Source organism: Gobius niger, assembly GCF_951799975.1.
Source record: "Gobius niger genome assembly, chromosome: 23".
NCBI classification, from domain to species: domain Eukaryota; kingdom Metazoa; phylum Chordata; class Actinopteri; order Gobiiformes; family Gobiidae; genus Gobius; species Gobius niger.
In genome coordinates this window covers 425,993-496,012 of record NC_136874.1, presented here as the reverse complement: position 1 = coordinate 496,012, position 70,020 = coordinate 425,993, and the positions used below count along the sequence as shown (strand labels likewise).

General features: G+C 47.9%; 3 protein-coding genes across 3 annotated transcripts; all 3 read left to right on the top strand.

Moving 5' to 3' along the window:
• The first annotated feature begins 5,340 nt into the window (after positions 1–5,340).
• rcbtb1 (regulator of chromosome condensation (RCC1) and BTB (POZ) domain containing protein 1) lies at positions 5,341–17,723 on the top strand. The gene is made up of 12 exons (XM_079581420.1): positions 5,341–5,394; positions 5,946–6,106; positions 6,199–6,349; positions 8,268–8,434; positions 8,506–8,664; positions 8,739–8,846; positions 10,543–10,685; positions 11,627–11,690; positions 15,017–15,270; positions 16,476–16,627; positions 16,719–16,849; positions 17,578–17,723. Exons 2-12 carry the CDS (start codon positions 5,981–5,983, stop codon positions 17,716–17,718), a joined length of 1,596 nt encoding a protein of 531 aa, XP_079437546.1. The 5' UTR covers positions 5,341–5,394; positions 5,946–5,980; the 3' UTR covers positions 17,719–17,723.
• Positions 17,724–24,649: 6,926 nt separating this feature from the next.
• cdadc1 (cytidine and dCMP deaminase domain containing 1) lies at positions 24,650–35,679 on the top strand (the record flags this gene model as incomplete). The annotated part of the gene is made up of 15 exons (XM_079581675.1): positions 24,650–24,771; positions 26,933–27,036; positions 28,200–28,377; positions 28,442–28,727; positions 29,431–29,640; positions 30,897–30,994; positions 31,062–31,111; positions 31,169–31,323; positions 31,411–31,600; positions 32,771–32,813; positions 32,897–33,010; positions 35,025–35,137; positions 35,234–35,295; positions 35,365–35,436; positions 35,502–35,679. Exons 1-15 carry the CDS (start codon positions 24,675–24,677, stop codon positions 35,677–35,679), a joined length of 1,950 nt encoding a protein of 649 aa, XP_079437801.1. The 5' UTR covers positions 24,650–24,674.
• Positions 35,680–36,215: 536 nt separating this feature from the next.
• On the top strand, positions 36,216–52,424 carry LOC306981935 (sentrin-specific protease 7-like). Its single transcript, XM_079581674.1, has 16 exons — positions 36,216–36,272; positions 37,240–37,408; positions 37,477–37,556; positions 37,851–37,979; positions 40,738–40,771; positions 40,836–41,036; positions 43,023–43,290; positions 43,353–43,469; positions 43,532–43,648; positions 44,755–44,847; positions 44,951–45,027; positions 45,125–45,168; positions 45,268–45,311; positions 47,508–47,576; positions 47,916–48,066; positions 52,244–52,424. Exons 7-16 carry the CDS (start codon positions 43,154–43,156, stop codon positions 52,367–52,369), a joined length of 975 nt encoding a protein of 324 aa, XP_079437800.1. The 5' UTR covers positions 36,216–36,272; positions 37,240–37,408; positions 37,477–37,556; positions 37,851–37,979; positions 40,738–40,771; positions 40,836–41,036; positions 43,023–43,153; the 3' UTR covers positions 52,370–52,424.
• The last annotated feature ends 17,596 nt before the right edge of the window (positions 52,425–70,020 follow it).

The following is a 70,020-nucleotide window of genomic DNA, read 5'->3' as shown; positions in this document are numbered from 1 at the left end:
CAGCTGTTCTGACCCCGAGGCCACACCTCCTCCAGCTGCTCTGACCCGAGGCCACACCTCCTCCAGCTGCTCTGACCCGAGGCCACACCTCCTCCAGCTGTTCTGACCCCGAGGCCACACCTCCTCCAGCTGCTCTGACCCGAGGCCACACCTCCTCCAGCTGCTCTGACCCGAGGCCACACCTCCTCCAGCTGCTCTGACCCGAGGCCACACCTCCTCCAGCTGCTCTGACCCGAGGCCACACCTCCTCCTGCTGCTCTGACCCCGAGGCCACACCTCCTCCAGCTGTTCTGACCCCGAGGCCACACCTCCTCCAGCTGTTCTGACCCCGAGGCCACACCTCCTCCAGCTGTTCTGACCCCGAGGCCACACCTCCTCCAGCTGTTCTGACCCCGAGGCCACACCTCCTCCAGCTGTTCTGACCCCGAGGCCACACCTCCTCCAGCTGTTCTGACCCCGAGGCCACACCTCCCCCAGCTGCTCTGACCCGAGGCCACACCTCCTCCAGCTGTTCTGACCCCGAGGCCACACCTCCTCCAGCTGTTCTGACCCCGAGGCCACACCTCCTCCAGCTGTTCTGACCCCGAGGCCACACCTCCCCCAGCTGCTCTGACCCGAGGCCACACCTCCTCCAGCTGTTCTGACCCCGAGGCCACACCTCCTCCAGCTGTTCTGACCCCGAGGCCACACCTCCCCCAGCTGCTCTGACCCGAGGCCACACCTCCTCCAGCTGCTCTGACCCGAGGCCACACCTCCTCCAGCTGTTCTGACCTCCCGCGGGAGGCGACCAGGAGGTATCCGGAACAGACGCCCGAGCCACCTCAGCTGCTCCTTTGGACGTGAAGGAGCAGCGACTCTACTCCGAGCTCCTCCCGGGTCACTGAGCTCCTCCAGACACCCTGTGAAGGAAACTCCCTGCGGCCGCCTGTATCCGTGATCTCGTCCTCTCGGTCATTAAAGGACAAGTGCACATTTTATTTGTCTTGCACTTAACACGTGAAAAACACATCTCAAAGTGCTACAATTTCCACAAAAAAGAACAGAACATATTAGCCGTGAAAACACAAATTAAACACACAAAAGAAGTGGGTCTTCAGCTGACTTTTAAAAACCTGGACTGCGGCGCCCTCAGATGGTTGGGGAGGGCGTTCCACAGCCCTGTCTCCCACAGTGCGGAGCTTTGTCTTGGGGACCAGGAGGTGGCGCTGTCAGAGGAGCGGTCGGGTTGGTGTGTGGAGGTTGAGGAGTTCTTTAAGGTTCACCGGTGCCAAGAAGAGCCTAAAACTCCCCTGTGTGTTTGTTAAAATAACATCAACCCCACAGTGTCCCGCCCACAGGCCTGCAGAGGAGCCGTCCTTCACCTGCTGCTCTGAGGGACCTCTGAACATCTGGAATGACCTTAACCCACTGGGAGTGTGGGATGTGCCGGGGAAGGCTTTGCACAGTGGTCACGCTCTCCCATCATCAATGCAAGATCTTTTATTTGTTGTCCCGGCCGTGAGTTTTAGGTAAAAACATTAATTGTTTCATGAGTTTTGTTTCATATTTGGAGAAACAGAAAATCTCAGGAGGTAAATCTCTAATGAGTGAGAAAAGCCTCTGGTTGACATAAAGTAACTGCATAAAAATACACAAAAGGTGCTTTATTAAGATTATTATCACTATATTCACTCAGTATTGTTTCCTTTTACCTGAATGATCATTTAACCCCTTACACCCGCCTTAACCAAGTGCCTTCAAACCTGTCCAGCCTTACCCAAATCTAAAGGCTTCTCGACTGACAGTGAAAGGCCTCATTTGAAAGCTAAGACCTACAGAACTCATCTAAACTGATGTTTTTCCACATGGTGTTTGTTGCTGTGTCTTTTTTTCACATTCTTTTTCATCTCATTATTCGCCACTTTTTTGGCTGCACTTTCATCGTTTTTTGGTCACATTTTTGTTTCTTTTTGGGGAGTTTTTTAATTGCGTTTTCGTAACTGTTTTTGCTTCTTTTTGCTGTTCTTTTGTCACTTTTTAAAGCTTTTTTTGTTGCTCTTTGTTGTCTTTTTGTGGCTTTGTTGTTGCATTTTCATCATACACTTAAGCCACGTTTTTGCTGCACTTTCAGAACTTTTATATTCCATTTTTTGTGGCTTTTTATTGTTTTCTTTTCGTTTTTGTTGCTATTTTTGGACAGTTTGTTTAAGAAGCTTTTACATTTGGGTAAAGCCAAAATGTAAAAAATGTGCTCAGTTCAGGTGGGGGTTAAGAGGTTAAGCCATAGTTTGTTTTTTTCCACTTTAACTTGAGTAAAACGGTCCACAGTTTCCTGAAGCCCCTCCTGCAGTGCGCCTCCTCGCCAGCAGGGGTCTCGCGCCTCCTCGCCAGCAGCGGTCTCGCGCCTGCGCAGTTCGCGGCGGAAGCGGATCTGCGGCTTGTTTACATCAGCTCGGAGACGCTTCACACGGTAACTTTTCACTCCTCGCGCTCCTTTTCTCCCGTAAACCCGTGACCCCCCCCCCGTAAACACTGTCTTGTCCCCCCCCCGCGCCCACAGCCCGGGTTGTCGCGGGGATGGAGCGCTTTTGTAGGTAAATAACGCGGATAAAGCGGTGAAGCTGAGCTCGAGCGGCCGTTTGCAGCTTCGCCCCAAACGGCTTCATTTGGCTTTAAACTTTACTTTAGTTTCCTCTTTCCACCTGACAGCAGTGTGTGTGTGTGTGTGTGTGTGTGTGTGTGAGCACGTTCCCCTGTTTTATTATTTATTCAGAGTTAGCTAGCTCCTTTGCTTTGCTTTTATTCTGAAACGTTGAGACTTTTTGGGGAAGTCAGGTGAACAACAGCGAGTCCGGTTTAAAGTCATTCCAAGTCCTTAAAGAGCTGCAGTCTGGGAACGGATCAAACAGTGAACGTTTGTTACAAGCAGCAGCTTTAGTGGGAGAAATGTGATTCAGACTCAAAGTTCTCCCTCCAGAGTAAAAGCTCAAAGATCAACAACAGTAACTGAAGGTCTTTGAGCCACAGATCCACAGTTTAGCTTTGACCCGATACTTGGGCCGAGACGTCACGTATGAGTCTGGTTTGGGTCTGGTTTGGGTCTGGTTTGGGTCGGGTTTGGGTCTGGTTTGGGTCGGGTTTGGGTCGGGTTTGGGTCGGGTTTGGGTCGGGTTTGGGTCGGGCTTAGGGCGATATGACCTAAAGCCTAAAACCTCTGGCCCTCAAGATGATTTTGAGAAACTTTATCACACAAATCAGAGAGAACTTTTAACACTATTAGAGTTAAATGGGAGAAAAAAAGGTAGAAAAACTGTCAATGCACCTGATGAGCTCATATTTATGTACAGGGAGGAAGTGCACTGGAAAAAGAATCATTGGAAGAAATGACATAAATCTACTTGAATAAGAGATTGAATCTAAGGTTTGAGTAGATTTGTTCTGGTTTTAGACGAGATAAAACCTCTGGTCGTCGTTATGTGAAGTAACGCCGACTATAACAAGTGAATTTCTCCTTTGTGAGATCAATAAAGGTTTATCTTATTCTCTTAATTCAGATCATTTTGTCATTTCAAGTGAAAAACAATGATTTGTCTGATTCCAAGTGGGTTTTGTTCTTGTTCCGTCGGCGCTGTAACATTTGTATCTTGGATCAGTTCAAACCGACTCAAACTCAACATAGAAGAACTTTCATTCAAGCCATTTTAAGTCATTTCTCTCCTTTAAGACGGTCATGTTTCCAGTGTTGTGCTTTGCTTTGGGCGAATAATCAGCGACTTCAGCCCTCGGTCTATTCGGCCCTCCACCAAGAACACCTGCCCACCCCTGGCCTACAGTCTCTATCACGATATAACAAAGAAATACCACAAGAACAATATATGTGACGATATAATTGACAAAATACTCCCAAATTCCAGCCTTCCACCTGTGAGGACGATTAATGCAAAGATATTTCCTCAAATATGATCTAAGTTTTCATCCTTCATTTCATTAGACTTTATCAGCTCCGGCCCCCGTGTCCCACAGTCAGTGTTTATGCTGCTCTGATGTATAAATATATATAAATGATAACGATATGGCCCAGCCTTAGTCAGGCTTAAGAGTTTTTAAAGATCTGATATAATTATTCATGTCATTATTATCTGTACTTAATGATCTATGCGCTTTAGGCTTAGTCTTTTGGAAATGTGACCATACGAGACGGCAAAGGGGAGACGAGTTCTGCCACCATTTTGTCACCGAACTCATTTGAAGTTCGATATATCGAGGCAGGAAAGTATCGCGATAAACGATATTATTGACTCGACTCTCAGGCATAAACATGACAGTCAACCTTTGTTCTAAAAGTGCATCATCGTGTCCTTAACCCCTTAACTCCCACCTGAACGGATCCCATTTTCTCCAGTTTGGCTTTATCTCAGTCCAAAAGCTTCTGGAAAAAAGCTGTGAAAATAGCAACAAAACTGAGACGAAAACAATGATGGAAATGTGACAAAAAAGTGACGGAAAATTGATGAAAAAGTGGCAAAAATGTGACAAAATGTGATAAAAAAAATGACAAAAGGACAAAAAGTTTGATTTAAAAAATGATTAAAAAATGATTAAAAAATGATTAAAAAATGACAAATTTGACAAATAATGACAAAAAAGGGAAAAAAAATGACAAAAAATGATTTTAAAAAAATGACAAAAATGTGACAAAAAAGTGACAAAAACTTGACGAAAAAATTACAAAAATTTGATAAAAATTTGACAAAAAAATGACAAAAATTTGATCCAAAAAATGATGAAAAAATGACAAAAATTTGACAAAAAATTACATAAAAAATACAAAAATGTGATAAAAATGGGACCAAAAAAAAGGACAAAAATTTGACAAAAAACTTACAAAAACTTACAAAAATGCTGGGAAAAAATGTGATGCCGTGAGGAAAAAGATCCTCTCGGTCCAGGCGGGAGTTAAGAGGTTAAATACCCGACAAGCTGCGATAAACATGAAAAACAATGTTTAAAGTGAAAGACAGACGATAAATATCGAGCCCAGAAATATATGGAGTATCTGTTACATATTGAACGATACGTGGATATAGTGATTATGGAGACGCTGAGCTGCTGCCCACACTGCTCACACCTCAGCCTCTCAGGTGTGAGCAGTGTGGGGGGGTCAGGTCTGTGTGGAGCTGCTGCCTGTGCCCGCCTTGTATCTTCAGTTTTGGCTGGTTTGCATGGTCGAACCTCCTGCATGATGGAAGCAGATGTTCTTCTCCTTCTTCCACATGGTGCACATCTGTCTCTGCTCTGTCCTCAGTTTGAGAGATGCCCCAGACTCACCCTCCTCCTCCTCTGCCCCCGACGCCTCACACTCTCCCCTGAGCCCCGGGGCTTCTGCGGGACCCCCCAGCTCCGGACAAGACGCAGGTCAGGAAGGAACACTTCGTTTGACTCCTAAAAACTCCATGAAAATAAAACTCTGTGAACGTCAGTGACACAGTTTGAAAGAACCTCATATTATTTAATTAGTGTTGCTAAAAAAAACAAACCCAAAGATGTTTCAATTATTCATCAGTATTAAGTTATTTATCGGAGGCCAGAGCCGCAGGAAAGAGCAGCAGCACTTACATCCAAATTAGAATAATGACATTTCATCTTTAGTTTTACTTCATCATGTTTAAATGGGCCAAACAGAGCAACAATGTGAGGAAGATCAGCACATTTACATCTCCAGCTGTGGCAAAAAAATGGGGCAAACATGGGGAGGAAATAGAGAAAATATTAGCAAAAAAATAGGGAAAGAAATGTAAAAAATAGAAAAAAAATTGCAAAAATTAAAGGAAAAAACTGTGAAAAATAGAAGGAAAAACAACATTAACATGAGATGAAACAAACAAGTCACTTCCTTTAATACAAAACTCAGTCTGGCAGGTTTTGCTGAGACTCTAAAAGTTCTCCTGCTGCTCGTGTGGTCGCAGAGGCAGCGCTCGCTCGCGGCGGCGGCGGCGGCGTCATGGTGGACCTCAGCCGCTGGCCCCTGTTCTCTCTGCTGGCGCCCGAGGAGCTGGCGATCATCAGACAGGCCTGCGTGTTCGGGACGTCCGCCAACGAGGCAATTTACATCACCCACAGCAACGAGGTACGGACACGATTTCATGACCTGAGGAGAAGATGGAGGTCACAGGTCAAAGGTCATTCCAGGTGACGCTGTGGTTAAACGTTTGCGCTCAGGTGTTCGTGATGGGGCTGAACTGCAGCGGCTGCCTGGGCACCGGGGACTCGCTCAGCACCATCGTCCCCAAGAAGGTGGACCTTCTCCGGGGGAAGAAGGCGGTCAGTGTGTCGTACGGCAGCGGCCCCCACGTCCTGCTGGCCACGGACGGTGAGGAGCATCCTGAGCTACGTTAGCATATCACATTAGCATATTACACTAGAATATTACACTCGTACGGCAGCGGCCCCCACGTCCTGCTGGTCACGGACGGTGAGGAGCATCCTGAGCTACGTTAGCATATCACATTAGCATATTACACTAGAATATTACACTCGTACGGCAGCGGCCCCCACGTCCTGCTGGCCACGGACGGTGAGGAGCATCCTGAGCTACGTTAGCATATCACATTAGCATATCACATTATTATTTTTATTTTTTTCTTTCTTTATTTGAGCAGGGACAGTGTACAATATACATTAACCTCAAAGGGAGAGACGCTGCACCAGGTTATAGCACTTGTGCTAGTTTCCACCTGTAGTCCCTGGGCACTGATGTCAACAAAGTCATAAAAATACTAATACAGAAATAATACATTTCCACAAAAACAGCATTAAAATCAACACACACTTCATTCATTCAAAGCATTAGATTGCACTGTTGCACACACACCAATTACAGGACATTATGGGAACAAGTTTGTTTTAAAATAAGCCATTTTTTTGCCTGGTGCGAAAAAGTGTTAAAATTTACACATGTGGTCAGCTCTGTTGGAACATATTCCACTGTCTGATGCCACACTGGAGAAAGCGGAGCTGCGGATTTACACTGGGGGGTCCTGATTTACACTGGGGGGTCCTGATTTACACTGGGGGGTCCTGATTTACACTGGGGGGTCCTGATTTACACTGGGGGGTCCTGATTTACACTGGGGGTCCTGATTTACACTGGGGGGTCCTGATTTACACTGGGGGGTCCTGATTTACACTGGGGGGTCCTGATTTACACTGGGGGGTCCTGATTTACACTGGGGGGTCCTGATTTACACTGGGGGGTCCTGATTTACACTGGGGGTCCGACACTCGCCCCGAACAGTCGACCGAGTGGCTCCAGATGACATTTCTGAGCTCAGTGAAATAAACTTTTTTAATGGAGGAGCTGCAGCACCATTAATTATCTTGAACAACAGACAGAGATTTGAATATATGATTATGTTTTCAAAACTTAATATACTATGTTTTTTAAGAATATGACAGTGATGATATAACCCAGATTTTTTGTCATGAACTTTAAGAGAACTTTTGTACAATGACTCCAGGGGCCTTAATGCTGTTTTACAGGCATGCAGTAACGAAAGTGCGGGATTATCATCGCATTTAGATGAAGATTAGAAGCATCTATGGTCAAAGAGTTTCTAATATATCTAAAATTTGCTATGTTAAATTTCAACGTATTGGTTAATTTTTTAATATGTTTTTTGAAATTTAAATTTGGGTCGAGAATGACTCCTAAATATTTAATTTGGTCGACATTTGAGATTTCCTGACCTTCAATGCTGATTTTTGGTCCAGCCTCACATAGTGAGGATTTACAGCGATTTGTGAAAAACATAGAAACCGTTTTGTCGATATTCAAGGTTAAATGAGAGTTTTTCAACCAAATAGAAATGTTTTTCATTTCCTCGGTTAACTTTTGGGTAACCTCTTTAACAGTTTTCCCATGAATATACACCACAGTGTCATCAGCATACATTATCATTAGCATATTACACTCGTACGGCAGCGGCCCCCACGTCCTGCTGGCCACGGACGGTGAGGAGCATCAGGAGTTTATTATTACTTTATATTATTACACTAGCATGTTACACTAGCATGTTACACTAGCATGTTACACTAGCATCTCTCCTTGTTTATAAACATGCTAATGTAATAGCATATTACATTAGCATGTTTATAAACAAGGAGAGATGATCACCTTTTGTGGAGTTTCGTCATCGTTTTCTTCCCTCTGTCCTGACTGGATCTTCATCACACATTGAACCCTGGCTCTGTCCGTCCAGCCTGACCCTGTTGTACATGTTTTGTCTCAGATGGACAGCTGTACGCCTGGGGACATAACGGCTACAGTCAGCTGGGGAACGGGAACACGAACCAGGGCCTGAGTCCGGCCTTAGTCACGGCTAATCTGACCAACAAGCGCATCACGCAGGTGTGCAGCGGCTCGCACCACTCGCTCGCTCTGACGCACGACGGCGAGGTGAGGAGGGCGCCGCTCTAACGCCTCTTTGAGGTAGTCAGACGTAGTAAAGCTGTTGACTCCTCCCGTAGGTGTTCGCGTGGGGGTATAATAACTGCGGACAGATCGGCTCGGGCACCACGGCGAACCAGCCGTACCCGCGGCGCGTCACCGGCTTCCTGCAGGGCCGCACGGCCGTGAGCGTCAGCTGCGGACAGACGTCCTCCATGAGCGTGTGCGACAACGGGGAGGTACCACCACAGCTTATTAAACATGTCTCCTTTCCATGACCTGCCCATGTTATGTTTGACTCTCTGTGCTCCAGGTGTTCGGGTGGGGCTACAACGGGAACGGGCAGCTGGGCATCGGGAACAACGGGAACCAGATGTCGCCGTGTCGAGTTCAGGGGCTGCAGGGCGTCTGTGTGCAGCAGGTGAGTCCAGAAAGAAATGACCTTCTGTTTTTACTCTGACATTAAAACTAAAACGCTAAGGAGGAAACCACATGTGATGTCTCCTCACTGTGGTTTGGTTTGTTCCCCTGTGATGTCTCCTCATTGTGGTTTGTTTCCCTGTGATGTCTCCTCACTGTGGTTTGGTTTGTTCCCCTGTGATGTCTCTTCACTGTGGTTTGGTTTGTTTCCCTGTGATGTCTCTTCACTGTGGTTTGGTTTGTTTCCCTGTGATGTCTCTTCACTGTGGTTTGGTTTGTTTCCCTGTGATGTCTCCTCACTGTGGTTTGGTTTGTTTCCCTGTGATGTCTCTTCACTGTGGTTTGGTTTGTTTCCCTGTGATGTCTCTTCACTGTGGTTTGGTTTGTTTCCCTGTGATGTCTCCTCACTGTGGTTTGTTTCCCTGTGATGTCTCCTCACTGTGGTTTGTTTCCCTGTGATGTCTCCTCACTGTGGTTTGGTTTGTTCCCCTGTGATGTCTCTTCACTGTGGTTTGGTTTGTTTCCCTGTGATGTCTCTTCACTGTGGTTTGGTTTGTTTCCCTGTGATGTCTCCTCACTGTGGTTTGGTTTGTTTCCCTGTGATGTCTCTTCACTGTGGTTTGGTTTGTTTCCCTGTGATGTCTCTTCACTGTGGTTTGGTTTGTTTCCCTGTGATGTCTCCTCACTGTGGTTTGTTCCCCTGTGATGTCTCCTCACTGTGGTTTGTTTCCCTGTGATGTCTCCTCACTGTGGTTTGTTCCCCTGTGATGTCTCCTCACTGTGGTTTGTTTCCCTGTGATGTCTCCTCACTGTGGTTTGTTTCCCTGTGATGTCTCCTCACTGTGGTTTGTTCCCCTGTGATGTCTCCTCACTGTGGTTTGTTTCCCTGTGATGTCTCCTCACTGTGGTTTGGTTTGTTTCCCTGTGATGTCTCCTCACTGTGGTTTGGTGTGTTTCCCTGTGATGTCTCCTCACTGTAGTTTGTTTCCCTGTGATGTCTCCTCACTGTGGTTTGTTTCCCTGTGATGTCTCCTCACTGTGGTTTGTTTCCCTGTGATGTCTCCTCACTGTGGTTTGTTTCCCTGTGATGTCTCCTCACTGTGGTTTGTTTCCCTGTGATGTCTCCTCACTGTAGTTTGTTTCCCTGTGATGTCTCCTCACTGTGGTTTGTTTCCCTGTGATGTCTCCTCACTGTGGTTTGTTTCCCTGTGATGTCTCCTCACTGTGGTTTGGTTTGTTTCCCTGTGATGTCTCCTCACTGTGGTTTGTTTGTTTCCCTGTGATGTCTCCTCACTGTGGTTTGTTCCCCTGTGATGTCTCCTCACTGTGGTTTGGTTTGTTCCCCTGTGATGTCTCCTCACTGTGGTTTGGTTTGTTTCCCTGTGATGTCTCCTCACTGTGGTTTGGTTTGTTTCCCTGTGATGTCTCCTCACTGTGGTTTGGTTTGTTTCCCTGTGATGTCTCCTCACTGTGGTTTGTTTGTTTCCCTGTGATGTCTCCTCACTGTGGTTTGGTTTGTTTCCCTGTGATGTCTCCTCACTGTGGTTTGGTTTGTTTCCCTGTGATGTCTCCTCACTGTGGTTTGGTTTGTTTCCCTGTGATGTCTCCTCACTGTGGTTTGTTCCCCTGTGATGTCTCCTCACTGTGGTTTGGTCCCCTGTGATGTCTCCTCACTGTGGTTCTGTTTGTTGTTGCAGCTGGTGTCGGGGTACGGGCACTGCCTGGCTCTGTCCGATGAGGGGGTGTGTTACTCCTGGGGATCCAACACGTACGGACAACTGGGCACCGGGAACAAGAGCAACCAGCTCAGCCCGGTGCGAGTCCTGGCCGACAAGGAGAGGTAGAGCCGGCACTTTTCCACTACAAGATCAGGACCAAATCACTGTTATACAATGTAGAGCTCATCTCCAGGGTCAGGACACGGGAACAAGGAGGAAAGTCAAATAAAATGGGGTGAAATTTAAGGGGAAAAAACGGGAACACTGAGGGAAAAAACAAATGGAGCTGGTAAAACAAAACAAAGAATGATGAAAAAAATTTAAAGCTGAGAAAAAATCTGTGGAAAAATGTGTTTGTTTTTAGCCCTTTTGTTCTTCTCCTTTAGAGCGACAAAGCCTTGTATATGTAGATGTTCTGCAGCACAGTTTTACATATTTCAGCAAAAATATTCCTTCATCATCCTCATCAAAGCAAGAAAGTCCCTAAAATACTGAGATGTTCCTTTGTCAGCGCTAAGGAGAGCTCCTGTCCCTGAAGAACGTCCTCCCTCTCCTCCGCTTCCTGTTGAGATTGTACTTCCTGTTGAGACTGTACTTCCTGTTGAGACTGTACTTCCTGTTGAGATTGTACTTCCTGTTGAGACTGTGCTTCCTGTTGAGACTGTACTTCCTGTTGAGACTGTACTTCCTGTTGAGACTGTACTTCCTGTTGAGACTGTGCTTCCTGTTGAGATTGTACTTCCTGTTGAGACTGTACTTCCTGTTGAGACTGTACTTCCTGTTGAGACTGTACTTCCTGTTGAGACTGTACTTCCTGTTGAGATTGTACTTCCTGTTGAGACTGTACTTCCTGTTGAGATTGTACTTCCTGTTGAGACTGTACTTCCTGTTGAGACTGTACTTCCTGTTGAGACTGTACTTCCTGTTGAGACTGTACTTCCTGTTGAGACTGTACTTCCTGTTGAGACTGTACTTCCTGTTGAGACTGTACTTCCTGTTGAGACTGTACTTCCTGTTGAGACTGTACTTCCTGTTGAACGGGGCCGTGTGTCTTCTGTTTCAGGGTGGTGGAGATCGCCGCCTGCCACTCCACGCACACGTCGGCGGCCAAGACTCAGAGCGGACAGGTTTGGGCTTTTATTTCCAGCACATTTTTGTTTAATTATCGTTCTGAAGGAAGCCCAGGGTGGTTCACAAAGGAGCTTTGGCCAGATCAGGTTCTGCCTTGTCCCAGTTCCAGTCACAAACATGACTGTTCCTGTTCGCTGCTGTTCCTCAGGTGTACATGTGGGGGCAGTGTCGAGGCCAGGCTGATGTTGTGTCCTGCTGTTCCTCAGGTGTACATGTGGGGGCAGTGTCGAGGCCAGGCTGATGTTGTGTTTGTGCTGTTCCTCAGGTGTACATGTGGGGGCAGTGTCGAGGCCAGTCTGATGTTGTGTCCTGCTGTTCCTCAGGTGTACATGTGGGGGCAGTGTCGAGGCCAGTCTGATGTTGTGTCCTGCTGTTCCTCAGGTGTACATGTGGGGGCAGTGTCGTGGCCAGTCTGATGTTGTGTCCTGCTGTTCCTCAGGTGTACATGTGGGGGCAGTGTCGAGGCCAGGCTGATGTTGTGTTTGTGCTGTTCCTCAGGTGTACATGTGGGGGCAGTGTCGAGGCCAGTCTGATGTTTTGTTTGTGCTGTTCCTCAGGTGTACATGTGGGGGCAGTGTCGAGGCCAGGCTGATGTTGTGTCCTGCTGTTCCTCAGGTGTACATGTGGGGGCAGTGTCGAGGCCAGTCTGATGTTGTGTCCTGCTGTTCCTCAGGTGTACATGTGGGGGCAGTGTCGAGGCCAGGCTGATGTTGTGTTTGTGCTGTTCCTCAGGTGTACATGTGGGGGCAGTGTCGAGGCCAGGCTGATGTTGTGTCCTGCTGTTCCTCAGGTGTACATGTGGGGGCAGTGTCGAGGCCAGTCTGATGTTGTGTCCTGCTGTTCCTCAGGTGTACATGTGGGGGCAGTGTCGAGGCCAGTCTGATGTTGTGTCCTGCTGTTCCTCAGGTGTACATGTGGGGGCAGTGTCGAGGCCAGTCTGATGTTGTGTTTGTGCTGTTCCTCAGGTGTACATGTGGGGGCAGTGTCGAGGCCAGGCTGATGTTGTGTCCTGCTGTTCCTCAGGTGTACATGTGGGGGCAGTGTCGAGGCCAGTCTGATGTTGTGTTTGTGCTGTTCCTCAGGTGTACATGTGGGGGCAGTGCCGAGGCCAGGCTGATGTTGTGTCCTGCTGTTCCTCAGGTGTACATGTGGGGGCAGTGTCGAGGCCAGGCTGATGTTGTGTTTGTGCTGTTCCTCAGGTGTACATGTGGGGGCAGTGTCGAGGCCAGTCTGATGTTGTGTCCTGCTGTTCCTCAGGTGTACATGTGGGGGCAGTGTCGAGGCCAGGCTGATGTTGTGTTTGTGCTGTTCCTCAGGTGTACATGTGGGGGCAGTGTCGAGGCCAGGCTGATGTTGTGTTTGTGCTGTTCCTCAGGTGTACATGTGGGGGCAGTGTCGAGGCCAGTCTGATGTTGTGTCCTGCTGTTCCTCAGGTGTACATGTGGGGGCAGTGTCGAGGCCAGTCTGATGTTGTGTCCTGCTGTTCCTCAGGTGTACATGTGGGGGCAGTGTCGAGGCCAGGCTGATGTTGTGTTTGTGCTGTTCCTCAGGTGTACATGTGGGGGCAGTGTCGAGGCCAGTCTGATGTTGTGTTTGTGCTGTTCCTCAGGTGTACATGTGGGGGCAGTGTCGAGGCCAGGCTGATGTTGTGTCCTGCTGTTCCTCAGGTGTACATGTGGGGGCAGTGTCGAGGCCAGTCTGATGTTGTGTCCTGCTGTTCCTCAGGTGTACATGTGGGGGCAGTGTCGAGGCCAGTCTGATGTTGTGTCCTGCTGTTCCTCAGGTGTACATGTGGGGGCAGTGTCGAGGCCAGGCTGATGTTGTGTCCTGCTGTTCCTCAGGTGTACATGTGGGGGCAGTGTCGAGGCCAGGCTGATGTTGTGTTTGTGTCCTGCTGTTCCTCAGGTGTACATGTGGGGGCAGTGTCGAGGCCAGGCTGATGTTGTGTTTGTGTCCTGCTGTTCCTCAGGTGTACATGTGGGGGCAGTGTCGAGGCCAGTCTGATGTTGTGTCCTGCTGTTCCTCAGGTGTACATGTGGGGGCAGTGTCGAGGCCAGGCTGATGTTGTGTCCTGCTGTTCCTCAGGTGTACATGTGGGGGCAGTGTCGAGGCCAGGCTGATGTTGTGTCCTGCTGTTCCTCAGGTGTACATGTGGGGGCAGTGTCGAGGCCAGTCTGATGTTGTGTCCTGCTGTTCCTCAGGTGTACATGTGGGGGCAGTGTCGAGGCCAGTCTGATGTTGTGTCCTGCTGTTCCTCAGGTGTACATGTGGGGGCAGTGTCGAGGCCAGTCTGATGTTGTGTCCTGCTGTTCCTCAGGTGCACATGTGGGGGCAGTGTCGAGGCCAGTCTGATGTTGTGTCCTGCTGTTCCTCAGGTGTACATGTGGGGGCAGTGTCGAGGCCAGTCTGATGTTGTGTTTGTGCTGTTCCTCAGGTGTACATGTGGGGGCAGTGTCGAGGCCAGTCTGATGTTGTGTCCTGCTGTTCCTCAGGTGTACATGTGGGGGCAGTGTCGAGGCCAGTCTGATGTTGTGTCCTGCTGTTCCTCAGGTGTACATGTGGGGGCAGTGTCGAGGCCAGGCTGATGTTGTGTCCTGCTGTTCCTCAGGTGTACATGTGGGGGCAGTGTCGAGGCCAGTCTGATGTTGTGTCCTGCTGTTCCTCAGGTGTACATGTGGGGGCAGTGTCGAGGCCAGGCTGATGTTGTGTTTGTGCTGTTCCTCAGGTGTACATGTGGGGGCAGTGTCGAGGCCAGGCTGATGTTGTGTTTGTGCTGTTCCTCAGGTGTACATGTGGGGGCAGTGTCGAGGCCAGGCTGATGTTGTGTCCTGCTGTTCCTCAGGTGTACATGTGGGGGCAGTGTCGAGGCCAGGCTGATGTTGTGTTTGTGCTGTTCCTCAGGTGTACATGTGGGGGCAGTGTCAAGGCCAGTCTGATGTTGTGTCCTGCTGTTCCTCAGGTGTACATGTGGGGGCAGTGTCGAGGCCAGTCTGATGTTGTGTTTGTGTCCTGCTGTTCCTCAGGTGTACATGTGGGGGCAGTGTCGAGGCCAGGCTGATGTTGTGTTTGTGCTGTTCCTCAGGTGTACATGTGGGGGCAGTGTCGAGGCCAGTCTGATGTTGTGTTTGTGTCCTGCTGTTCCTCAGGTGTACATGTGGGGGCAGTGTCGAGGCCAGTCTGATGTTGTGTTTGTGCTGTTCCTCAGGTGTACATGTGGGGGCAGTGTCGAGGCCAGTCTGATGTTGTGTTTGTGCTGTTCCTCAGGTGTACATGTGGGGGCAGTGTCGAGGCCAGGCTGATGTTTTGTCCTGCTGTTCCTCAGGTGTACATGTGGGGGCAGTGTCGAGGCCAGGCTCTGCTGCTGCCCACGCTCACTCACTTCAGCTGCACGGACGACGTGTTCGCCGGGTTCGCGTCGCCGCCCGTCATGTGGCGCCTGGTGTCCGTGGACCCCGAGGACTTCCTGACCGTGGCCGAGGCGCTGAGGAAGGAGTTCGACAGCCCGGAGACCTGCGACCTGCGCTTCAGCGTGGAGGGCAAGTGCATCCACGTGCACAAGGCCGTGCTCAAGATCAGGTGGGTCAGGGGTCAGAGGTCAGGGGTCAGGGGTGAGTTCTTCCACTTCCCAAGAGCCGTGATTGAAAAGTGTATCAGACGTGATCAGAGAAAAGACACAAACGGCGTGCGGCGTATTTACGATCCTGAAGGAACAAGGCTTCAGATTTAAACACATGCACAGCGGCTGTTTCAGAGGCCGACTCATACATCGGCCCGATATTTCAGTGTTTCATATATATCGACCACCTGCCGATTTCATGCCGATTAAAGGCCTGTTTCTCTGGGAACCGAAAATGATACAAACTTCCCTTTTTGCTTTGGAAAGAGCTCACTCACAGCTTTAACATGAGATTCCCACAACTTTCCTCGGCCTCAGAGCTGAGAAACATCGTGAGAACATGTTTAAAGGAACAGGCCAGCGTTTTTCCACACTGAGATATGTTCTTACCTGAGCTGAGACGAGTTCTTTAGGACCTGTCTGATCTTCAGTCACGTAAACACAGCGCAGACGGCGTTAGCATTTAGCCTCTCCCTCTCTCCTCTATAGCTCCAAAACAGGTCAAGATAGAAGCTACCAAGCTCTTCCACGTTTCCCCTATTTAAATATGGTTACGTGAAGTGTTCCACTACAAAGTATAATTACACACAATTAAACAATGTGGATTTTCTAAGCGGATAAAAGGGGGGACTATATTGTAAGGCGTAATAATACCAGGAGTAGTTTGGCATCCGCACAGTAATCTTCACTTTACTGTGCGGATGCCAAAGGAGAGGCTAAATGCTAACGCCGTCTGCGCTGTGTTTACGTGACTGAAGATCAGACAGGTCCTAAAGAACTCGTCACAGCTCAGGTAAGAACATATCTCAGTGTGGAGAAACACCGGCCTGTTCCTTTAAAGCTGCAGAGTTTGGATTATTATTTCAGAACCGTAAGAGATTGTTTGTGAATTTGCTGATTGTGAAGCACTGACTAAACAGGAATGTCCTGAATAGATCAGCCTGAGAAAGCGCCCCCTGCTGTCAGAGTTCAACAGTGACAGGATTATAGACCAGACAGTTTTCATACATGTCCACGTCCACCTCCATGTACCTTTGCAGCTGGACAAAGAAACCTTGGACAGATGAAGCTGAAGCAGAAGCTTCCTTGTTCATGTTTCTGGAAGGAGCTCCTCCAGCTGTGTCGCCGTCTCTCTCATGATCCTTTCTGCCTGTGTGTGTTCCAGATGTGAGCACTTCAGGTCCATGTTCCGCTCGCAGTGGACGGAGGACCAACAGGAAGTCATCGAGATCGCGCAGTTCTCGTTTCCTGTTTACAAATCCTTCCTGCAGTTCCTGTACACGGACACGGTGGACCTGCCGCCAGAGGACGCCATCGGTGCGGCGCTCAGAGTGAATGAGAATGTTTCTGAAATGAGGAACGCCCTTATATGGCCTGTTTAACTCCTCCTCTTCCTCCTGTGTCTCAGGTCTGCTGGACTTGGCCACGTCGTACTGCGAGAACCGCCTGAAGCGCCTGTGTCAGCAGATCATCAAGAGAGGCATCACCGTGGACAACGCCTTCACGCTGCTGTCGGCCGCCATCAAGTACGACGCCGAGGTGAGAAGGAGGAGGAGATCTTTATGTATACAGCTCTGAGCGCGGGAGCTGGGGCGGCGTGGTGTTTCCACTCACAAACAAACAAACAAACAAACAAATATCCTCCTGTTCTTCTCACCGGTTTGATCCTGATCCCGTGTTTGTGAAAGCCACGCTCAGAGCTGGTGTGGAGCGTCTCAGATGGTCCTACATTTATATCTGATATAAGGGAAACAAGAAAGAACAAACAAAGGCCGATGGATATGTGGTGCTTTTAGATTTGGGTAAAGCTTATCTGGGAGAATGTGCTCGGTGAAGGCGGGGCTTAGGGGACACACAGCTCCCAGATCCAAAACATTCCCCACAAGGAGAAAGAATAATGAAAAATAGCTCAAAACCGAATGAACTTTCACATTTATATCTGATATAAGAGCCTGAACCAGCAGCAGATACAGGTGGACACTAACAAAGGTCCCCATGTATCACTTAATGTAGGAAAAGTAGGGGAACTTTTGGATAAAAAAGAGACTATGGGGAGTGTTTTTTCAGCTCAGTTGAGGACACAGCTAACAAAGCGATGTAGATGTTTGCAGCACAGTTTTACATATTTCTGAATGTTGCTTTATCATGTTTATCAGGAAAGTCTCCACAGATATTGAGATTCATTTGTAATAAAAGCCTTTTGTGTGGAGCAGGTTTCCCTCCCTCACATCTCCCATGCTGTGACTGACCCCCCTGTTCTCCCCCAGGACCTGGAGGACTTCTGCTTCCGCTTCTGCGTGAGTCACCTGACGCAGGTCACGCAGACCCAGGCCTTCTGGCAAAGCGACGGCGCCATGTTGAAGGAGTTCATCAGCCGGGCCAGCCGCTGCGGAGCCTTCAGGAACTGAGCTCTCAGCTCCACTGCAGAGCCTTCAGGAACTGAACTCTCAGCTCCTCTGCAGAGCCTTCAGGAACTGAACTCTCAGCTCCACTGCAGAGCCTTCAGGAACTGAACTCTCAGCTCCTCTGCGGAGCCTTCAGGAACTGAACTCTCAGCTCCTCTGCGGAGCCTTCAGGAACTGAACTCTCAGCTCCTCTGCAGAGCCTTCAGGAACTGAGCTCTCAGCTCCTCTGCGGAGCCTTCAGGAACTGAGCTCTCAGCTCCACTGTAGAGCCTTCAGGAACTGAACTCTCAGCTCCTCTGCAGAGCCTTCAGGAACTGAGCTCTCAGCTCCACTGCGGAGCCTTCAGGAACTGAAGTCTCAGCTCCTCTGCGGAGCCTTCAGGAACTGAACTCTCAGCTCCTCTGCAGAGCCTTCAGGAACTGAACTCTCAGCTCCTCTGCAGAGCCTTCAGGAACTGAGCTCTCAGCTCCTCTGCAGAGCCTTCAGGAACTGAACTCTCAGCTCCTCTGCAGAGCCTTCAGGAACTGAGCTCTCAGCTCCTCTGCAGAGCCTTCAGGAACTGAACTCTCAGCTCCTCTGCAGAGCCTTCAGGAACTGAGCTCTCAGCTCCACCACCAAACGGACTCACGGACCAAACAAGCCAGTAATGAGTAGTTCTTCTCCCCTGTAGCACTGGGTCTGATGGAGCTCATGTAAAGCACTACAGGTCGGTATTATTCCTGCTTCTGAAGATACGTTTACACTTTTCTACATACGGATGCACTGTCTGTCTTTATGTTCTTCATGTTTGTTTCTTTAAGGGCTTTAAATGTTGTTTTTTCTGCCGTTACTTTCACACAACTGTTACGCACGACTAGTCTCTTATTTTTACCTGAACATGAAGTGAAATAAATGACTCTAAACTCTCCTTTGGCTTCACAAAGTTTGATATTGGGCCTGTAGGTGAAGGCACATGATCCTTCTAAACTCCACACAGAAAGACCTGATCTGCTCCGTCCCCCATTTAAACATAACCCACAGTGTCAAACACAGACTTCTGAAGCGTCCGGATGGAAATGTAATGACTGAAAAACACGTCTCAAGCTTTTATTTGTTTATTTTAATACAATCAGTGAAGAAGAGCATCAGGGCTGACAGTGGGAGACTTCTCTGCACCGGTACATGGTCAGGAACATCTGCCAAAGCTGCGTTTTAGAAGAGGAGCACCTGGACTACATCTGAGCTCCAGCAAAGAGAAGGACAGATCTCTAAAAGAAGGCGGTGTTGAGGAGCTGCTGGTTCCTCTCAGCTCGGGGTTGACCTCTCTAAAAGAAGGCGGCGTTGAGGAGCTGCTGGTTCCTCTCAGCTCGGGGTTGACCTCTCTAAAAGAAGGCGGCGTTGAGGAGCTGCTGGTTCCTCTCAGCTCGGGGTTGACCTCTCTAAAAGAAGGCGGTGTTGAGGAGCTGCTGGTTCCTCTCAGCTCGGGGTTGACCTCTCTCCAGACTCTCACAGATCTCCTTCCAGTCCTCCATGTCTGCTTTCCAGAGAGCGACCCTCACTCTCAGCCACTGCGCCCCCACAGGTGGCCTCCCCGTTCCCTTGCAGCGATAGATGAGGCTGCCCGGCTCCCACACGAGGAGGATGGGGTTGGTGATGACGCTCACCAGGAACTTCCTCATGGTGATGGACTTCACCTCCTCAAAGGCGTAAAGGTCTCCGATTATGTCAATTGCTTTTAGACAGTAAAAGGCCAGCTTACCCCCCGGCAGGGTCTGGTCCTCCTCAGGGATTCTCTCAGTCGGGCTGAAGGTGGCGCTGTCCAGGCAGCGCTGGAGAACCTTCCTGTGACCTTTGACCTGCTCACAGATATCGTCACCTTTTAGTTTCTGCCGTTTGTTCACAGACTTATCAATGACCATCGTGAATAAGTTGATGAACAGACTTATGCAAGACAATATCAGCCCATACTTGAGACCTTTTCTGGAGACCTCCAGAGTCACAAACCTTTCTGCTAAACCCACGAGGGACGCTATGCTCGCAGGTATTCCCACCAGACTGGAGACCACCCCCCCACCTGCTCTGACGATCCTGCTTAAGCACCAACAGACTGCAATCATCCGACTGCAGACCACCTCCCAACCTGCTCTGATTTTCCTGCTGAAACGCCAACAGGAACTGCCTCTCCCCTCGTCTGCTCCCCCTTGAATGTGGACTCTCTCCTCGTCTGCTCCCCTTTGAATGAGGGGACTCCTCTCGTCTGCTCCCCCTTCATCGCTGCCTCTCCCCTCGTCTGCTCCCCCTCGAGTGCGGCCTCTCCCCTCGCCTGCTCCCCCTTCAGTGCTGCCTCTCTCCTCGTCTGCTCCCCCTCGAGTGCGGCCTCTCCCCCCGTCTGCTTTTCTCGGGCAGCAGGTTGGCTCCAGCTTCTCTGCACGTTGGAGCATTTCCTCTAGATGCTCGTTTATCTCAGACTCTCGCTTAAGCAGCTCCTTTGTGAACGTCTGGGCCTGATCTCCGAGCAGAAACACCAGGCGGGAGTCCTTATCATCCCTGAAAGAGGAGGAATAAAGACACATCAGCTTTGGTCCTGTGTTAAAGAGGGGGTGTTCTGCTTTAAAGAGGGGGTGTTCTGCTTTAAAGAGGGCGTGTTCTGCTTTAAAGAGGGGGTGTTCTGCTTTAAAGAGGGGGTGTTCTGCTTTAAAGAGGGGGTGTTCTGCTTTAAAGAGGGGGTGTTCTGCTTTTGTCAGTCCCATAGCACCAGTCTATATCTCACTACAATGATGACAAACCTTCTGTTGGTCTGTAAATGCAGTAAATTAGAATAACTGCCTTGTATAAAATGTCTCTCTCAAAATGGCTGTAGTGAATGTCTTGAAATCGGCCTCTGTCTCTTTAAGAACCTCTGAGCCTTTAGACACGCCCCCTCCACACGCTGTCTGTGGCATCAGTGGGGAGGGGGTTCTGCTGAGGAGCAGTGGTTGGTTACTCGGCTGGTGACCAAAGCTCGGAGGCGTCTCCAGGAGGTGGGGGCGTTCCTAGGAGGACTCAGGCAAACCTATCCCTAAAATGGCCGCCATCAGAGTTTTTACAGATTACTCAGAAATACGTGAATGTGCCAAGGCAACACTTCAGCCATGTTTTTAATGAGGGAGTGACAGAATAACAGGATGGAAAGCTGGAAAAAGTACATTTTGCAGAATACCCCCCCTTTAAAGGTCCATGTCTGGTTTCTACCTGATTTCCTGCAGCTTCTGGATCTTATCAGCTTGTTCTTCTGACAGTTCCTCAGACACACGGACCTCAGCCTGGTCCAGCTGGAGCTCCATCACAGCGCTATAAACAGAGCACATTAGTGACTGATCCAACACTGACAGGAGACATTCCTCACCTGTCCTGCAGGAGGCGACAGATGTTCTTCAGGGCTGAGATGAAGGCCTGCAGCCTCAGCTGCAGCGGCTCTGTGGCCTCCAGTGGGATCTCCAGTGTGGATTTGAAGATCTGGTCCTGTTTAAACACAGTCACCCACGGACTCACGGCTTTGACCACGGACAGCACTCTGCGGACGGCCCTGAGGTCCACTCTCCTGAGGTCCGCTCTCCTGAGGTCCACCTGCACCTGAAGGTCCTGCTGAAACACCTGCTCCGAGGTCACTGCCAACCTGTGACAGCAGAGAGAAGGTTTAGAGGCTGCTTGAGGTGGGACTTTCTACAACTTTATTTATTCTACATGATTGAAAAGTAGCTGTTTGTGGCTCGTTTATGAAAGGAGGAACTGATCTCTGCAGCCTCAGAACGTCTCCTTCTGATGAACGGCGTTTAGTACGGATTCTAACCTCTCTATGGCCAGCAGGGGGGGCTTCAGCTCGTCCAGCTGCTGTTGGACGTTCTTCAAAGCCTGGTTCAGCCGTTCATGCAGCTTCTTCTCTATCTCCTCGAGAGTAGTATATGTGCAGACACATGATCTGCAGCAACCAGAACATGATCTGCAGCAACCAGAACATGATCTGCAGCAACCACAACAGGAGCAGCTCCAGAACCACAGCCTGCTGCTCTTCTGCTCTCCATGCTTGGACCATGGACCACTGTAGCAGATGCAGTTGTTCCAGGCCTCGCTCTTGGACCTTGGGTTGTTTCTCCTGATCAGGTCCATCTCCTCCTCTGCCTCCTGCAGGACTTTCAGACTGTCTCCACTTTTCTCCATGAATCTCTGCCCCGCCTGCAGGTCCCTGAAGGTGTCAGTGATGTACAGCTGCAGCACCAGCGGGGCTCTGGAGACAACCACAGACCTTAGATACATGATAGAACAAAGAGACTGAGGAGCACCAGCTCTTCTTCTGGCCAGCTGGCTACAGCAGTGCCCAAAGGTTTACAGAGGTTTTTTTTCACTCAGAGTTACTGGTTTTGTGAAGCCATTTATGGTCAGACAACAGAGTTTATTCTTTTAAAACCATAACGACAAAAGAAAACACAGAGATGACCCTGATCAAAGTGAAAAGAGAAACCTCCTCTCCAAGTGCCCACATCTGTGTTCTGTGTGAAAGATGAGGATCTCCACACACATCACAGTAAGCGAAAACATCTGTAAACATCTGGAAACGTCACATTTGGCTCGAAGACGCTCTGAACTGGGCTCAGAAAGAACAAAGAGAATGACAGGTGGGGACATGTCCACACCTGTGCTTAAGTCCTTCACGCCCGTGTGTCAGGAGTTCATCTGTGAGACGCCTGAAGGCTTCACTTTTCAGCACGGTTTTATCATCGATCATTTAATTCCCCAGACGTGAGTCTCTCGTACCCCTGACTGACTCAGGATCCCCAAGTAATGACCCTGTTGTTGTTTTTCCACCTCATTCATGTCCCTTCCTGGACTCTGTATTAAGTACACCCGTTTATGTACTTTTTAGTTCTAGTAAACAGTAAATTCTCTACATAGTTTTGTTCACCTTAAAGTCTAATAGTGTTGTAAATCTGCATACCTGGCTGAAGACATCTCTGTCGCAGAAAGAAATGCTGAGGATGAAATCGAAAGCATTCTTTATCTGAGCCCTCCCCCTTCCCCCACATTTCCTGTCTATTTGTGCAGGAAAAATGTGTTTGTTTTTTTTCTAAAATTCTGTGATTTTCCTCGCTGTGAGTTAAAGAAAGGCTTATCTTCTTGTTTGACCAAAAGCAGAACTTCTCAAAAGCTTCATACAACTTCTATTTTCTCCTGAGACGTTCTAGTTCACTCATTGATCAGTAACTCAGTTCATCATAGGTGCTTCTGTCATGTATTTATGTTTAGACTGAGTTTAATCCTGAATGTAAGATCAGAGAAAATGTTTGTGCATAACATTTGTTTTAAATCAGAAAAATATCTGAGGCAGAATCAGAAGCTCGTTTTCCTGACTGTGCTTTTAATCAGTATAAGTTACATTGAACAATAGGAACAAAAAGAGAATCTACCATATATGTTCTTCATTCATTCATATTACAGTTTTTCATCTCTTCACTTTATTCTAGAATAGACACAAACTGCAGCGTTAAAGCTGTTTATTGCCTGTAAGAAACGTCAGGATGAGGTTTTTATATGAGAGGAAATGACTGAATTTCCCGTGCGTGCGTGTGTGTCTGTGTGTCTGTGTGTGTGTCTGTGTGTGTGTGTGTCTGTGTGTGTCTGTGTGTCTGTGTGTCTGTGTGTCTGTGTGTGTGTGGAACAGAAGGTTTGCAGGTTGTATTGAGGATGTCCTCAGCAGTTTGGAAAGAGCGACTGGTTCAAAGGCTCTCCTGTGGAATGCTGATTAAAGCCTCTGTCCGTGTGCTGTCATGCCCCACACCTCCACAAACCAAACTCACTCTGAGACTCACCCACAGACAGCTCGGCATCATTGGACTGTAAATGAAAGGAACTATACGTGATTTGTTTTTGTCCTAAGTATATTTGTAAACTCAGACATTTGCCGAGCTCACCTCCATCATGGACATCACCTCCCACCCACTGCACGGGCCTGTAGAGGAGCTGAGCAGCTTCATCCTCCTCCCACTGCTGTCAGACTGTACAACACCATCAACATCAACAAAGCCTTCAGTAAGTCTATCGTCTTTGCATTGTTTTGAGGTGGTTCTGGGTTTGGTGGAGGAATAAACCTCTTCACCAGCAGCCTGAGCAGAGCACATTTTCTCCGGTTGGGCTTTACCCATGGATGAAAAGGAAACAAAACGTGTCATCGTTTGCACATGTACAGAAATAAACCATGATGTATTTATTTTCTTCTTATGGGACACAATAAAATACAGATTTTCTGAATTTCAGTGTAAATTTCAGCTGTAAATCTGGTGGTGAGTAAAAGGTTTTTATTTTTTAGCTAGTGTCTTTTTACATATTTATGTGTTTTTTAATGTTATTATAGTTGTATTTTTTATATATTTTTTATTTTATTAATTGTATTTTATTGTATTTAATTCATTTTTATTCATCATTTTTCACATACACGTATTTTGACGCCGTTTGTTTGGTGACGTCAGTGATGTTTGCGGAAGTAGCCTTCAGAGCGTCGTCAAGCTAACCATGCTAACATAACGGCTACGGAAACGGCCACTAAATACACAATTTTCTGCGCTTTACGTGTGTTTGACACAGGCTTAAAAATAACCCACTACGAAAACAAAACATATTATATTTGTCAATTGTTGCCAACCATAATTTTTAACATTTTTGTGATGATTTAGCGACAGAGCTAGCGTTAGCATTCGGTAAAGCGTCTGAAATGTCTCCTGTTTTCGGTTCGTGGCTCTTGCAATAACAACACACATATTTAAATGAGGCTAATATGTTCATTCTACTCTCAAATTATCTTATTTTTATTAAACACACGTTATTGTGAAGGGCGTTTGCGGATGCGCGCGCTGTGAACCGGTGGCGTTTGGCGCAGATCGGCTGCCGTCGTCCTGTCACCGTGTCCTCTCACTTTGCGGGATCTGTTTGTGCAGGTTTGTTATTAAAGAATGGAGGACGGCGGCACGAGGAGGCGAGCGGAGCCGAACCGGGCCGGCGGGACGTCCCGGGACCGGGGCGTTCAGACGGACAGCAGAGGAGGACAAGGTGAGAGTTCAGCAAGTACAGCCGAGGCACAAGGGGGTTCGAGAGGGCTTACATGTCCCTGAATCAGGTATAAGTGACAGAAATGTAATGTATTCTGATACTAGAGTCATTTAAGTGCCAGTCAGAGCCAGGACGAATGTTCGGATGCAGCAAAGTGGGCGCTGTCAGTGTGTTAGTGCGTGATAACAGGCGCTTTCTGCAGGAGATCCTTGAGTGGAGTAACAGAGGGGCTTATCATCATTATATAGTCCCGCCTTCAGGCACTCAAGGACCCACCACTCACCCTCTCACTCACCCTGTCACTAAACCCTGTCATTCACCCTCTCACTCACCCTGTCACTCACCCTCTCGTTCACCCTCTCGTTCACCCTCTCGTTCACCCTCTCGTTCACTCACTGACACTGGAGGGAAGGTGGAGGAAGTGTCTTGCCCAAGGAGACGACGACCGTGTGCACCTGCAGGAGTCGAACCGCTGACCCCGTTCACAAGACGACCTCGACTTTATCACCTGCCAAACTAGATATTGAAAACCTACTGTATATACTTTCTGTCTCGCCTCCCTCCCTCCCTCCTTTCTTTCCTTCCTTCTTTCCTTCCTCCCCCCTTCTTTCCTTCCTCCCTCCCTTCTTCCCTTCTTTCCTTCCTCCCTTCTTTCCTTCCTCCCTCCCTTCTTCCCTTCTTTCTTCCCTCCCTTCTTTCCTTCCTCCCTTCCTTCCTCCCTTCTTCCCTCCCTTCTTCCCTCCCTTCTTCCCTTCTTTCCTCCCTCCCTTCTTCCCTTCTTTCCTCCCTCCCTTCTTCCCTTCTTTCCTCCCTCCCTTCTTTCCTTCTTCCCTCCCTTCTTCCCTTCTTTCCTTCTTCCCTCCCTTCTTCCCTTCTTTCCTTCCTCCCTTCTTCCCTTCCTTCCTCCCTTCTTCCCTCCCTTCTTCCCTTCTTTCCTCCCTTCCTTCTTCCCTTCTTTCCTCCCTTCCTTCTTCCCTTCCTTCCTCCCTTCTTCCCTTCCTTCTTTCCTTCTTCCCTCCCTTCTTTCCTTCTTTCCTTCCTTCTTCCCTTCCTTCCTTCTTCCCTCCCTTCTTTCCTTCCTTCTTCCTTTCACAAATAATTCCACATTTGTTCTGTTTTTTCTTTCTTTTCCTCCTCACTTCTCGACATTGGAGATAACCTCAATATTGTAAATGTGGGTGTTTCGATCATAGACTGTAAAAAAAAATGGACGTCTTCTGCTCACTCCTCCCCGTTTACCAGAATGACCACGGCCGTGGGGCAATTCATGGCGGATTTACAGACTCCCCCTCCCCAGCTCTGACGAAGCATGTTCCTAAAAAGGGCATAAGGGCGGGATCTTCACCGTAGACTCGGCCCTTGCGTGACGTGTAGCTCGCGCTGCTCCAATGCTAACAGTCCGACCCTCATTAAATACGAGATTTCAAAAAATCATATTACGAAAACCAGCCTGGTTTCATATAGTGTGATTAACCCAGCGTTATCTCAGGAGGAAGATCAGCCTAGTCTAGCGTTGAAACAATTGAAACCAGGCTTTAAAGTAGTTTTTAACGCGTCTAAACTCCAATGCTTTTCAATGGGGGCCTAGCGGCGATATGGAGGTACTGCAGCAACGGCGGAGCAATGGCGGCCCCCACGTTTGTGGTCGAAAAGCAGGGCAGCCAGCGGCCATTGGTTTCGATATGATCTTGTAGAGCAGGGGGGGTTAAACTCACATAGGGTCGGGGGCCGCAGAGAATAGAGAACATTTTTTGAATAAATGAATAATAACGAGCTGTGATTTGTAGCTTCATTAATAACGGCTACACTTGTATTGCACTTTACCAGCCTGGGTCACAAGCTCCTCAAAGTGCTACATAGTCATTATTCATTCACTCCTCACTACATAATGTGTTGTTCATATCCTGAGCTCTGATTATGTCAGTGCCCTCTGCTGGACACGTGTGGAACCTTTTCCTTTTTTCTTATTTATTGCCCCCTAGTAGAAGAAGAACTCTGGAGAGACAAAAAACTTCACAATATGTTTAATTATTCACAGTTTTTTCTCACATTGGTGTAACAGTATCTCCACTTCAGAATTGTCTTGTAAAGTGACTAAAGTGCCTCCCAGGGACTCGAACTCGTGCCTCTGAGCTCAGCTGTTGAATGTTTCTCTGCTCAGGACCCGCCCCCCGTCTGTCCAAGGGAAACCTGTTCACGCTGCTCAGTTTGTGGATGGAGCTGTTTCCTCAGGAGCCCGTGGAGGAGCAGGACGGACAGGTTCAGGTAAAGCGGCTACAGACACACATGCAAATACTCTGGGATCCGGCCACGCCCGCTTTCTTTCCTTCTTTCTCTTTCTTTCTTTCTACCTCCCTCCCTCCCTTCCTTCCTTGTTGTATTGGTTTGTTATATTTATTGACTTAAAGGGGGGTATTCTGCAAAATGGATTTTTTCCAGCTTTCCATCCTGTTATTCTGTCACTCCCTCATTAAAAACATGGCTGAAGTGTTGCCTTGGCACATTCACGTATTTCTGAGTAATCTGTAAAAACTCTGATGGCGGCCATTTTAGGGATAGGTTTGCCTGAGTCCTCCTAGGAACGCCCCCACCTCCTGGAGACGCCTCCGAGCTTTGGTCACCAGCCGAGTAACCAACCACTGCTCCTCAGCAGAACCCCCTCCCCACTGATGCCACAGACAGCGTGTGGAGGGGGCGTGTCTAAAGGCTCAGAGGTTCTTAAAGAGACAGAGGCCTATTTCAAGACATTCACTACAGCCATTTTGAGAGAGACATTTTATACAAGGCAGTTATTCTAATTTACTGCATTTACAGACCAGCAGAAGGTTTGTCATCATTGTAGTGAGATATAGACTGGTGCTGTGGGACTGACAAAAGCAGAACACCCCCTCTTTAAAGCAGAACACCCCCTCTTTAAAGCAGAACACCCCCTCTTTAAAGCAGAACACGCCCTCTTTAAAGCAGAACACGCCCTCTTTAAAGCAGAACACGCCCTCTTTAAAGCAGAACACCCCCTCTTTAAAGCAGAACACGCCCTCTTTAAAGCAGAACACCCCCTCTTTAAAGCAGAACACCCCCTCTTTAAAGCAGAACACCCCCTCTTTAAAGCAGAACACGCCCTCTTTAAAGCAGAACACCCCCTCTTTAAAGCAGAACACCCCCTCTTTAAAGCAGAACACCCCCTCTTTAAAGCAGAACACCCCCTCTTTAAAGCAGAACACCCCCTCTTTAAAGCAGAACACGCCCTCTTTAAAGCAGAACACGCCCTCTTTAAAGCAGAACACGCCCTCTTTAAAGCAGAACACGCCCTCTTTAAAGCAGAACACGCCCTCTTTAAAGCAGAACACGCCCTCTTTAAAGCAGAACGCCCCCTCTTTAAGGCAGAACCCCCCCTCTTTAACAGTATGGGCTGTGTGCTCCCCTGGCAGGTGAACCCTGTGGGCCTGGTGGTGGTCCGGGACAGTAAAGTCATGGGTCTGCACAGCTCGGGGTCAGAGCTCCACGCCGGACAGGCCGCGCTCCTGCATGACGGCGCCGCGCTGTCCCAGAGCAGCCTGTACTTCTCCAGACGGCCCTGCGCCTCCTGCCTCAAGATGCTCCTCAACGGTAAAACTCTGCTTCACGTCTCGTCGCTGAAGCTGAAGTGATGAATAAACGTTTCCTTTCTCAGCCGGAGTGGGGCAGATCTGCTTCTGGCCGGGGGATCCGGAGGTGTCCATGTTAGAAAGCTCCGGCTCCCATGATGCCTCAGGGCGCGGCGTCCCGGAGGAGGCGGCGCTGGACGCGTCGGCCGCCGACACGCTGAAGTCCAACAGCCGGGCGCACATCTGTGTCCCGCTGCAGCAGCTGGAGCCCGGGCTGGCTCAGTTCGTGACCGAGACCTCGAGAGGCGGAGACTTCATGGAGCGGATCTCAGAAGACCAGCCCGGGCTGGACCTGGAGCAGCTCTACAACAGGTGGGGTCTTTCTTTTACTTCTGTCTTTCTTTCTTTCTTTCTTTCTTTCTTTCTTTCTTTCTTTCTTTTTTTCTTTTTTTTTTCTTTTTTTTTCCTTTTTTTCTTTTTTCTGTTTTTTTCCTTTTTTTTTGGTCGTTTTTTCTTTCTTTCTTTTTTCTGTCTTTCTGTCCTTCATTGTTTTTTTTTTTGTTTTTTTCATTTGTTTTTTTTTTTTTTCTTTTTTTCTTGTTTCTTTGTTCTATTTTTTAGTATTTGTCCTTTTTTTTCCTTTATTTTTTTTTTCTCTTTTTTTCTTTTTTTTTCTTTTTTCTTTTTTTCTTGTTTCTTTTTTCTTTTTTCTTTCTTTTTTTCTATTTTTTCTTTTTTTTCTTTTTTTTCTCTTTTTTTTTTCTTTTTTCTTTTTTTCTTTTTTTTCTTTTTTTCTTTCTTTCTTTCCTTCCTCCCTCTCTCCCTCCCTAACCCGTGTGCTCCTGTTCCGTGTGCAGGGAGCGTGTGCGAGCCGTGACCTCCCTCCCTCCCTCCCTCCCTAACCCGTGTGCTTCTGTTCCGTGTGCAGGGAGCGTGTGCGAGCCGTGACCTCCCTCTCTCTCTCCCTCCCTAACCCGTGTGCTCCTCTTCTTCTCCGTGTGCAGGGAGCGTGTGCGAGCCGTGACCTCCCTCCCTCCCTCTCTCCCTAACCCGTGTGCTCCTGTTCCGTGTGCAGGGAGCGTGTGCGAGCCGTGACCTCCCTCTCCTCTCGGTTCCTGGTCAGACGGCCTCAGGAGCATCAGCAGATCTTGTCCCTCATGAAGCTGGAGACCTTCTGTGAGGAGCCGTGTTTCTCTGGCCTCAGACACACCATGGAGGCGCTGGTGCAGGTCCTGGCGGCCGTGGTGGCCGGGCTCCCGCGGCACAGCGGCTACGGCTTCTCCAGGTAACGGGTCTGCAACATCTGTGCAGCAGCTGGATCCTCATGTTCAGAGAGCCTTCACTTTTCTGTTTGGAAGACACGGACAGTATAGTCTCATATATAATGTGTCATACGAGAGGAAATGGGAGGAACAATAGTGGGAAAAAATTACAAATTACAAAATTTTATGGAAAATGTTGGGGAAAAATTAGGAAAAAATATTGGGAAATAATAACAAATTGGGATAAATTTGGAGGAAAAATTTGAGGAAAAAATATTGAAAAAAAAAATAGACATATTAACAAATGAGGGGACATTTTGATAAAAATGGGGGGGGATTTCAGAGAAAATTTGAGAAAAAATATATTGGGGAAAAATGTACGAATAATTTTCAGGACAAAAAGAAGAAAGTGGGGAAATTTAAGGGAAAGTTTGGGGGAAAATGCTAACCTGGCTAACGTCATGCTGCTGTGTGCGCTCGAATCATTTGGAACTGCACAGCAGCCTGGGGACCATGGCCCAGATTTTCTGGTGGATTTGGGAACCAATCACAGAGCGAGGAGGGACGGCAAGACGATGACGCGCTATTCGATATATGGAAGCTTGTAGTTTATTTACGGATTTAAAAAAAAAGTTTATTTACGGATCCAACATGACATCAGCAGACACGATGGTATTTTTTGATCAAGCTTTAGACCTTGTTCTAAATAATTTAGCTCAAAAGTTTACAGCGGGTACGTCATACGTCATCTCATACGATGATACGATTGGCCTCGTGCAGACGCATGAGAGACTTTCTTTTTTTTCCGTGTCGCCCAATAAACGAGTATGGACGATCGTAAACCACACCTCTCCTACGAGAAAATGAATTGGTTTCCCCAGACTAAATATCACTTGTGATTTTAGTCTGGTGTTAGCCAGGCTAGGAAAATGAGGAAAAAATAATTTAAAAAAACAAATTGGAGGGAAATTTGGACAATTTTTTGGGAGGAAAAAACTGAGGAACAAATTGAGGGGAAAATGTGGAAAAAAATTAAAGAAAAACAAATTGAGAAAAAAATATTGGGGAATTATGAGAAAAATATGGGGAAAAAGAACAAATTGGGGGAAAATTCGAGGGAAAATTGGTAAGAACAAATTGTAGGAAAGACTAGGGAAAATTTAGGAAAAAATCAGTGGAAAATTGTAAAGAATTGAAACTGTTTTAGAAAATGTGGGGAAGGTTGATTTCAGTGTGTCCACTATCAGCCTTTACTTACAGGTCTGTGTGTGTCCTCCAGGTGGCGCTCTGACGCCGCTCCGTCCCGGCCTCCGCCCGTCTCCGCTGACGAGGCTCTGCACTGCATGATCCAGGCCTCCCTCCTGGCCTTAAGAACAGGTCTGCCTGAGCCTTTGAGCAAACACGTCTCACACGGAAACCTTCTAACCCGGTGTTCTCCTTCCAGAGGATCCCAAAGTGGGGGTGGGCGCCGTCATCTGGGCCAGAGCCGAGCAGGTACGTACGGCATAACCATCCAGGCGTCACACACTCGGACTCTCCCTCTGCTCTCAGACCGGGCGCTGGGCCTTCGTGGGCTGCGGGTTCAACGCCTTCCCCCGGGGCTCCCAGTGCAACGAGTACCCGCAGATGGACGACAAGCAGGAGGACCGGCAGAGGAGGAAGTACCGCTACATCGTCCACGCCGAGCAGAACGCGCTGACCTTCAGGTACGGCCCGCACGCAGAGGCAGCTCCCCGGACTCATCATCTTCAGTCCTACAGGAGGCTCTGAAACTGTTTCCTGTCCCCCCCCAGGACCCGTGAGATCCGGCGCTCGGAGCCCACCCTCCTCTTCGTGACCAAGTGTCCGTGTGACGAGTGTGTCCCGCTGATCGGAGCCTCCGGCGTCTCCCACGTCTTCACCACCGACATGGACCACGGCCGCGACAAGGGCGACATCTCCTACCGCCGCTTCCAACACCTGAGCCGCGTCAGCAAGTTCTGCGTAAGCCCCGCCCCCGAGGCTACAATCAGACTGTTACAAAAGCTCATTTATCTGTTTAATCAATACTGACCAGAGCTGGGATCGATTCAGATTCAGTTTGACTCGGATCCGGAAGACACTGAGAAGAACTAAAGCTGCAATGCTAGAAACTAGAAGCTCAGCTCACACTACACCACTTTTACGCCCGATCTCGCTCTAGTTCTCAGTCGTGCCGAGTCTAATCGAGTTGCGTCGAGTCGAAGTCAGTCACACGGAGTCGGGTCGTGTCGTGTGGGCGGTGGAAAGACGCGACTAGACTCCAGTCGTAGGAAATCAAACATGTTTGATTTTTAAGCCCGAATTTGGACGCACGGGAGAAACGTGGGTGATTTTACAACTCATGTCACGGCCACAGCCCCACACACGAAACAGCACAACTTTATATCACCAAAGGTTCACCACAACCACCTTTTCCAGCTACGTTTCAACCACGAGCAGAGTTTAGCGGCTCTTACTGAGTTTGGAGACGAACTGTTCAGCTTCACCTCCCTGCTAACGCCGGCTAGCCTCCCCGCTTTCTCCGCTGTCTCCTCCATCCTGAGGTCCGTCTCCTTTTCTTATTAAATCCACTGAAACACGTCCCGCTTCTTCCTGTCTCCACCTTTTATCTCCATGAGACAGAACTATAGCCCAGTTGAAGCTTGGTAGTAGCAGTAAGCTAGCGCTGCGGTGTTGTGACGTTGTTGACACCGTTGACCAGTCGGGACACACACGTTATCCCGCGCTCACAAACACAGGCCTGTCTTTGCTGATCTGGGGTCAGTTTTGAAGCCGTAGAGACGACAGACGCGCTGTGTTATAAAACATCAGCTGTTTGTCAGAATCGTGAGTCGCTCTGACGATTCTCAGTCGTTAAGTGTGAACCCCCAGACGTTCTATAATCGCACTGAATCCAGTCGTGTAGTGTGGACCCCCCATTCTATATGAAATCATTTACGACTAGAAACGTCGTGTAGTGTGAGCTGGCCTTAAGTGCAGATATTTGTACTAGTTTCACTTTGACGAGCTGCAAAAAGAACTCTTCTCACATTTAGTGAAACCATTAAACCCAGCCCTAATATTGAATTGTCACAAATATATGAGAAAGTGTTGGACTCTTGTTACTGTTGTGACTTTCTCTTCTCTCCTCAGTGGCAGAAACTCCCGTCTCCAGCCGCCCCCAAACACTTTGTCAGTAAGTGTTTAGTGTTTAAACCTGCACTTTGGAGTTCACCATCATCACCACCATCCCCTCACTCACAGCTTCTCTTTTCACAGACGGTTTCTTGGGCAAACGCAGCCCGGAGCTGGAGCCAGAGCTCGAACCGGAGCCGGGGCCGGAGCTGGAGCCGGGGCTGAAGTCGGGGCCGGAGCCGGAGCCGGAGCTGGAGCGTCCGAGCTCCAAGAAACCGAGAACTCACCGGACGGAAGCTTCAAAAGGAGAATGAGACGAACCAAAGACATGGACTTTCCTCCTCAGGGGAACTGAAGCTTCATCAGGATCATCTGCACACGGTTCATGGTTTCATTTAGTTAAAGACTTGAACTGCACTGGACTTGAACTTTAAAGTCATGGAGAAACAGATATTTATTATAGAGGAAATGCTGAAAGTCGCGTCATTTTAAAGAAAACTTGTTTGTGTTTGTTTGTTCCATTCGAGAAACAAAGTCTTTCCAGGAGTTTGTGACGTGAAAGTAAAAGAGTGACAGAAACACAATGAATAATCTCTGACCTTAGCTTTCAAATGAGGCGTCACGCTGGCCCACAGGCTGGAAACTCCGCTGTTTTATAGTTATTTAAAACATTATTCTCTCTCCTGGTCCTGGAAAGACTGAACAGATGTGAGAAACACTGAGTTCTGCACTTTTACAGACGGACTTCTGTCTGACGTGGTTTTATCCAGAGGTTCGTATATTTACCGAGGCTGTGGGAGATTTATACTTTTATTTTTGTATCTGTCAATGTTCCAGTCCGTAAACAGCAGGGGGCGCTGCAGCTGCTCACCTTTATGGACTCTCACAAAGACACAAGGGCCAGAAGTCTTTCATTTGGTTCAATCTTTGACCAATAAAAAAATATAAATATCAAAGAAGTGAGTTCTTTCTCCCTGATCTCACGTCAGAGGCTGTTTTTGCTCCTCCTGAGAACCACAGGGGATCCACTCGGGACAGGACGTGTTAACCTGTTCCACACGGAGTCTGTCAGAAACACATGGAACCTGTCACTCCACAGAGCCACGTCACGTCTGTGGCCAGTGTGGGAAGAGGTTACAGATCTTGTCTCGTTTTAGATTTGGGTAAAGCTGAACTTCGGGCTTAAAACTATGAACCACTTCTGGGAGAGTCTCAGTGAAACATATGTATATTTTCCATTAATTCATTTAAAAAAAAATCTTTAATAGTGTCTTTAATCTTTAGTAATAATTACCATAAACGTAAAATGAGATGAAACCATAATAAACATGACGCCGGCAGTGACGTCAGCGCTGTTGTTGTCATTAGCTTCAGCAGCAGAAATGATTTTAATCTTCCTCGTCCCCAAAGCGCAGGTTTGTGGATGAAATAACGCGCTTTTCCCCGCGGTGCTGCTGCTCCGGGACCGGGCCGCTCTCCTCATGAACCCGCCGACTCTTCATGAAGTTTAACCCGCGGAAACGGCTCCGAAAGTGGACTTTTACCCGCGCGGCTAACGGCTAAAGCTAAAGCTAACGAGCTAACAGCTAAAGCTAACTCAGGTCTGAAACGAGCTTTAACTGTGATGTATCCGCGTTAAACCTGTGCATATGTTAGTGTTCAGCACTCCTCTGCTTCTGCTGCTCCAAACGGAGCTTTAAAGATCATAAAAGCTTTAGAAAACCTCATATTTACATGTTTATTTCACTGGTGAAGCTCCAGGGGAATCTGTTTTTGTATTAATAATGTCATTCATTTATATTTTCTGTTCCATGATCCAGACAAACGCTTTAATAAGTGTTATTGTGCTTTAGTGTTCAATAATCAACCGTGAATTATTAGAGACACATTCATTACACAGAGAACAGTGTCTAGTGTTGAAATAAGTCACTTTAGTCGTTGATTAAAGAGTCTCATTTTAAGAAATCTGTCCCTGGAGCAGATGTTTACACTCACATGATAAGGTATTACTGTAAGTATGAAGTTTTATTTGTTTGTTTGTTTGTTGTTTTGGTCAAGATTCAGTAGATTTATTATTCATAGTATTCCTTGTTTTCTCCCACATGGAGCCGTGGATTTAAATGCTCTTTCACACACATGTTTATTTTTCACCAGTCGACTCAAATACCTGCAGGTTTTAGTCCAGTTTTAGCCTCTTTATCTGCTCTTTCTTCAGTTTAGTCCAGTTTTGGTCTCCAGGATCTGACTCTTTGCTCTCGTGCTCTGTTTCCAGGTGAAATGTCGGCTTCGTTTAAAATCCCCAAAAGAAGCCGCTCGGACTCGGACTCGGTGCAGATGACGTCTCCGCTGTCCCGGCTCCAGAGCCCGGCCCAGAAACAGGCCCAGGTGGAAACACGGCTTTATTTACCGACCAGAGTGTTTTACATTCTGTGCTTTATCTTCTCTGTAGTCAGTGTTTCTATAACCGTGTTTCTCCTCCAGGGTTTGGCTCCGCTCAGAGACCGCACTCTCTCGGGGAACAGCTCCTCCCTGAACCCTCTCAGGTCTGGGTTTGATCGTCGTTATTTCACCATAAACTCAAAGTTAAAATGACTTTAATGTTTCTGTTTCAGAGGAACAAACTCTCACGGACTCGACCTGAAGTCCAGACTCGCACACAAACCGGCTGAGCCTTTCTCCAACGGGTCAGTACAGAAGCTTCTCATACTCGTACTGCTACTACAGCGACGTCACCACGTGTGTCCTGCAGGTGGCGCCCTAAGCGAGCGTCGGACCGGCTGCTGTCGCCTGTGGCTGTTTCTAAAGTCGAGCGGAAAAACGAAGAAAGTCCAGATTCTGCTGAAGATTCTCCTCAGAAGAAAATGTCGTCTCTGTCGGGTCAGAATCTGTTTCTAACTAAACTTAAAACATCCTTCAGGAAACAATAACGTGGCTCAGACTTTTACAAACCAGCCCAGACTGACCAGCAGGTGGCAGTGTTGTATTACTGTAACATTAGTCAGACCTGCTCTTTATTGTCTTTTGTCTAATGTAAGCTTTAAATTCATTCCTAAAGTGGTCAGAGATGTTTGAGAGAATGGACTTAAATGAGGAGCTTGTTTTCAAGGCCTTAAATGTCTTTAAAAAGCCTTTAAACATTAAACATTAAAGTGTTTTTGTTAATAAAGTTTCCTCAGAATCGTCTCCTCTGCGCCCGATCTCCGTCCGGTCCCTCGATGCTTTGGCTTCGCTCCGAGCAGAACGGCATCATGGGAGTCCAGCAGACGACAGGAGGAGGACGCAGGACACGCCCCAAACCCAGGTCAGGGCTGCGGAGCGAGGCGGTCACGGGTTCCAGTCCCTCATGGTGGCTTTCTTCATGTTCGGACTTGTTTTTCAGACCTGTTTGTCCTGGTGCAGAGTGAGTTCTGTCTCTGCCGCTCCTTCAACTTCCACCACGAGCAGCGGGAAACCTCCTCCAGGAGAGAAACCTCCTCCAGGAGAGAAACCACCAGGAGGAGCCGCAGGAGCCACAGACCAGGTGAACAGCTCAGATCCATCATATGATCTGCTGAGCTCACTCACTCTCCACAGCTCTTATTCAAAAACATGAATCGTCTACAAGATCAGATCGAAATCACTGTTTGGAAATTGGACAATTCTCTTTCTGAGCCGCAAAGTAAATGTCAATGTTTTGCAGCTCATTTTCACAGATTTCTGATGTTTGTAAAAATGTTGCTTCATCATCGTTATCGAGAAAGTCCCAGAAATATTGTGATTGTGGCTCCGAAATGACAACACAGGCACGGCTTCTTAAAGACGGCGCTTTACTTGAGTTTATGCCGTGAAAACTATAGGACAGGACATGAAATACAATACTTTAGACATAGTCCAGTCACAGATCAAATGATATTAAACAAAATGGCTGCCTCGTGGCCGCCTGCCACTTCAGAGGTTCTTGGGCAGCAAATATTCAGTCTTGTGCAAACTAAGCATACAACAAGCATACAATAATTAGACCAATGTACTTCACAAATATACAAATAATTAGACACAATATAAAACAGAAGTACCTTGTGCAGCTCGTGCTGCTGCAGATGGCTCGGTCTTTCGCATGTCTGAGCGAATGCAAATCTCGCAGCCTCTTATACTAAACCAAAATCTCGCGATAGTTGCGGTACAAAAAATAAAAATACTCCTTTGGCAAATTAACGTATCTTATTTATAAAATTTAACATAAATTCACAATGTGAGCCACAATAAATTTCAACAAAAAATATTAACCCTTAAACAAAAATACTAAGTGCAAGTCACTTACAGTGATGTTTGTTTTAGTCAGTATTTCCCAGCTCTAAACAAGAGACACAAATCTAATGCACGTGCGGCGTCGGACTGGGGATGGGAAATGGTGTCGTGCGGGTCGTGTTTGTGAAGTTTTATTGATGTTTCTGTGATGTTTATTGAAGTTTTAATGATGTTTTATTGATGTTCTCGTCCTGTTCCTGCAGAGCGTCTGGTCCGACCTCAGTGACGTCCGGGAGAAACAGAGGGAGAAATGGAGACAGTTCAAAGAGAAGAAACAAAACCGGAGTCACACCACCATCCGGACCAAACTCCAGGACCAAAACCAGACCCAGAGCCGGACCAGGACCAGGACCACGGCCAGCTCCGAGCCCAGTGAGTCCAGACATCACCGTCCAAACACCGTTTACAGCATTTACTGATGTCTCTGATGTTTCCTCCAGTCGTCCTGTCGAGTGAAGAGGAGGAGGAGGAGGAAGAGGAGCAGCGCGGGGTCCAATCAGATCGCTCCGAGCGCTCACAGGTCAGTCACAGGCTCAGGCTTTAGGTTTGAAGCTTCCAGAGGCTCCTGATCCCTGATGATGATGATACTGATGAGTTTATGATATAGAGAGCGGCGCTCCCTCAGAGGCTCCGCCCTCCTTCCCTCAGAGGCTCCGCCCTCCTTCCCTCAGAGGCTCCGCCCTCCTTCCCTCAGAGGCTCCGCCCTCCTTCCCTCAGAGGCTCCGCCCTCCTTCCCTCAGAGGCTCCGCCCTTCTTCCCTCAGAGGCTCCGCCCTCCTTCCTCATATTAATGAGTTTGTATTGTCCCGTTACAGAGCGGCGTTCCCTCAGAAGCTCCGCCCTCTGCCCACCTTCCCTCAGAGGCTCCGCCCTCCTTCCTGCAGCTGGACTTCTGCTCCTTCCACTCGGGGCTCTGCAGCGCTCAGGCCAACGGCTCCGTCACGGTGAGTAAACGAGGAGAGAAGTGATGGTGTTAGCGTTAGCGATGGTGTTAGCGTTAGCGATGGTGTTAGCGTTAGAGATGGTGTTAGCGCTAGAAATGGTGTTAGCGTTAGCGATGGTGTTAGCGTGTTAGCGTTAGCGATGGTGTTAGCGTTAGCGATGGTGTTAGCGATAGTGATGGTGTTAGCGTTAGCGATGGTGTTAGCGTTAGAGATGGTGTTAGCGCTAGCGATGGTGTTAGCGTTAGCGATGGTGTTAGCGTTAGCGATGGTGTTAGCGTTAGCGATGGTGTTAGCGTTAGAGATGGTGTTAGCGCTAGCGATGGTGTTAGCGTTAGAGATGGTGTTAGCGTTAGCGATGGTGTTAGCGTTAGAGATGGTGTTAGTGCTAGAAATGGTGTTAGCGTTAGCGATGGTGTTAGCGTTAGCGATGGTGTTAGCGTTAGAGATGGTGTTAGCGCTAGAAATGGTGTTAGCGTTAGCGATGGTGTTAGCGTGTTAGCGTTAGCGATGGTGTTAGCGTTAGCGATGGTGTTAGCGATAGTGATGGTGTTAGCGTTAGCGATGGTGTTAGCGTTAGAGATGGTGTTAGCGCTAGCGATGGTGTTAGCGTTAGCGATGGTGTTAGCGTTAGCGATGGTGTTAGCGTTAGCGATGGTGTTAGCGATAGTGATGGTGTTAGCGTTAGCGATGGTGTTAGCGTTAGAGATGGTGTTAGCGCTAGCGATGGTGTTAGCGTTAGCGATGGTGTTAGCGTTAGCGATGGTGTTAGCGTTAGCGATGGTGTTAGCGATAGTGATGGTGTTAGCGTTAGCGATGGTGTTAGCGTTAGAGATGGTGTTAGCGCTAGAAATGGTGTTAGCGTTAGCGATGGTGTTAGCGTGTTAGCGTTAGCGATGGTGTTAGCGTTAGCGATGGTGTTAGCGATAGTGATGGTGTTAGCGTTAGCGGTGGTGTTAGCGTTAGCGATGGTGTTAGTGTTAGTGATGGCGTTAGCGTTTGCGATGGTGTTTGCGTTAGTGATGGTGTTAGCGTTTGCGATGGTGTTAGCGTTAGTGATGGTGCTAGCGTTAGCGTGTTAGCGTTAGCGATGGTATTAGCCTTAGTGATGGTGTTAGCGATAGTGATGGTGTTAGTGATGGTGTTAGCGATAGTGATGGTGTTAGCGTTAGCGATGGTCTTAGCGTTAGCGATTGTGTTAGTGTTAGTGATGGCGTTAGCGTTAGCGATGGTATTAGCCTTAGTGATGGTGTTAGCGATAGTGATGGTGTTAGCGTTAGTGATGGTGTTAGCGATAGTGATGGTGTTAGTGTTAGTGATGGTGTTAGCGATAGTGATGGTGTTAGCGTTAGCGATGGTGTTAGCGTTAGCGGTGGTGTTAGCGTTAGCGATGGTGTTAGTGTTAGTGATGGTGTTAGCGTTAGCGGTGGTGTTAGTGTTAGTGATGGTGTTAGCGTTAGCGGTGGTGTTAGCGTTAGTGGTGGTGTTAGCGTTAGCGGTGGTGTTAGCGTTAGCGATGGCGTTAGCGTTAGTGATGGTGTTAGTGTTAACGTTAGTGATGGTGTTAGCGTTAGCGGTGGTGTTAGCGTTAGAGATGGTGTTAGCGTTAGAGATGGTGTTAGCGTTAGTGATGGCGTTAGCGTTAGTGATGGCGTTAGCGTTAGTGATGGTGTTAGCGATAGTGATGGTGTTAGTGTTAGTGATGGTGTTAGCGATAGTGATGGTGTTAGCGTTAGCGGTGGTGTTAGCGTTAGCGATGGTGTTAGTGTTAGTGATGGTGTTAGCGTTAGCGGTGGTGTTAGTGTTAGTGATGGTGTTAGCGTTAGCGGTGGTGTTAGCGTTAGTGGTGGTGTTAGCGTTAGCGGTGGTGTTAGCGTTAGCGATGGCGTTAGCGTTAGTGATGGTGTTAGTGTTAACGTTAGTGATGGTGTTAGCGTTAGCGGTGGTGTTAGCGTTAGAGATGGTGTTAGCGTTAGAGATGGTGTTAGCGTTAGTGATGGCGTTAGCGTTAGTGATGGCGTTAGCGTTAGTGATGGTGTTAGCGTTAGTGATGGCGTTAGCGTTAGTGATGGTGTTAGTGTTAACGTTAGTGATGGTGTTAGCGTTAGCGGTGGTGTTAGCGTTAGTGATGGCGTTAGCGTTAGTGATGGCGTTAGCGTTAGTGATGGTGTTAGCGTTAGTGATGGCGTTAGCGTTAGCCATCGTGTTCTAGGGTTAATGACTTTATTTAACTGAAATGACTAAAACTGTTAAATTTAGAAATGACTAAAATGTGACTGAAACTATAAAGACTGAAACACTAGAGGGCGCCAAAAGCCTTTAGGCCTGAGCTGTTAACGCTCTGTTGGAGATGTTTCTGCTGCAGTTGTTCCTGCGTCACTGACCGGCCTTTTCCTCACGGGTTCCTCTGTTGCCGTTGTTGGCGCTGATGTGTTTCTGATCCGTGTTTATGTCAGAGACTGTGGGAAAACACGGAGAGCTGGCTCTGCTTCGGGAGATCCCTGTGAGGAACCAAACACTCTCAAATATCAGGCCAACATGAGCCCGGGCCAGACGACTGCCTTAGGGGAGAGGAGGGGCTGAGAGGCTCGGGGTTTCACTGCTGTCCATGAAATCAGGTTTAAACACAGTCAGATTCTCTCAGAGGGTTAGTTTAAAAGAGGAAATCTTCATAATAAACGTAACTGTAGCCGAGTGAAAAGCTCAGACGCCTCTGAACACGTCTCTCCCTGTGATTAAAGGCGTGTGTTTGTTTCCTCAGATCACGCAGAGCGGCCTCAGCCTCCCCCTCAGAGGTAACTCCCTTCACTTCGTTTGTTTCCCTCATAAAGAGGCTGATCCCTGTTTTTGCCCTGACAGGAGCAGACGGCCTGCAGGGGGAGCTGTGCGTCGTGGCGTCTCAGGTCCGAGGGTTCGGCTTGTGGGACGGGGGCGTGGCCAGGGGCGGGACTCTGTTCAGCGACTCCTCAGGCCCCGCCCCCTCGCTGCTCTTCCTCTCGGTCAGCGACGCCCAGTCCACACTTCTGCAGACGGAGCTGAGGGAGATACTGCCCCACACAGGTACGGAGTGGAACTGCACATGTAACACTGCCCCACACAGGTACGGAGTGGAACTGCACACGTAACACTGCCCCACACAGGTAATACTGCCCCACACAGGTAATACTGCCCCACACAGGTAATACTGCCCCACACAGGTACGGAGTGGAACTGCACATGTAACACTGCCCCACACAGGTACGGAGTGGAACTGCACATGTAACACTGCCCCACACAGGTACGGAGTGGAACTGCACACAGGTAATACTGCCCCACACAGGTAATACTGCCCCACACAGGTAATACTGCCCCACACAGGTACGGAGTGGAACTGCACATGTAACACTGCCCCACACAAGTAACACTGCCCCACACATGTAACACTGCCCCACACAGGTACGGAGTGGAACTGCACACCTAATACTGCCCCACACAGGTACGGAGTGGAACTGCACACGTGTAACACTGCCCCACACAGGTACGGAATGGAACTGCACATGTAACACTGCCCCACACAGGTAATCCTGCCCCACACAGGTACGGAGTGGAACTGCACATGTAACACTGCCCCACACAGGTAATCCTGCCCCACACAGGTACGGAGTGGAACTGCACATGTAACACTGCCCCACACAGGTACGGAGTGGAACTGCACATGTAACACTGCCCCACACAGGTACGGAGTGGAACTGCACATGTAACACTGCCCCACACAGGTAATCCTGCCCCACACAGGTACGGAGTGGAACTGCACACACGTAATACTGCCCCACACAGGTACGGAGTGGAACTGCACACAGGTAACACTGCCCCACACAGGTACGGAGTGGAACTGCACACGTAATACTGCCCCACACAGGTACGGAGTGGAACTGCACACAGGTAACACTGCCCCACACAGGTACGGAGTGGAACTGCACACGTAATACTGCCCCACACAGGTACGGAGTGGAACTGCACACACGTAATACTGCCCCACACAGGTACGGAGTGGAACTGCACACAGGTAACACTGCCCCACACAGGTAACACTGCCCCACACATGTAATACTGCCCCACACAGGTACGGAGTGGAACTGCACACGTAATACTGCCCCACACAGGTAATACTGCCCCACACACGTAACACTGCCCCACACAGGTACGGAGTGGAACTGCACACGTAACACTGCCCCACACAGGTACGGAGTGGAACTGCACACGTAATACTGCCCCACACAGGTACGGAGTGGAACTGCACACGTGTAACACTGCCCCACACATGTAATACTGCCCCACACATGTAATACTGCCCCACACAGGTACGGAGTGGAACTGCACACACGTAACACTGCCCCACACAGGTACGGAGTGGAACTGCACATGTAATACTGCCCCACACAGGTACAGCCTGGAACTGCCCTCTCCTCTCCTTCAGACCCAGTGTGGTGTGGTCTGCTGGAGCTGAAGGTCTAACCCTCTCCTCTCCTTCAGACCCGGTGTGGTGTGGTCTGCTGCTGCTGGAGCTGAAGGTCTAACCCTCTCCTCTCCTTCAGACCCGCTGTGGTGTGGTCTGCTGCTGCTGGAGCTGAAGGTCTAACCCTCTCCTCTCCTTCAGACCCGGTGTGGTGTGGTCTGCTGCTGCTGGAGCTGAAGGTCTAACCCTCTCCTCTCCTTCAGACCCGCTGTGGTGTGGTCTGCTGGAGCTGAAGGTCTAACCCTCTCCTCTCCTTCAGACCCGGTGTGGTGTGGTCTGCTGCTGCTGGAGCTGAAGGTCTAACCCTCTCCTCTCCTTCAGACCCGCTGTGGTGTGGTCTGCTGGAGCTGAAGGTCTAACCCTCTCCTCTCCTTCAGACCCGCTGTGGTGTGGTCTGCTGGAGCTGAAGGTCTAACCCTCTGCTCTCCTTCAGACCCGGTGTGGTGTGGTCTGCTGGAGCTGAAGGTCTAACCCTCTGCTCTCCTTCAGACCCGGTGTGGTGTGGTCTGCTGGAGCTGGAGCTGAAGGTCTAACCCTCTGCTCTCCTTCAGACCCGCTGTGGTGTGGTCTGCTGCTGCTGGAGCTGAAGGAGCAGCTCTCGGACCTGGACTCCGCTCTGGTCTTGTCGGTCTTAGACTCTGGAGACTACAGGACGTCCCGGACCGGCCCTGGATCCGGAGCCATGGACTGGACGGAGGGGTTACTGCAGGTCCACGCCTGCCCCGCCCCCGTCGACGCCCACCTGCTGCGGCTGCTCGGACAGAAAAGCCCCGCCCTGAGAACCCGCCTGAGGTCCGGAGCGCAGCAGCTTCCCTCACGGTAAAGCCTCTGTGTGTTCGTGTCATGAAAACATCTCTACATGTCAGTGTGTTTCCCCCCAGGCTGATCCAGTACCCTGCAGCGCCCTCTAGAGGCCGCATCTCCGTCAGCTCCGAGGACCTGCAGTGCTTAGCTCAGGGAGAGTTCCTCAACGACGTCATCATCGACTTCTACCTCAAGTCTGTACTTTTACTCTGCCCTTTGCGGCTGCAGTTCCTCCGCTCACCACCGCTCTGCACAGGTACCTGCTGCTGGAGGGCGTAGGGGGCGCTGTGGCCGAGCGCAGCCACGTCTTCAGCAGCTTCTTCTACAAACAGCTGAGTAAGAGGAGAGCGGCGGGAGAGGACGTCAGCGTGCCGTAAGAGAAGCACCCGTTATTACAGCGTTATTCACATCAAATATGGAAATAAAATAAAAAGTAAATGAAGATGCTTTGTAAAAATATCTCTTCATCTTCCTTATCACGAAAGATATTCATTATAGTCATTATCTCTAAGCTTAAATCTATTTCTACAGTTTCGCTCTTTCAAAACACTCTTTGATAATGATAATGTTAAGGCGAGACACTGCAGGTGAACAGGGAAAAAAATAAATGTAGAGATGTCAATTTGAAACTTTTGCTGAACATCACAGATATAAATATGACAGAAAATGTGTTGCATCATTTTATGTTTTCACATAAAAATAAGGCATTTTGAGCATTAAAATGGCCAAAGTTGCCTATATTTTGGTCAAACGAAATCAAAATATTGAGCCAGATTAAATGTTATGGTTTTATTTTATTGACATATTAGTAACTAAGATTTTTTCAGAGGGATTTTGGATATTTTGTTTAGTTTTTCAATAAACTAATCATCAGTGAAAAAATCTGTAAAAACTCAAATTCCGCCTGTTTTTTTGGTTTCAAAGTTGAATAAATCAGGCTAGGAATTAGATATTAAAAAATCCCTCTGAAAAAACCTTCTAAACCTTGTTGTGTCTCAGCCTGTAAAGTGTGGAGTCTGTGGGAGCTTCTATAAGGGCTCAGGCTCTGCCCGAGTGCGGCTTCTCTCATTCAGAGAAAACCAGCCCTGAAGTTTTGTAGCGAGTGCGCATGCTCGGCCCGTTCTTCCACTTTTCCGCTCCAGCGTCTCGTAGGAGGAAAAACACCATATTTGGGTGAAAGCGTCATCACGGGGCCCCTTAGCAGGACACGTGGATGTCAAATCTGTCAATATTTATGAATGAAAACCCGCGGGAAAGACGGCCTTTCTACTTCCGGGTCGCCCCCACCTCGCAGACAAAACATCATCAAATAAACATCATCATTTTTATATCTGACATGAAAACTAAGATGTAAAGGGAGGAAAACAGATACAAATCTCCACTTCCACCACTGCGGGAAACATCAATACTTTCACCTAAAGTGTCTCACATTAAGAACCTGATTTAATGTATTCATCTGTGTGACTGCTGTTGTTCCAGAGATCGCCACACGAGGCACCAGAGAGTCAAAACCTGGACCAGGAACATCGACATTTTTAACAAGGACTTCCTGTTCATCCCAGTCAACCAGGAGTGAGTACTTTTACTAATACTACTACTGCTACTACTACTACTACTATTACTGGGGGGGGCGTGGGGGGGGGCAGGAATGAACTGAAGCCTGTGTTTGTGTCAGAGCTCACTGGTTCCTGGTGCTGGTGTGTTTCCCGGGACTAGAGGAGCCCAAACTGGAGGAGTTCAGCCCCAGCTCCGGTAAAAACTCACACCATTATCAATAATAAACAACAATAAACAATAACAAACAATAATAAAGAAACAGTAAAGGACCTAAAGGCTGTTTTTGTTTCAGAGGCGCTCAGAGCGGGCGGCGGACTGCGCTCTCAGACGCCGCCGGTAAACTCACTTTATACATGTTTCATCTTCTTTATCGTGATGATGATGATGATGATGATGATGATGATGATGATGATGATGATGATGATGTGTTTGCAGGAGTGCACGCTGGACGGCTGCAGGAAGAGCTCCGTCTTAAAGCGGTAAAAACTCCCTCAGTCTCCAAAACCATTCAATAAGTCAGGGTTTGACTGAGGCCACCTTCACTGAGGGGTTTCAGGGTTTGACTGGGGCATCTTCACTGAGGGGTTTCAGGGTTTGACTGGGGCATCTTCACTGAGGGGTTTCAGGGTTTGACTGAGGCATCTTCACTGAGGGGTTTCAGGGTTTGACTGTTTCCATCTTCACTGAGGGGTTTCAGGGTTTGACTGTTTCCATCTTCACTGAGGGGTTTCAGGGTTTGACTGTTTCCATCTTCACTGAGGGGTTTCAAGGTTTGACTGAGGTGTTTCAGGGTTTGACTGGGGCCATCTTCACTGAGGGGTTTCAGGGTTTGACTGGGGCCATCTTCACTGAGGTGTTTCAGGGTTTGACTGGGATCATCTTCACTGAGGTGTTTCAGGGTTTGACTGGGGCCTCTTCACTGAGGTGTTTCAGGGTTTGAGTCAGGCCATCTTCACTGAGGGGTTTCAGGGTTTGACTGGGGCCATCTTCACTGAGGTGTTTCAGGGTTTGACTGGGGCCATCTTCACTGAGGTGTTTCAGGGTTTGACTGAGGTCATCTTCACTGAGGGGTTTCAGGGTTTGACTGAGGCCATCTTCACTGAGGGGTTTCAGGGTTTGACTGGGATCATCTTCACTGAGGGGTTTCAGGGTTTGACTGGGGCCATCTTCACTGAGGGGTTTCAGGGTTTGACTGAGGCCATCTTCACTGAGGTGTTTCAGGGTTTGACTGGGATCATCTTCACTGAGGGGTTTCAGGGTTTGACTGGGACCATCTTCACTGAGGGGTTTCAGGGTTTGACTGGGACCATCTTCACTGAGGGGTTTCAGGGTTTGACTGGGACCATCTTCACTGAGGTGTTTCAGGGTTTGACTGGGACCATCTTCACTGAGGGGTTTCAGGGTTTGACTGGGACCATCTTCACTGAGGGGTTTCAGGGTTTGACTGGGACCATCTTCACTGAGGTGTTTCAGGGTTTGACTGGGACCATCTTCACTGAGGCGTTTCAGGGTTTGACTGAGGCATCTTCACTGAGGGGTTTCAGGGTTTGACTGGGACCATCTTCACTGAGGGGTTTCAGGGTTTGACTGAGGCATCTTCACTGAGGGGTTTCAGGGTTTGACTGAGGCATCTTCACTGAGGGGTTTCAGGGTTTGACTGGGACCATCTTCACTGAGGGGTTTCAGGGTTTGACTGGGGCCATCTTCACTGAGGGGTTTCAGGGTTTGACTGAGGCCATCTTCTCTGAGGGGTTTCAGGGTTTGACTGGGGCCATCTTCACTGAGGGGTTTCAGGGTTTGACTGAGGTGTTTCAGGGTTTGACTGAGGTGTTTCAGGGTTTGACTGGGGCCATCTTCACTGAGGTGTTTCAGGGTTTGACTGGGACCATCTTCACTGAGGTGTTTCAGGGTTTGACTGGGACCATCTTCACTGAGGGGTTTCAGGGTTTGACTGAGGTGTTTCAGGGTTTGACTGGGGCCATCTTCACTGAGGTGTTTCAGGGTTTGACTGGGACCATCTTCACTGAGGGGTTTCAGGGTTTGACTGTTTCCATCTTCACTGAGGTGTTTCAGGGTTTGACTGGGATCATCTTCACTGAGGTGTTTCAGGGTTTGACTGGGATCATCTTCACTGAGGTGTTTCAGGGTTTGACTGGGACCATCTTCACTGAGGGGTTTCAGGGTTTGACTGAGGCCATCTTCACTGAGGGGTTTCAGGGTTTGACTGGGACCATCTTCACTGAGGGGTTTCAGGGTTTGACTGGGACTAACTTCACTGAGGTGTTTCAGGGTTTGACTGGGACCATCTTCACTGAGGGGTTTCAGGGTTTGACTGGGGCCATCTTCACTGAGGGGTTTCAGGGTTTGACTGGGGGCATCTTCACTGAGGGGTTTCAGGGTTTGACTGGGATCATCTTCACTGAGGTGTTTCAGGGTTTGACTGGGGCCATCTTCACTGAGGTGTTTCAGGGTTTGACTGAGGCATCTTCACTGAGGGGTTTCAGGGTTTGACTGGGACCATCTTCACTGAGGGGTTTCAGGGTTTGACTGGGACCATCTTCACTGAGGGGTTTCAGGGTTTGACTGGGACCATCTTCACTGAGGGGTTTCAAGGTTTGACTGGGGCCGTCTTCACTGAGGTGTTTCCCCTGTAGTTATTGTTGTGTGTGTTCCAGGCCGTGTGTGCTGGTGATGGACTCTCTGAAGCTGTCTCATCACGAGGCCGTGTGTCGCCTGATCCGAGAGTGAGTTAACCCTGGTTTATTCACTAATGCAGACGTATAAATGATCTCTGTAGTGACCTTCTGGTTTCTCTCTGTAGTGACCTTCTGGTTTCTCTCTGTACTTACCTTCTGGTTTTTCTCTGTAGTGACCTTCTGGTTTCTCTCCGTAGTTACCTTCTGGTTTCTCTCTGTAGTGACCTTCTGGTTTCTCTCTGTAGTGACTTCTGGTTTCTCTCTGTAGTGACCTTCTGGTTTCTCTCTGTAGTGACCTTCTGGTTTCTCTCTGTAGTGACTTCTGGTTTCTCTCTGTAGTTTCCTTCTGGTTTCTCTCTGTAATGACCTCCTGGTTTCTCTCCATAGTTACCTTCACGTGGAGTGGGAGAGTCGCCGCGGCTCCAAACGCCTCTTTTCTACAGAAACCTTTAAAACCTGCAACTGCAGAGTCCCACAGCAGGACAACAGCTCCGACTGCGGTTTATATCTGCTGCAGTACGCTCAGGCCTTCCTCCAGGTGACATATACATCTACACACACGCTCAGGCCTTCCTCCAGGTGACATATACATCTACACACACGCTCAGGCCTTCCTCCAGGTGATATATACATCTATACACACGCTCAGGCCTTCCTCCAGGTGATATATACATCTACACACACGCTCAGGCCTTCCTCCAGGTGATATATACATCTACACACACGCTCAGGCCTTCCTCCAGGTGATATATACATCTACACACACGCTCAGGCCTTCCTCCAGGTGATATATACATCTATACACACGCTCAGGCCTTCCTCCAGGTGATTTATACATCTATACACACGCTCAGACCTTCCTCCAGGTGATATATACATCTATACACACGCTCAGACCTTCCTCCAGGTGATTTATACATCTACACACACGCTCAGGCCTTCCTCCAGGTGATTTATACATCTACACACACGCTCAGGCCTTCCTCCAGGTGATATATACATCTATACACACGCTCAGGCCTTCCTCCAGGTGATTTATACATCTATACACACGCTCAGGCCTTCCTCCAGGTGATATATACATCTATACACACGCTCAGGCCTTCCTCCAGGTGATTTATACATCTATACACACGCTCAGGCCTTCCTCCAGGTGATTTATACATCTACACACACGCTCAGGCCTTCCTCCAGGTGATATATACATCTACACACACGCTCAGACCTTCCTCCAGGTGATATATACATCTATACACACGCTCAGGCCTTCCTCCAGGTGATATATACATCTACACACACGCTCAGGCCTTCCTCCAGGTGATTTATACATCTATACACGCGCTCAGGCCTTCCTCCAGGTGATTTATACATCTATACACACGCTCAGGCCTTCCTCCAGGTGATTTATACATCTATACACACGCTCAGGCCTTCCTCCAGGTGATTTATACATCTACACACACGCTCAGGCCTTCCTCCAGGTGATATATACATCTGTACACACGCTCAGGCCTTCCTCCAGGTGATTTATACATCTATACACACGCTCAGGCCTTCCTCCAGGTGATTTATACATCTATACACACGCTCAGGCCTTCCTCTAGGTGATATATACATCTATACACACGCTCAGGCCTTCTTCCTGGTGATATATACATCTACACACACGCTCAGGCCTTCTTCCAGGTGATATATACATCTATACACACGCTCAGGCCTTCCTCCAGGTGATATATACATCTACACACACGCTCAGACCTTCCTCCAGGTGATATATACATCTACACACACGCTCAGGCCTTCCTCCAGGTGATATATACATCTACACACACGCTCAGGCCTTCCTCCAGGTGATATATACATCTATACACACGCTCAGGCCTTCCTCCTGGTGATATATACATCTATACACACGCTCAGGCCTTCCTCCAGGTGATTTATACATCTATACACACGCTCAGGCCTTCCTCCAGGTGATTTATACATCTATACACACGCTCAGGCCTTCCTCCAGGTGATATATACATCTATACACACGCTCAGGCCTTCCTCCTGGTGATATATACATCTATACACACGCTCAGGCCTTCCTCTAGGTGATATATACATCTATACACACGCTCAGGCCTTCCTCCAGGTGATTTATACATCTATACACACGCTCAGGCCTTCCTCCAGGTGATTTATACATCTATACACACGCTCAGGCCTTCCTCCAGGTGATTCATACATCTATACACACGCTCAGGCCTTCCTCCAGGTGATATATACATCTATACACACGCTCAGGCCTTCCTCCAGGTGATTCATACATCTATACACACGCTCAGGCCTTCCTCCAGGTGATATATACATCTATACACACGCTCAGGCCTTCCTCCAGGTGATATATACATCTATACACACGCTCAGGCCTTCCTCCAGGTGATATATACATCTATACACACGCTCAGGCCTTCCTCCAGGTGATTTATACATCTATACACACGCTCAGGCCTTCCTCCAGGTGATTTATACATCTATACACACGCTCAGGCCTTCCTCCAGGTGATATATACATCTATACACACGCTCAGGCCTTCCTCCAGGTGATATATACATCTATACACACGCTCAGGCCTTCCTCCAGGTGATTTATACATCTATACACACGCTCAGGCCTTCCTCCAGGTGATTTATACATCTATACACACGCTCAGGCCTTCCTCCAGGTGATATATACATCTATACACACGCTCAGGCCTTCCTCCAGGTGATTTATACATCTATACACACGCTCAGGCCTTCCTCCTGGTGATTTATACATCTATACACACGCTCAGGCCTTCCTCCAGGTGATTTATACATCTATACACACGCTCAGGCCTTCCTCCAGGTGATTTATACATCTATACACACGCTCAGGCCTTCCTCCAGGTGATATATACATCTGTACACACGCTCAGGCCTTCCTCCAGGTGATATATACATCTATACACACGCTCAGGCCTTCCTCCAGGTGAGTTATACATCTATACACACGCTCAGGCCTTCCTCCAGGTGATATATACATCTATACACACATGCTCAGGCCTTCCTCCAGGTGATATATACATCTATACACACGCTCAGGCCTTCCTCCAGGTGATTTATACATCTACACACACGCTCAGGCCTTCCTCCAGGTGATATATACATCTATACACACGCTCAGGCCTTCCTCCAGGTGATATATACATCTGTACACACGCTCAGGCCTTCCTCCAGGTGATATATACATCTATACACACGCTCAGGCCTTCCTCCAGGTGATATATACATCTGTACACACGCTCAGGCCTTCCTCCAGGTGATATATACATCTATACACACGCTCAGGCCTTCCTCCAGGTGATATATACATCTGTACACACGCTCAGGCCTTCCTCCAGGTGATTTATACATCTATACACACGCCCAGGCCTTCCTCCAGGTGATATATACATCTATACACACGCTCAGGCCTTCCTCCAGGTGATTTATACATCTATACACACGCTCAGGCCTTCCTCCAGGTGATTTATACATCTATACACACGCTCAGGCCTTCCTCCAGGTGATATTTACATCTATACACACGCTCAGACCTTCCTCCAGGTGAGTTATACATCTAGACACACGCTCAAGCCTTCCTCCAGGTGATATATACATCTACACACACGCTCAGGCCTTCCTCCAGGTGATTTATACATCTATACACACGCTCAGGCCTTCCTCCAGGTGATATATACATCTATACACACGCTCAGGCCTTCCTCCAGGTGATTTATACATCTATACACACGCTCAGGCCTTCCTCCAGGTGATATATACATCTATACACACGCTCAGGCCTTCCTCCAGGTGATTTATACATCTATACACACGCTCAGGCCTTCCTCCAGGTGATTTATACATCTACACACACGCTCAGGCCTTCCTCCAGGTGATTTATACATCTATACACACGCTCAGGCCTTCCTCCAGGTGATATATACATCTATACACACGCTCAGGCCTTCCTCCAGGTGATATATACATCTATACACACGCTCAGACCTTCCTCCAGGTGATATATACATCTACACACACGCTCAGGCCTTCCTCCAGGTGATATATACATCTATACACACGCTCAGGCCTTCCTCCAGGTGATATATACATCTACACACACGCTCAGGCCTTCCTCCAGGTGATATATACATCTACACACATGCTCAGGCCTTCCTCCAGGTGATTTATACATCTATACACACGCTCAGGCCTTCCTCCAGGTGATTTATACATCTATACACACGCTCAGGCCTTCCTCCAGGTGATTTATACATCTACACACACGCTCAGGCCTTCCTCCAGGTGATTTATACATCTATACACACGCTCAGGCCTTCCTCCAGGTGATTTATACATCTATACACACGCTCAGGCCTTCCTCCAGGTGATATATACATCTAAACACACGCTCAGGCCTTCCTCCAGGTGATTTATACATCTATACACACGCTCAGGCCTTCCTCCCCTGTGGTGACTCAGTGTAGACTCTGACGTTGTGCTGCGTGTCTCTCCTCAGTGTAGACTCTGACGTTGTGCTGCGTGTCTCTCCTCAGTGTAGACTCTGACGTTGTGCTGCGTGTCTCTCCTCAGTGTAGACTCTGACGTTGTGCTGCGTGTCTCTCCTCAGTGTAGACTCTGACGTTGTGCTGCGTGTCTCTCCTCAGAACCCCGTGGTGGACCTGGAGCTGCCCGTGCGGCTGGACGCCTGGTTTCCGCGGCAACACGTCCGAGACAAGCGGGAGGAGATCCGGCGCCTGGTGCTGAGGCTGCACCGCGAGCAGAGCGGCTAGATTTAATACTATTTATTAAGTTAATAAAAGCAAACGAGTAAAGGGAACCTGGGGAACGAGGGTTTTTATTCTCATCTTTCAACCACAAAAGCACTTTAGGAACTTTAGGAATTAATACAGAAACAAGGGCGTGGGAACCCAGGGTGCTGAGGGCGCTGCAGCACCCCCTGGTGGATAGTTTGTGAACTGCAGGCAATATTAACCCCTTAACTCCCACCTGAACCGAGCACATTTTCTCCAGCTTTACCCCAATCCAAAAGCTTCTGGAAAAAAGGTGTGAAAATAGCAACAAAACTGATACGAAAACAAGGATGAAAATGTGAAAAAAGTGAGAAAACATTGACGAAAAAGTGACAAAAAATTGACAAAAAATGACAAAAATTGACAAAAAATTGACAAAAAAGTCACGAAAATTTGACAAAAATGAGACAAAAAAAGTGATGAAAGAAAACCTGACGTGAGGAAAAAGATCATTTTAGTTTTGTAGATCTTTCAAATGAGGCGTTACTCTGGCCTACAGGATTTGGGTAAAGCTGAACTGGAGAAAATGCTCTCGGTTCAGGCGGGAGTTCAGGTTAATAAATAGGATTTATGCACAGAAAAAGTATTTTGGGGGTACATTTTGTCCCTCAGCGCCCCCTAACTAAAATATCTTCCCACGGCTCTGTACAGAAAACTACAAACTCAACATTTATTTTAGAGTTTTTACTCCAAAACTGAACCAGATCCAAAATCCCTCTGAATAAAACCGGGACTCCATTTCCCACGATGCACTGCTCGGTATAAGTGTGATTAATTGAAAGTGTCTGAGTCGTTAAGCTCGGGTCGAAGGTTAACGAGACACTTTTGTTTCTGCTGGATCCGCTCGGGGCTCACTCTTACCCCGAGAAGAGGAAATCTGCTGAAGCTGTTACACCAAATGAAATGACCAACATCCTCAGGAAAAATAAACCAGAAACTCACTCAGACTTAGAAATCCTTCTTTGATACGATGTGTGTTTTTTCTCTACAGTTTAAGCTTTTGTCTGAAAAGTTCAAATCAAATCCATTATGTTTTGTTTCACACTTTTCCCCTGAATGTCGGTCATTTTATATCGATAACTTTAAAAATATCCTCTCTGGACACTGAAATAGAGCTCGTGCGTGGGGGTTGTGAGGCCTAATCCCAGCGGCGCCCCCTGCTGTTAGAGCAGATTAGGCCTCGGGATCACGTCTCGCTCGTGCGCTTCATAAGATCAGACGTGTGTAAGGACTGGATGACCTGGAGTCGAACCAACATCCAGGAGGAAGACGAGGTGTCGAGCCCAAAGGCACAAGAGGAGGAGGAAGACGAGGTGTCGAGCCCGAGGGCACAAGAGGAGGAGGAAGACGAGGTGTCGAGCCCGAGGGCACAAGAGGAGGAGGAAGACGAGGTGTCGAGCCCGAGGGCACAAGAGGAGGAGGAAGACGAGGTGTCGAGCCTGAGGGCACAAGAGGAGGAGGAAGACGAGGTGTCGAGCCCGAGGGCACAAGAGGAGGAGGAAGACGAGGTGTCGAGCCCGAGGGCACAAGAGGAGGAGGAAGACGAGGTGTCGAGCCTGAGGGCACAAGAGGAGGAGGAAGACGAGGTGTCGAGCCCGAGGGCACAAGAGGAGGAGGAAGACGAGGTGTCGAGCCTGAGGACACAACGGCAGAGCGAGAATCGAACTCCCCACCCCCCCAGCTGCTGTTTCTGTGTAAATAACATTCCCCTCCACACATCTGATCAAAACAATGTTCTGTTGTTCCTTTTGCTGTTTTCTCTGTGCCGTTGTTTCAATAAACCAATGAGGGATCAATATCCAGAGTTAGATGTTGTATTGATGATGGGAGAGTGTGATCACTGCGCGTTTCCTTCTCCAGCACAGCCCAAAGATCCTCATTGGGGTTCAGATCAGTCACATCCAGGTAAAAGACACGCTTTGTTTCTTTTGTTCTTGGATCAGAATGTGGATCTGCTAAACAACTTTACTTTAATGTGACAAACCTGGGACTTTCCCTTCATAGACTTCAGCTCACGGGAAGCTGGTGAATAAAAGCATATTGGACTAAACGGAAGAAAAGTTAGGAGCAAAAATGGCTAAAGTGTATTTAATTCATTATTATTTTTTGCAAAATTTAGAATGTGTTTGAACTTGTGTTTTTTGTTAGAGAAAATGGCCAGACGTGGTCGAGTCGTAAGAGTAACATTACTTTCAAATTATTTTACACAAGTAAAAAAGTATAGAGTTCGGGAATGTGACGTAATATCGCTAAGCATTATGGGATTAGCAGCAATTGTAAATTAATGGAGATTTTAAAAGTTAAAATACTGGAGTTATTGTTCACATTAAAACACTTGGACACCACAGTGTGTTAGCTGTATTTACCAGCAGTAACTCTGCAGCTAACAGAGTTGTTCCACGGCTATTTTCTCCACTTTTTATACTGTTTATAGCTAATGTTAGTCTATGGAAATGTATGCCAACAGCTGCAAAGATGGCGGATCTCCATGGTAACTGTGGACTTTCCCGAACTCTATTTGGAGAAAATTTAGAAAACGAGGAGCAAGAGACAATTTACATCCAATTTATAGATTAAATATAGATCAGATTTATAGGCAAAACTCCTCCATTATGAAGTAAAGTGTCTGTTTCAGAGCTTTAAAGCCCTGTTTATCTGTCTGTCCTGTGATCTATAAATAAGATACTTTCAGTTGAAGACGGACCGCGGCGGGAAAAGAGCTAACCTCCAGCTAACACATCTAGCTAGAAAAGTTTACTTTTTAATGAGACATTTTTGGAGTTTTGAGTGAATAAATGCAGAATAAAAGAGACAGAGGAGGCGTGAAGAGGATTTAAGGGGATGGTTCAGGTAAAAACGTCTATGGTGAGAATTTTTTAATGTGTTTTGGTCGAAAAGAGGCTAACGGGCGAAGCTAACGGGCGAAGCTAACCCTGAGCTAACGCGCTAATAGCTACTGTTATGCTAACTATCGCCGGACATGGGAATGAACGCATTAAAAACACTTTTTGATCAGCTGTAATCTGATTAGTAACTTTATATCAGAGTTTTCTGGGTTTTCAAGATGATAAATAAAATAATATAGCATTAAATCGATCATTTATTGAGTTTTTTCCTGACAGACTCAGATTAAACTTCAGACAAACATGAGCTAAAGTCTCTTAAATTAAGTCAAGTGATTAAAGCAGGTTTAAAACGCTGGTGTTGTTTGATGTGGACGCAAAGACGTTTTATTTTAGTTAGTCTGTGATGGAGGAAGTTATTACTGAAGAATATCTTTCTGAATGAACCTTTCAAATGCCCCAGAGGGAGGACTGTGGGGTCTGCAGATGATGTCCCAGGGTGTTTCTAGGTAAAGTTCATGTCGATCTCCAGGTTACAGACAGACGATATCACTGTGTCATCTATATCAAGGGTTCTCAATGTGGGGGTCGCGAGACAAATTTGGGGGGTCGCCAGAGCATATAGATAAAATATATATTTTATTATTATTATTATGGCGTCGTAGCATATATACTATTTTACCAGGGTGCCATTATTTGTTCTAAATTTAATTCATTTTTGTTTCAGCCATTGTTTTTTCTTTGTTTTTTAAGAGTTATAAAGGTTAACCTCTTAACTCCCGCCTGAACTGAGAGGATCTTTTTCCTCACGTCATCACATTTTTTGTCACTTTTTGGTTGGGCATTCAGCTCATTTTTGTAACTTTTTCATCATTTTTTGGTCATTTTTTGTCACATTTTTGTAATTTTTTTGTCAGATTTGTGTAATTTTTTTGTTAATTTTTTATCGCATTTTTGTAATTTTTTTGTCAGATTTGTGTAATTTTTTTGTTAATTTTTTATCGCATTTTTGTCATTTTTTTGGTCATTTTTTGTGACATTTTTGCCACTTTTTCATCAATGTTTTCTCACTTTTTTGTCAAATTTTTGTCACTTTTTTGTCACATTTCCATCATTGTTTTCGTCTCAGTTTTGTCACTATTTTCTCACCTTTTTTCCAGAAGCTTTTGGATTGGGGTAAAGCCAAACTGGAGAAAATGTGCTCGGTTCAGGTGGGAGTTAAGGGGTTAATGTCCCTGTTTTTCCCATGGTCTGACCCGGGTGGGGGTCACGATCCTAATGAACTGTTATAATGGGTTGAGAGGTTGTTATAATGGGTCTAAAAGGTTGAGAACCGTTTCTCCCGTTCGACTTTACCCAAATCTAAAAGACTGGAGTTTACAGGCCTCATTTTAAAGCTTCGACCAACAAAACTGATCTGAGAGAAGCTTTTAGATTTGGGTAATGACACACTGGAGAAACTGCTCAGTTCAGGTGAGGGTGAACAGTTTTCCCAGGTCGCTGAGAATCCCTCTCTTTTCCTCCTTTTAAAGAAAGTGAACTCTGCATCATCGTGGGGAGTGGAACCCGTGACCGTGACGCCGGGCCAACCGCCCTGCCACCGGTGAGTGAGTCTGGCTCCAAAGTCCTGACACTGATCCAGGAGCAAAGAGGATTAGGCCAAAGACCGAGCGGAGAGCCATCTGCTGCGAAGAGGCCGAGTCAGCGGGGAGTCCGGGAACAACACGCCTGAAGGAAACCTGAAGGAACTGTGGAGCCGCGCGGAGGAGCCAGGGCTGAACCCACCATGGTCTGAACATGGTCTGGAGCAGATTCAGAGGCGCCCGGGTGGAGATACTTCAAACGCTGGACTAGACTGAACTTTAGGAGCATGGCGGCGCTCTGGACCTGGATGCTCTTCCTCTCCTCAGGTCAGTGTCTGTGTGTAAACCTTTGGAGACAGTGGAACATGTCTCCTTGTTCTCAATACAACTGTCAGGAATTAGACCTGTAGAAAGTAAAGGAAAACTGTAGGGACCAAAATGTGAATTTATTTAAAGGAACAATGCAGATTAATGAACATGTAAATGTAAATATATCCCAGACGACTTTCCATCTGCAGTCCCTGGCAGATCAAGAAGACAACATTAGAGACCAAAGATCATGTGTGGGTCCCCTTTAAGTGTAGTGATATGTGGTCTCTTCTGATGTCTGCTGGGGGGCTGCTCCAAACCGTGGTCCCGTTCACTGATGCACCTGTGGCTAAACGCCGTGTCTCTGAGGAACAGTCTCTGGAGGCTCTGCTCACTCACCACTGTACTCACTACAAAATATACATCCAGCATCGTCTTAAATGACTTGAATTGAGGAAATGTTTCTTGTTTTGAGCGGTTTTCACTCATTCAGACACTTTTCCTGATCGGACCGAGTTTGCTTTGCTTGTTTGAGGACATTTCAGACCAGTTCTAGGGTAAATCTCACTTCAAATAAGAAAGAAAAACTGCCAATGAGATAAGACCAGTTTTCTTTCCCCATTGGCAAAGAAAATGACCTGAAATAAGAACGAAATGTATCGAAACGAGTCAGAAACATCTCAGAACAAGTGAAATAATCTGGGACAAATGCCCAACAACTTCTTATCCAGTCAAAACAGCTAAATGTGGATTATTGTGCTCAAATTGAGATGTTTATACTGATCTAGTTCATTATTTTTTGCAGTGCTGGATATGAACTTAATGGAGAGAGTCCAAAACTTTACACCTTTAACTCCTGCTTTTAAAACATCACGCCCATACACAAAGACCGTTTTTTCCTGATGAATGCAGGCAGGACCAGGGACAGTTTGGAGGAATGTTTTTGAATGTTTTATGTGTTGGTTTGTGTCGTTAAGAATGTAGCTTTCAGTTGGACTCGCTGCTGGTTCTGTAGCCACTGATTTACAAACCCAACTCTGACCAGGGTTTGAAGGTTGTTCTGAGTCTGTGAGAGACTTTGGAACAGCCTAACCCTGTCTAGTCTCGTGTTTCCCTTCGTAGTGCAGTTCCTGAGACGTTGGCTCATGAACTGTGTGATGAACTCCCGGGTCAGAACATGATCTCAGTTGTTAAAGCGAGTTCCTGTTGGTCTAAAGGTCCAAAGGTCTGAAGGTGCCAGTGATTTCCCCGTCTGTGGATTATCTCCTCATTTAGATCTTTACCGTCACAGACTCACTCTCACTCTGGCCCAGCGACAACGATTACAACAAATACTCTACTTCAATTACCTCATATAACGATTACCACAAGTACTCTGCTTCAATTACCTCAGACCAAATACTCTACTTCAATTACCACATATAACGATTACCACAGACCAAATAATCTACTTCAACACCGGTAACTGAGTGGAGGTTAGAACATCAGGAGGTGAGACCAGGGTTTCCGTTAGCCGGCTGTAGCTTTTGGCCGGTTTGAAAAGCAAATGGCCGTTAAAAATTATGTCCATCGGCCAAATTGGCCGACAGTAAAAAAGAGAGAGAAGAATATAGAAAACTATATTAAACATGTCACCGAAGTCAGTGACTAACATAACAAAGTGTTTTTGAGACAGGCCTAATTATTAAAAAAGGTTCAATATTTCTATCAAAAAAGTTTAGATTTACGCCTTTAGCCCGTTTTACAAAGCGCAGTCGAAGCGTCATCATCGCTGTCTGGATGTAACGCTCTTTCTTTGTGCTTCGTCACATTTTCCAAGAAAACTGCGAACTGCAGGTACATTTACTTTTATATAAGTGTGTTAAGAACTCAGCAGCGAATACGTTTGATTAGGATATTCTTGAAACGAGCATGTGTTGAGTCAGACTGACGCGCTGTCCCGCAGCGGCTCTTCCTGAGAGTGGCCGGGTTTAGAGACGCTTCCCTCGGTCAGTCTGCGCAGACGCCTCGGCTCAGAGAGTGGCCGGGTTTAGAGGCGCTTCCCTCGGTCAGTCTGCGCAGACGCCTCCTGATGTTCTCACCTCCTGATGTTCTAACCTCCTGATGTTCTCACCTCCTGATGTTCTAACCTCCTGATGTTTGTCCACAGTTTCCATCGGAGCGGCACATTTCTCCAGTCTGAACCTGGATCACAGACCGGACTCTGGGCTCACGGACCTGGGGTCCTCTCTGCTCTCAGACCCGGGTCCTGGACTCTCAGACCCGGGTCCTGGACTCTCAGACCCGGGTCCTGGACTCTCAGACCCGGGTCCTGGACTCTCAGACCCGGGTCCTGGACTCTCAGACCCGGGTTCTCGGCCCGCAGACTCGGCGCTCATGGAGATGTTCTCCTCAGACGAGCTGGTCTCTCGCTCGGACACAGGGGGCGCTGTGGTGCGGAGGAAGAGGAACATCCTGTTTCCCAACGGAGTCAAACTGTGCAACAAAGAAACGTACGAACAAGTGGTTCATAATCACCTGCAGTACTTCTACCTCAGAGGTAACTACTATTACTACTATATACTACTACTACTACTACTGCTACTGTACTACTGTACTTCTGACCATAATCACCTGCAGTACTTCTACCTCAGAGGTAACTACTACTACTACTACTACTACTGTACTACTGACCATAATCACCTGCAGTACTTCTACCTCAGAGGTAACTACTACTACTGCTACTACTGTACTACTACTGCTACTGTACTACTGACCATAATCACCTGCAGTACTTCTACCTCAGAGGTAACTACTATGTACTACTACTATATACTACTACTACTACTACTACTACTACTACTACTACTACTATTAGTACTGCTACTGCTACTACTACTACTACTACTGCTACTGTACTACTGACCATAATCACCTGCAGTACTTCTACCTCAGAGGTAACTACTATGTACTACTACTACTGCTACTGTACTACTGACCATAATCACCTGCAGTACTTCTACCTCAGAGGTAACTACTACTACTACTACTATTACTACTGCCACTGCTACTGGGGGGGGTAAGTTCTCCATCATACCTTCCCTCATGTCACACTGAAGTAACAGTGGATGACAGGGTAGATCAGGGGGGGCCAAGAGCCGAAATGTTCAACCTTGATCCTGTGAAGAGCCACAAAGGCCCCGTGAGCGAGACCCCGGGGCGGTGCTTTATTGTGATTAAATAGAATGTGACCGTTTTATTTAATCACAGTAAACTTTAACTTTATGCCTTTTTCTTTTTTTGTTCAATAATTGTGTTTAATGGTTTTACTCCTCAACAAGACTGAAATACATGTTTATTAACTGAAATGTTCTGCTTTCTGCTCTGACTGAGACAGAATTAGATGTTTTTTTATTTATTTTTTAATGCTGGGGTGTGTTTGTATGTGGGGCCCTGCCCACTGAGCCCCCTCCTCTGATCCGCCCCTGCCCACTGAGCCCCTCCTCTGACCCGCCCCTGCCCCCTGAGCCCCTCCTCTGACCCGCCCCTGCCCACTGAGCCCCCTCCTCTGATCCGCCCCTGCCCACTGAGCCCCTCCTCTGACCCGCCCCTGCCCACTGAGCCCCTCCTCTGACCCGCCCCTGCCCACTGAGCCCCTCCTCTGATCCGCCCCTGCCCACTGAGCCCCTCCTCTGACCCGCCCCTGCCCACTGAGCCCCTCCTCTGACCCGCCCCTGCCCACTGAGCCCCTCCTCTGACCCGCCCCTGCCCACTGAGCCCCTCCTCTGATCCGCCCCTGCCCACTGAGCCCCTCCTCTGACCCGCCCCTGCCCCCTGAGCCCCTCCTCTGACCCGCCCCTGCCCACTGAGCCCCTCCTCTGACCCGCCCCTGCCCACTGAGCCCCTCCTCTGATCCGCCCCTGCCCACTGAGCCCCTCCTCTGACCCGCCCCTGCCCACTGAGCCCCTCCTCTGACCCGCCCCTGCCCCCTGAGCCCCTCCTCTGACCCGCCCCTGCCCTCTGAGCCCCTCCTCTGACCCGCCCCTGCCCACTGAGCCCCCTCCTCTGATCCGCCCCTGCCCACTGAGCCCCTCCTCTGACCCGCCCCTGCCCACTGAGCCCCTCCTCTGACCCGCCCCTGCCCACTGAGCCCCTCCTCTGACCCCGCCCCTGCCCACTGAGCCCCTCCTCTGACCCGCCCCCCTGAGCCCCTCCTCTGACCCGCCCCTGCCCACTGAGCCCCTCCTCTGATCCGCCCCTGCCCACTGAGCCCCTCCTCTGACCCGCCCCTGCCCACTGAGCCCCTCCTCTGACCCGCCCCTGCCCACTGAGCCCCTCCTCTGATCCGCCCCTGCCCACTGAGCCCCTCCTCTGACCCGCCCCTGCCCACTGAGCCCCTCCTCTGACCCGCCCCTGCCCACTGAGCCCCTCCTCTGACCCGCCCCTGCCCACTGAGCCCCTCCTCTGACCCGCCCCTGGCCTGTGGCTCAGTGCAGCTTCGTCCTGACTGGACTGTGCAGAGAGAACACACTCTCGGCTGCACAAAGTTCATAAACTCTAACCAGGAGCCTCTGGACGACTGAGAGTCTGTTTAAGTTTTATCTGTTACAGTTTCTGTCACATGTGGAAGGAAAGTCATGACTTTGTGTATTTCCGTGTTACGATGTCGAGCTTCGCATCATAAGCTTCGTTAGAGCTCCACTTTTTTCCATTTCCTAATGTAGATCTTTTTCTGTGAATATGAGGCAGAAGCTGATCCCAGAGCCACGATCTGCCTCCACACCGTGCACCTCACTCCGCTGTGAGTGAGGTGCTCGGGCTCCTCTTACGCCGCCTCGAGAAGGAGGAGCTACAGACTCTCATTCATGTAGAGATGAAACAGCGTCTGTAGGCGATGGCTGGATGTTTGGTCAAAGACTGTTACAGTTTATGGGAAATATTTACCAGTTATTTTGCAAAGAGCCGCACTCTGATTGGCCGAGAGCCGCATGTGGCTCGAGAGCCACGGGTTGGCCACCCCTGGTGTAGATGGTCCTGATGGTAAATCATCACTGATGCAGTTGTCAGTATTGTTGTTGTGGGGGGGGCGTTCGCCTCGTTCGCCTCAGTCCTGTCTTGTTTGTTTGTTTACTTTATTGTCCCCGTAGGGAAATTCGTCCTCTGCCTTTAACCCATCCTTCGATGCCGCTGGGGCAGTGGTCGACCCGTCAGGAGCAGTGGTCCCGTCTCAGTGGACCCGTCTCCATGATGTGGGGCCAGGCTGATGGTCAGAATCACCTGGCTGGAGGATTCACCTATTGCACATGTTTTTAGTGGTAGGGGAAACCGGAGTACCCGGAGGAAACCTACGCAGGCACGGGGAGAACATGCAAACTCCACACAGAAAGGCCCCGTCCTGGTGGGAATTGAACCTGGAACCTTCTAGCTGTGAAGCAGAGGCGCTAACCGCTGCGCTACCGAGCCGCGTCTTCACCTGCTTGTGGAGTTTCTTCTTGTTCTGGTGATTACACAGCCTGGTTCTCCTGGTTCTCCTGGTTCTCCTGGTTCTCCTGGTTCACTTCACAGACAAAGACTGGGCTGGACCAGGGCTGGACCAGGGCTGGACCAGGGCTGGACCAGGGCTGGGCCGTTACATTTGATACTGATACACAACCAAAAAATTCATTTATTCATTTTCCTTCATTTTGTTTGTTTTACATTTTGACGACCAACAGCATCAGAGCTTTAATAAACAGATCTGATGTTTCTTTTTCAGCAGCTTTTGTTTTGTCCAGACCAGTGGTCACTGATCTCAGACGGTTTGACCTCCTGGTCCTCCTGGTCCTTCCTCTGATGTTTGACTGTAGCTCAGGCTGATATCTGAGACAGTGAGAGGGGGGGTCCGGCTCCCCCTGGTGGGCCTCACAAAGCCTCCTGATGCCCTTCCCGGCGGAGGTGGTGAGGGAGGAGGTGGTGAGGGAGGAGGTGGTGAGGGAGGAGGTGGTGAGGGAGGAGGTGGTGAGTGAGGTGGTGAGGGTAAAGCAGCAGACAGGAGCTGAGGTGATTATCAGATTAAAGCTGTTGGTGAAAGAGGCAGCGTAGTGGGTCAGAGTTCAGCTGTGGACAAGGTCTCCCACTGAGAAAACTACTACTACTACTAACTACTAACTACTACTAACTACTACTACAGACTACAGACTACTACTACAGACTACTACAGACTACTACTAACTACTACTGCTCACTCAGCTCCTGCACTCAGAGTTCGTGTGTTTGTGGTGGAGTTTAAAGCCTCCAGTTCCTGTGAGCTCCGGGTCTGTTTCTCCCACAGTGGCTCAATGATACTGAGCTCAGACTGAGATGAACTCACAGGACCTTCACTTTGTTCTGGAGCCTGTGAGAGGTCCTCCTGGTGCTTCTGAGCAGCTTCAGGCAGTGAGAGGTCCACCTGCTGCTTCTCATGGTCAGCTCCAGGCTGTGAGAGGTCCTCCTGGTGCTTCTCATGGTCAGCTCCAGGCAGTGAGAGGTCCTCCTGCTTCTGTGCAGCTTCAGGCAGTGAGAGGTCCTCCTGCTTCTGTGCAGCTTCAGGCAGTGAGAGGTCCTCCTGGTGCTTCTGAGCAGCTTCAGGCTGTGAGAGGTCCTCCTGGTGCTTCTCATGAGCAGCTTCAGGCTGTGAGAGGTCCTCCTGGTGCTTCTCATGGTTAGCTTCAGGCAGTGAGAGGTCCTCCTGGTGCTTCTGTGCAGCTTCAGGCAGTGAGAGGTCCTCCTGCTGCTTCTCATGGTCAGCTCCAGGCTGTGAGAGGTCCTCCTGGTGCTTCTCATGGTCAGCTCCAGGCAGTGAGAGGTCCTCCTGCTTCTGTGCAGCTTCAGGCAGTGAGAGGTCCTCCTGCTTCTGTGCAGCTTCAGGCAGTGAGAGGTCCTCCTGGTGCTTCTGAGCAGCTTCAGGCTGTGAGAGGTCCTCCTGGTGCTTCTCATGGTTAGCTTCAGGCAGTGAGAGGTCCTCCTGGTGCTTCTGTGCAGCTTCAGGCAGTGAGAGGTCCTCCTGCTGCTTCTCATGGTCAGCTTCAGGCAGTGAGAGGTCCTCCTGGTGCTTCTCATGGTCAGCTCCAGGCAGTGAGAGGTCCTCCTGCTTCTGTGCAGCTTCAGGCAGTGAGAGGTCCTCCTGCTTCTGTGCAGCTTCAGGCAGTGAGAGGTCCTCCTGGTGCTTCTGAGCAGCTTCAGGCTGTGAGAGGTCCTCCTGGTGCTTCTCATGAGCAGCTTCAGGCTGTGAGAGGTCCTCCTGGTGCTTCTCATGGTTAGCTTCAGGCAGTGAGAGGTCCTCCTGGTGCTTCTGTGCAGCTTCAGGCAGTGAGAGGTCCTCCTGCTGCTTCTCATGGTCAGCTTCAGGCAGTGAGAGGTCCTCCTGCTGCTCCTCATGAGCAGCTTCAGGCAGTGAGAGGTCCTCCTGCTGCCTCTCATGTGTTTGTGTTCCTCAGTTTGTCAGGAGACGGTGTGGGAGGCGTTTAAAGTCTTCTGGGACCGTCTGCCACAGAGAGAGGAGTACAGGACCTGGGTCAATCTGTGCCTGAACCAGAGTCTGAGCATCAGGGAGATCGGAGAGAGATTCAGCCGAGACCAGGAGCACCGGCAGCTCATCACCAACGTAAGGAAGTCAACTAAAGACTCAAACTAGACCAAAACAAGACTCAAACAAGACCCCGAGACTCATCACTAACGTAAGGAACCAAAACAAGACCAAAACAAGACCAAAACAAGACCCAGAGACTCATCACTAACGTAAGAGCTAAAACTAGACTAAACCTAGACTAAAACCTGCACTGGAGGCTCATGTTTAAAGGAACAGGCCAGCGTTTTTCCATACTGAGATCTGTTCTTAGCTGAGCTGAGATATGTTCTTACCTGAGCTGAGATATGTTCTTACCTGAGCTGAGATATGTTCTTACCTGAGCTGAGATATGTTCTTACCTGAGCTGAGATATGTTCTTACCTGAGCTGAGACATGTTCTTACCTGAGCTGAGATATGTTCTTACCTGAGCTGAGATATGTTCTTACCTGAGCTGAGATATGTTCTTACCTGAGCTGAGACATGTTCTTACCTGAGCTGAGACATGTTCTTACCTGAGCTGAGATATGTTCTTACCTGAGCTGAGACATGTTCTTACCTGAGCTGAGATATGTTCTTACCTGAGCTGAGATATGTTCTTACCTGAGCTGAGATATGTTCTTACCTGAGCTGAGATATGTTCTTACCTGAGCTGAGATATGTTCTTACCTGAGCTGTGACGAGTTCTTTAGGACCTGTCTGATCTTCAGTCACGTAAACACAGCGCAGACGGCGTTAGCTTTTAGCCTCTCCCTCTCTCCTCTATAGCTCCAAAACAGGTCAAGATAGAAGCTACCAAGCTCTTCCACGTTTTCCCTATTTAAATATGGTTACGTGAAGTGTTCCACTACAAAGTATAATTACACACAATTAAACAATGTGGATTTTCTAAGCGGATAAAAGGGGGAACTATATTGTAAGGCGTAATAATACCACGAGTAGGTCGAAATCGAAATAGGGAAAACGTGGAAGAGCTTGGTAGCTTCTATCTTGACCTGTTTTGGAGCTATAGAGGAGAGAGGGAGAGGCTAAAAGCTAACGCCGTCTGCGCTGTGTTTACGTGACTGAAGATCAGACAGGTCCTAAAGAACTCGTCACAGCTCAGGTAAGAACATATCTCAGTATGGAAAGACGGTGGCCTGTTCCTTTAACGTAAGGACACCTGGATGAACTGGGGCCAATGAACGAAGCCCCAGACTAAACGTCCTCCCTCCTTTTACACAGTTCTTTCAAACCCGACTGGAGAAACACTTGTAAAACGGGACTGTCTTCATGTGTCTCCGTCAGCTTCATCTTGAGGTCAAGGTTTGGAGTTATTTCAGTGGAGAAGAATCGAAAACTGGTTCAATACTAAGTAGAAGTGCTTTTGTTTGAGTCATCCCTCAGAATGCTCTGCTGTGATCTGTATCTGCATCTGTTTTTGTTTTGCAGAGACTGTCTGTGGCGGCGGCGGTGAACAGGTGAGACCAACATCATCTTCATCACATACTTTATAACATCCTCTAAAGAAGCTCATGTAGTTCTCTGTCCCTCCTGCATCTCCTGAACTCTAACATACTTTATAATATCCTTTAAAGAAGCTCATGTAGTTCTCTGTCCCTCCAGCATCTCCTGAACTCCAACATACTTTATAATATCCTTTAAAGAAGCTCATGTAGTTCTCTGTCCCTCCAGCATCTCCTGAACTCTAACATACTTTATAATATCCTTTAAAGAAGCTCATGTAGTTCTCTGTCCCTCCTGCATCTCCTGAACTCTAACATACTTTATAATATCCTTTAAAGAAGCTCATGTAGTTCTCTGTCCCTCCAGCATCTCCTGAACTCTAACATACTTTATAATATCCTTTAAAGAAGCTCATGTAGTTCTCTGTGGCTCCAGCATCTCCTGAACTCTAACATACTTTATAACATCCTTTAAAGAAGCTCATGTAGTTCTCTGTCCCTCCAGCATCTCCTGAACTCCAACATACTTTATAACATCCTTTAAAGAAGCTCATGTAGTTCTCTGTGGCTCCTGCATCTCCTGAACTCCAACATACTTTATAACATCCTTTAAAGAAGCTCATGTAGTTCTCTGTCCCTCCAGCATCTCCTGAACTCTAACATACTTTATAACATCCTTTAAAGAAGCTCGTGTAGTTCTCTGTCCCTCCTGCATCTCCTGAACTCTAACATACTTTATAATATCCTCTAAAGAAGCTCATGTAGTTCTCCGTGGCTCCAGCAGGTGGCAGGAGTCCCGTTAAAGCTTGTGACGGCCCGGGTTTCGCCCCCGGGCCTGACGTTGCCCCGCTCTGCTGTAGAACATTAGAACAAACCCACGCTCTGATGTTTCCTGATGGTTTCCAGATGTTTGTCCAACATGATTTTGCTCCACGTGGTTTTCATTAAAGTCCATTCAGAAACGGCTCCGACTTTTCTCCAAAAACACGACTCGGATCAAACCCAGAGCTGGTTTCTGCAGAGTCTGAGTGTGTTTATGAAGTGAGGAAAACGTGACTCGGGCCGTACAGCACAGCGCCACCTGCTGCTCAGAGAGAGTGCAGGGAAAAATCATAGCATTTACAGAGTTTGTACAGGCCAGATGTGAAGCTTTTTAATGCCACATTTATAAACTTTGACTCAAACAGAGGAATGAGGGAAATGTTGATTTTCAAAAACTGAATTGGACACAACGGGAAACTCTGGAGCAAAAGAGCAAGAGAGCAAAAGAGCGTGTACGATGTCAGGCTGAGCTGAAGCTGAGTTACGTTGAGTTTTTGGCAAATGTTGTGAGTTCTGTCTCTGAGGAAACATTATATTATTAAAGAGTTTAGTCAGATTTAGAGGCAGTTTGATTGAATGCCTTTTAAAGGACCTGCCCCTGGAGCAACAGCATCAGAACCTGGATTCACCAGCAGAACCTGAGCTGGTGTTTAACGGTGTCCAGGCCGCACGTGTCAAGCTTCTTTATAATGACTGTAATGACTGTGTTTCTCTTTCTCTGCAGCTCAAGTCCGTCTGAAACTGAAGCTCTGACCACAGCGACTGCAGCAGGTGAGGAGAAAAACTACTACTACTACTATTATTATTATTACTACTATTACTAATACAGACCAAGACCAAACTCTCTCCAGGAAGTGACTCCATCATGTCTGTGTCTCTCTGCTCTTTCCCACGATTATTCATTCACCAATCCCGTTTGGTATCCACGTGTAGCACGAAAAGCTGTGACCAAGATGACGCTGTAATCCAAATATGGTCATTTCCTTTGTGGGAGACAGGAAATGACCCGTACGATGTTTGTCACCAACTTTGGTAGAAATGGGGAAAATAATATGGAATAAAATTGAAAAAATTAGAAAAAAATTGTGAAAAAAATCAGGGGTGAAATGCAGGAAAACGTTTGACAAAACTAAGTTAGAAGAAAATGGAAACTGTGGAAAAAATATGACAAAAAATGTTTAAAAATCAGAAAAAATGCAGAAAATTCTGTAAAAATGCCGAAAAAATAGGAAAATGTGGAGGAAAAATCAGAAAAAAATTGGTAATATTTAAAGGAACAGGCCAGCGTTTTTCCATACTGAGATATGTTCTTACCTGAGCTGTGACGAGTTCTTTAGGACCTGTCTGATCTTCAGTCACGTAAACACAGCGCAGACGGCGTTAGCATTTAGCCTCTCCCTCTCTCCTCTATAGCTCCAAAACAGGTCAAGATAGAAGCTACCGAGCTTACCAGGCGTAATAATACCAGGAGTAGCTCGAAATCCGTGCAGTAATCTTCACTTTACTGCGCAGATGCCAAACTACTCCTGGTATTATTACGCCTTACAATATAGTTCCCCTTTTATCCGCTTAGAAAATCCACATTGTTTAATTGTGTGTAATTATACTTTGTAGTGGAACACTTCACGTAACCATATTTAAATAGGGAAAACGTGGAAGAGCTTGGTAGCTTCTATCTTGACCTGTTTTGGAGCTATAGAGGAGAGAGGGAGAGGCTAAATGCTAACGCCGTCTGCGCTGTGTTTACGTGACTGAAGATCAGACAGGTCCTAAAGAACTCGTCACAGCTCAGGTAAGAACATATCTCAGTATGGAACAACGCTGGCCTGTTCCTTTAAGGAAAAAATGTGGAAAAAGTAGGACAAAATTTGTATAAAAAATGTTGGAAAAAATGTGTATAAAAAAAAAATGGGAAAAAATGTAATACATTTGGATCTAAAAATATGAGACTTCAGCCTTTATTTCCCCATATTTATGTCAGTACCATTTATCTCTCTGTTTCGCCCGCGGCACCTGGCATAATGTTTGTTCTTAGCACAGACCTGTTCCTTTGGCTTTGATTTACCGATCTCACTCTTTCTTATTATTGTCGTAAAGAACAGACTCTTATTGTCTTAAAGAACAGACTCTTATTGTCCTAAAGAACAGACTCTTATTGTCTTAAAGAACAGACTCTTATTGTCCTAAAGAACAGACTCTTATTGTCTTAAAGAACAGACTCTTATTGTCTTAAAGAACAGACTCTTATTGTCCTAAAGAACAGACTCTTATTGTCTTAAAGAACAGACTCTTATTGTCTTAAAGAACAGACTCTTATTGTCCTAAAGAACAGACTCTTATTGTCTTAAAGAACAGACTCTTATTGTCGTTAAGAACAGACTCTTATTGTCTTAAAGAACAGACTCTTATTGTCTTAAAGAACAGACTCTTATTGTCTTAAAGAACAGACTCTTATTGTCTTAAAGAACAGACTCTTATTGTCTTAAAGAACAGACTCTTATTGTCTTAAAGAACAGACTCTTATTGTCTTAAAGAACAGACTCTTATTGTCTTAAAGAACAGACTCTTATTGTCTTAAAGAACAGACTCTTATTGTCTTAAAGAACAGACTCTTATTGTCTAAAGAACAGACTATTATTGTCTTAAAGAACAGACTCTTATTGTCTTAAAGAACAGACTCTTATTGTCTTAAAGAACAGACTCTTATTGTCGTTAAGAACAGACTCTTATTGTCTTAAAGAACAGACTCTTATTGTCTTAAAGAACAGACTCTTATTGTCTTAAAGAACAGACTCTTATTGTCTTAAAGAACAGACTCTTATTGTCTTAAAGAACAGACTCTTATTGTCTTAAAGAACAGACTCTTATTGTCTTAAAGAACAGACTCTTATTGTCTTAAAGAACAGACTCTTATTGTCTTAAAGAACAGACTCTTATTGTCTTAAAGAACAGACTGTTGTTGTCTTAAAGAACAGACTGTTGTTGTAAAGAACAGACTCTTATTGTCTTAAAGAACAGACTCTTATTGTCTTAAAGAACAGACTCTTATTGTCTTAAAGAACAGAC

Excerpts from the sequence above, each read along its gene's own strand:
- rcbtb1 (XM_079581420.1), top strand. The coding sequence starts at position 5,981 with ATGGTGGACCTCAGCCGCTGGCCCCTGTTCTCTCTGCTGGCGCCCGAG. Across the intron at positions 8,435-8,505 it reads CTCTGACGCACGACGGCGAG|GTGTTCGCGTGGGGGTATAA; the intron begins GTGAGGAGGGCG and ends CTCCTCCCGTAG. Across the intron at positions 10,686-11,626 it reads GTCCTGGCCGACAAGGAGAG|GGTGGTGGAGATCGCCGCCT; the intron begins GTAGAGCCGGCA and ends CTTCTGTTTCAG.
- LOC306981935 (XM_079581674.1), top strand. The coding sequence starts at position 43,154 with ATGGACTGGACGGAGGGGTTACTGCAGGTCCACGCCTGCCCCGCCCCC. Across the intron at positions 43,470-43,531 it reads ATCATCGACTTCTACCTCAA|GTACCTGCTGCTGGAGGGCG; the intron begins GTCTGTACTTTT and ends CGCTCTGCACAG. Across the intron at positions 45,312-47,507 it reads AAGAGCTCCGTCTTAAAGCG|GCCGTGTGTGCTGGTGATGG; the intron begins GTAAAAACTCCC and ends TGTGTGTTCCAG.